Raw genomic sequence first — 72,089 nt, 5'->3', positions numbered from 1 at the left:
CTAAACTATCAGTATTTTACTAGATATGAAACTAGTATCTTATACCATGTAGGCTAGACAAGATACAAGTTTTTTTTATCAGTTGTTGATTCTACAATATGTGTTTGTTTTTCAATAACGGCATGTTGATTATACAATACGTGTTGAATGTTGATTATAAAAGTTTCAGTTTAGGTTCTTTCACTATGACAAATGAACACTATAACATATGAACTTCTGTTGTATAGAAACTAGAGATATAATGGTAGTTTTGGTTTTGAATGCTTATTACTTGTTGAATGCTTGAAACTAGAGATATAATGCTAGTTTTATTTTTGGTTTTAATGCTAATGTTATATAGATCAACAACAGTAGTTGATCACATAAAATGGAATCAACAACAGGAGTTGATACCGTTTGATGGTATCAACAATAGGAGTTGATCCCATTAGATAGGATCAACAACAGATGTTGATCCCTTTTACTAACAATAGAAGAACCAACAACAATTGTTGATCCAAAAAAACAATGAGTCAACAATGATATGTTGATACTGTCTGCATAAAACTCTTGCATGTTAATCTAATCGGATTATTTCCCTGAAGGTACTACCCCAAGCTTCGGTGCGATCACTGCCGGAATATTTATTCCTACTCCTCCAGAACAGATGGAAGATGGTCCGACACAACAAACGAAATATACTCATACACAGAAAACAGAAGAGAGTGATTCTGAAACTCCAGATGATGATAATGTGTTGGAATGGCTTAAAGTGATATACAAATTAGATGAAATACCTGGACCAACTAAAGAGGAAGACAGCACCCAAGACGGTGATGTAACTGAAGCGACACATAGCCAAAGGAATCAGTCTGACGTAACTGGAAGAGCACGTAGGTAGAACACAAGGTCGTCAAGGAATCCGCTAGATAAATTCACACCTGATGATAAAGTGAAGACAAGGACGAAAGGAGGAAATGGAAAGAAGAAGGGGGGAGGTGTTGAAGAACCGGAAATAATCAACCTTGATGATTACATTGATGTGACGCCGCCTGAGCCAAAGAAACTGAAGAAGCCAGAAAATCTCAAACTCTGGAAATCCTGCACTGAGGAAGAAAAAAATATCCTTCGTCCATTCTTTGAGAAAGCAACAGAAAGGTATGTAACTCTGTAACAAATTGACTGTTTATACATAGGTATAAACAATGAAAGTTGATGCCATGCAACATCTACGAAAAAATGATCGTAAATCAAAGTTGCAGTTAGAATTTCTAATAAGTTATGTCAAGATAATAATGCTTCAACAATAATATGTTATGTTATATCAGGGAGTTAACCTAATCTTTGCAAATGCAGTACCAGAGCATGTAGCTTTTATTTCAACAATGTAGTGGAAGAGATCGTCTATGGAAGGAATATTCAAGCTCTAATGGATGACCAGAACATTAACAGCAAGATTGTTGATTACTACATCAACATGCTGCAATCAAAGATGGAAATCCATCTAAGCCAACATATTATGGGAAGAAGCACTTAATTCTGTCTACAAATGCTTATGTAAGTAACGAAAACTCTTAATCTGTCTTTTCAATAACTTGTTACATAAACTTATTTAGTTCTATATCATCGTAATTGAAACGTTATTGTTGTTATCTGTAAAAAACAAACTAAATGCCAAGAAAATGATGCAGCAAATAATGAGGGGTGCAGTAGCTATCAAAGATGCAAAGAAAGTGGATAAATATGGGATTCCAGATATGTTAAGGAAAAATTACCCAGTGGATGACGATGATGCAATACTGTTGATACCTATGTGTCTACGAGACAGGGATCAGAAACCATTCCATTGGGTGCTTCTTACGTTGATACGTGGAAGATGGTTTATTTTCAACACCATTTGTCACTACAAAGGATACAACAAGCAGTACAATGTCATGGTACAACCATTGACTCCTCTCCTGAACCAAATGGGTATAAAAGATGTTGAGACAGGTGGACCAGTAACTACAAATTTAGACCATTACACGGTACTACCGCAACAGGGTTTAACGCACATTTGCATGTTCTTGAAATGTTTGGTGAAGCGTGGAGACTGCTGGGATCTAAATGGTAAGAGCATTAAATACCATGACACCGTATAATAATGATTGAGAGCATTTTTATTTTCTCATTGTTATCGCTACGGATCTTTAACAATTGTGATGCTGAACTTACAACCTTTAGGATCATGGAGTACTTGGAAGTGACGAAGATTTCGAGTCGCGTTGAAGATGCCAAGGAGATCAAGCATTTGGATGAGAAGCTACAATTTCTATCTATTTTGTAATCCATACGTATTGATAGTTTTGTCACTAAAATTGACATAGGGGGAGATTGTTAGAGCACTGCTCGGGCGAACTCGCATGCGTTGTTATCTCAAGCATGTTTGTCAGTGTTAGTGATCAAAACTAGAAGTCTTGATTTCTAGCCTATTTATAGATGTCTCGGACTAGGACATAGATAGTGTAGTTGAGCTTATATTTCACAGAGTTCGTCATTTGAAGATGAAGAACTACTAAGGGGAACTTGTGGAACTTTTTAGGCAAAAGGTATGTGGAGACTTGAACTCATATATCACTTGGAAAGTCTATTTCTACTATCTCCTATATTGAGACATAAGTCGTGTTATGATATAGTTTTCTCTATACATATTTGAGATTTCGAGCTAAGTATATCTCGCTTACATATTTCTCGAAATATGCGTTGGTAAGCTTTCGCTTCGACCAAGTTCATCTTATATCATGAGAAAATTTTCGAATAACATCTTACATGGTTTGTGTGATAAAACCATTTGATGTAGGCTTGGAATGTTTCGATAATAATTATTTCAATATCTTGAAAATTGCTTTGATGTTAATAGTGTGTGAAAAACGGCTATTGTCATTATAGAAGAATGTTTCAATGATTGAAATAAAGAGTTGAGAATGTAACCATGTTTGGATATAAGCATATATAGTGTGTTCTCATATTAGTGTATAAATACATAAACCGGGAGCCAAGTGTATGCATATGAGTGTATACGAAATTGGTGAAGGAGACAGGTTAAGTATGCGTACCCGTACGCATACTGGCGGAAGTTTTCAAACCGAAATTCTCTGCTGAGTTTGGTTTTGACAAACTCTAAACTAGCCACCTTAAGTACGCGTACCTGTACGCATACTGGCGGAAGTTTTCGAACCTAAAATTTCTGCTGAGTTTGGAAACTAAACAAACTCAAATCCAGTTGCTTAAGTACGCATACCCGTATACATACTTATGCTCGTTACTTTGTCAAATCGTTCAGTTCATGGACTTAAACATTTAAATAATAAGGAATACAATCTTTGCAAACCGTGGCTATAACGTTCATGATTGATTCAAGTGAATCAAACCGATTTGGTTTTAATTATGTTTTCTATAGCAATTGAACAACTCTTTAACTAGTTTCATTTGAGTCATTTGAACTAGTTATGGTTGAGATGAATAAGGTTGATATGAGAGTAATAATATGGCTAACCTTGGTTAACTATTTGTGAACCAACATGGTGTACACGTTTAGGTACAGTTACATAAACCTAAATGAGGGCACATTTCATTTGTGTGTAACAATCTAAGTTCGATCTAAAGGTTGAAAGATATTAGCTTGGTTGAATCGGGGTTTTCATCTAACGGTGAATTTAAATGCTTTGTTACCAAGGTAACTTGGATTGCAAACCCTGATTTGAAAACTACATAAAGGAGAACTCTAGCAACTAGGAAATCTAATCCCACACCTCATGTGTGTTACTAGTTGCATAACTAGAGTCGATTCTCCTTTAACCTTAGGTTTATTCTTGAGACCTTGTAGGTTAAAGACTTGAAGACTTTATTGGGATTGTGAAGCCAGACCCAACTATTATCTTTGTAGTTGCGTGATCTGAGCTTTTTGTTTCTATCGTGTTGAGTACAATTGAAATAATTGGCCCGAGATTTTATATCTCCGATAGGAAAGATAGAAAAGTAATCACAAACACCTTCGTTTCATTGCTTGTGATTCCACAATAAATTGTTTCACTAGTCGATTAAGTTTATTGTGAGGTGATTGATAATTCTAGGCTGTTCTTCGGGAATATAAGTCCGGGTTATTAATTGGTTCCTGTTCACCTGGATTTATCAAAAGATGGAACAAAAACTCTTGGGTATTTCTGTGAGAGACATATTTATTCAATCCTATACACTTTTCTGTGTTAGACAGATTTGTCTATCAATTCTTCGACTTTGGATCATAACAACTCTTGGTTGTAGGTGAGATCAGCTAAGGAAATCAAGTGCGTAGTATCCTGCTGGGATCAAAGACGTAAGGAGCGCAACTGTACCTTGAATCAGTGTGAGATTGATTAGGGTTCAACTACAGTCCAGTCCGAAGTTAATTGGTAGTAGGCTAGTGTCTGTAGCGGCTTAATACAGTGTGGTGTTCAATCTAGACTAGGTCTCGGGGTTTTTCTGCATTTGCGGTTTTCTCATTAACAATTTCTGATGTCCGTGTTATTTCTTTTCCGCATTATATTCTGTTATATAATTGAAATATCACAGGTTGTGCGTTAAGATCAATCAATTAGAATATCCAACCTTGGGTTGTTGATTTACATTAACTGACACTGGAACATTGGTCTTTGGTACCGTTCAAGTTACTCCTGTTATTCAATCGGGCTCGCAGATTTCTATTTGCTGATTGCGGATTGAATTAAGAGTTAGAGATATTAAACTCTTTGATATACTTTACTCTAGATTGAGCCTGACTGTCTAGTTGATTCTCTAGCAAGTATATTGTAGTAAGTCCTCTCAGATTGCCAAACGAATTGTTGAGTATGGTTGTTAGACCCCCGCATTTTCCCTATTTATAGATGTCTCGGACTAGGACATACTTTGTGTAGTTGAGCTTAGACTTCACGGCGCTTATCACTTGAAGACAAAGAACTAATAAGGAGAGCTTGTGGAAATTCATCGACAAAAGGTATGTGGAGACTTAAACTCATCTATCACTTGGAAAGTTTATTTCTACTATATGTCCTATATTGAGACATAAGTCGTGTTACGATATAGTTTTCTCTATACACATTTGAGATTTCGAGCTGAGTATATCTCGCTTACATATTTCTCGAAATATGTGTTGGTAAGCTTTCGCTTCGACCAAGTTCATCTTAGATCATGAGAAAATTTCCGAGTAACATCTTACATGGTTTGTGTGATACAATCATTCAGTGTAAGACTTGGAATGTTTTGATAATGATTATTTCAATATCATGAAAATTGCTTTGATGCTAATAGTGTGTGAAAATGGCTATTATCATTATAGAAGAATGTTTCAATAATTGAAATAAAGAGTTGAGATTATGTAACCATCTTTGGATATAAGCATATATAGTGTGTTCACACATTAGTGTATAAATCCATAAACTGGGAACCAAGAGTATGCATATGTGTGTACACGAAATTGGTGAAGGAGACAGGTTAAGTATGCGTACCCGTATGCATACTGGCGGAAGTTTTCCATCCGAAAAATTCTACTGAGTTTGGGAATTAACACGCTCTTAACTAGTCACCTTAAGTATCGTACACGTACGCATACTGGCGGAAGTTTTCGAACCGAAAATTTCAGCTGAGTTTGGAAACTAAACCAACTCAAATATAGTTGCTTAAGTACGCATACCCGTACACATACTTAAGCTGGTTACTTTATCAAATCGGTTAGTTCATGAACTTAAACATTTAAATTATAAGGAATGCAATATTTGCAAACCGTAGCTATAATGTTCATGATTGATTCAAGTGAATCAAACCTATTTTACTTCAGTTGTGTTCTGTATAAATCCATGAGAATATAACAATTGAAAAACTCATTAACTAGTTCCATTTGAGTCATTTGAACTAGTTATGGTTAAGATGAATAAGGTTGATATGAGAGTAATCATATGGCTAACCTCGGTTAACTATTTGTGAACCAACATGGTGTACACGTTTAGGTACAGTTACATAAACCTAAATGAGGGTACATTTCATTTGTGTGTGACAAGCTAAGTTCGATCTAACGGTTGAAAGATATTAGCTTGGTTGAATCAGGTTTTTCATGTAACGGTGATTATTGAATGCTTTGTTACCAAGGTAACCTGGATTCCAAACCCTGGTTTGAAAACTATATAAAGGATAACTCTATTAACTGGGAAACCTAATCCCCACACCTCCTGTATGTTATTAGTTGCATAACTAGAGTCGATTCTCTTTTAACCTTAGGTTTCTTCTCGAGACCCTGTAGGTTAACGACTTGAAGACTTCATTGGGATTGTGAAACCAGACCCAACTATTCTTTTTGTAGTTGATCTGATCTTGATGTTTCTATCGTTATTGAGTGCAATCGTAAAATTGGCTTGAGATTTATGTCTCCGATAGGCAAGATAGAAAAGTAATCACAAACATCTTCGTCTCATCGTTTGTGATTCCACAATAACTTGTTTCGCTAGTCGATTAAATTTATTGTGAATTGATTTATAATAATAGGTTATTCTTCGGGAATTTAAGTCCGATTTATCAATTGGTTCTTGTTCACCTTGATTTATCAAAAGACGGAACAAAAATCCTTGGGTATTTCTGTGGGAGACATATTTATTCAATCCTATAGACTTTTGTGTGTGAGACAGATTTGTTTATCAAGTCTTCGATTTTAGGTCGTAACAACTCTTAGTTGTGGGTGAGATCAGCTAAGGGAATCAAGTGTGTAGTATCCTTCTGGTATCAGAGACGTAAGGAGCGCAACTGTACCTTGAATCAGTGTGAGATTGATTAGGGTTCAACTACAGTCCAGTCCGAAGTTAATTGGTAGTAGGCTAGTGTCTGTAGCGGCTTAATACAGTGTGATGTTCAATCTGGACTAGGTCCCGGGGTTTTTCTGCATTTGCGATTTCCTCGTTAACAAAGTTCTGGTGTCTGTGTTATTTCTTTTCCGTATTATATTTTGATATATAATTGAAATATCACAGGTTGTGCATTAAGATCAATCAATTAGAATATCCAACCTTTGGTTATTGATTTACATTGATTGACACTTGAACATTGGTCTTTGGTACCGTTTAAGTAATTCCTCTTATATTCAATCCGGCTTGCAGATTTATATTTGCTGATTGCGGATTGAATTAGGAGTTAGAGATATTAAACTCTTTGATATAATTTATTCTAGATTGAGTCTAACTGTCTAGTTGATTCTCGATAAAGTGTATTGGAGTAATTCCTCTCATATTTCCAAACAAATTGTTGGGTGTGGTTGTTAGACCCCCGCATTTTCAATTGGTATCAGAGGAAGCAAACACGTTAAAGACCTTACAAGTCTGTGTTTATAACGATCTGATATGGACAGAAGTGCTATCTCAATAAATGCATCACCAGATCCAGGGATTCCAGATTTTTCTTCCATGACGGATTTAATAAGATCCGTATAACAAATTCTATCCAAACCTCCACCAGGTTGACAATCCCTTAAAGTGTATTCAGGTCTTGAAAAGAAACTTGAAAGCTTATCTTCTGATGCCGAGTTATATCTCCAGAAAGAACAAGAATCTCTTGACAAGCTAAATCAAGTTATGATGAATAATATTTATGTTGAGGTCGACATTGATTTACTAATCAGTGAGAGCATTGCTCCTCCTCTGCGTAATCCAATTAGTTGTAACAAACTAAACAATTTACAAGAGGAGTTAAAATCTCAGTCAGCTGAGTATATCACCTCAAAGAATGAATCAATTCGTTGCTCAAATCCTGATACTCCCTATCAAGATAGTTGTATTGTCTTCATGTATGAAGAATTTAGGATGTCCTCCTTTTCAAAAAGGGTTTCTCCTTGCAGTATTATAAACTATCTGCAAAAACTGTCTTTTATGAGTTAGAAAACAAGAAATCAGAAACACAAATTTTTTTGGGTTCTCTTGAAATTCTGTGATAGTCTTATAAAGACAGTTCCTGTGGTGTCCCTCGCTACTAGAAAATGTGAAAGTTGTTGGAAATAAGCCCTCTCTTGGTGTCATAGTGTGAAAAGTGATGGTCTTGTGAACTACGGGATAAAGTGTTGTTGAGCATTGCTCCGAACGTCCTGGTACATAGTTCTACAATAACTCACAAACCCTAAGTCAATAACAACATGACTTATCAACAAGAACCATAGTTAACACTATATCGGAGCCCTACCTATATGGTAAAACAAAAACAAAACACAAAAACAAAACATACAAAAACAAAACAAAACAAAACAAAACAAAACGGTAAGGCCTATTTCTATGCACATGTCAATCAACTGATTTTGCCACTTTAACACCCAATATGGGTATACCAAAGTGCCAAGCATATCTGCATATATGTCAAATATAACATATAGCCATAACGACAGACTTTTTAGCGAGCGATAGAGTGTCCATCACTAGGTGGTCATTCAAGCGCCAACGATAGTCACTATGACGCTCACTGACTTGATCATCGCTCATCAGTTCCTCATCCAGCGGCTACAATTTTCCTCCTTTACAAATACCGTAGTTCAAACTCATTTCAACTCACACCAGAATTTATAAATCTCTCTAGAATTTCTTAATCTCCAATTCATTTCTTCACTCTTCCAATTCTTCAAAGAGCATAGCTGATAATATGAAAATGTCTGAGTTCATAGCAAACCAACATGCTACCGAAAATCAAAGAGTTGCTAATCGTTCCAATGTGCAAGGTCGAATTAGGAGGCGATTACCAAAATTTATTATTGAGGAAGATGAATTTATTTGCAGGAATTCTATTTTTTTTGTACCGAGACTATATTCGGAGAAGCATCCCGTCACCAATTTTTACGGGAAATGATATTTAGAAATTTTCAAGAACAAACAATGAACCCCAACAATCGTAGTGTTTCAGGGTTGTCTCATAATTCACTATAATAAATAAGGAAATTAGTAAGTATCTTGTTTTACTTCAGCAAGAAGGTCCAAACATGAGGGATGGTGAAACCATGATGGAACTTGAACAAAGGTGTCGTGCGGAATATCGTCGCATCAATGGAAAAGACTTCCAATTTGGAAGTTGTTTCGAGATTTATATAAGGATGCCAAAATATAATCCAATATTTATGTTTTAATTTCTTAATTGTCAACTTAAGATTTAATTGACGACCGAAGGGATTCCTTCTATGTGATCACAATGGAGGCCAAAAATGCAATTGGATGCAACACTCTTTTTTTTGTATTTTTGATTGATTCAATTGAACATAAATTGATTTTTTTTTCCAAAATTGATTCGATAATCGAAGAGTTATAATACCCAACTACTAATAGGCACCATCAAATCGATCAAAACACGGTTGGTTATTAATTATTTCGACCTAAAATCATTGAAAAACTGTGGCCTAAGCTAATTTGCCACAGTTTTATAAAATTTCATTTAATTTGACCAAATTGGATCAAATGTGTTCGTCCTTTTCCAAAATTGGTTTGATAATCAATGATTTGGGGTCCCAATTTATATTTAAACTCCATCAAATCGAATCAATCCAATCAATTTTACTTTCAATTGCTTCAAATTAAACCAAAAAGTTGGAAAAGTGTGGTGTAAAAAATGTGATGTTAAACAAAAACAATTAGTAACGCATATATGTGTTCCTAACTAGATTTTCTGTTACAAAGTAAAAGTCTTTGATCCAATCTACTGCGAGGTAATCTAGTATTTATGTATTAAGTTTTAATATTTGTCCTACTTTATTTTAGATTGAGATGTAAGATTGGATAAGAATAGAATTAAGCTTAATCTTCAACAATATGAGTCAAATTTTCAAATTTACTAAACTTCAAATTAATCATTAATAGTCATTTTACAAGATATAAAACTAGACAATAATAATTTGAAAAATAAAAATTACTAGACTTCAAAAATAAAATTTTGGGACAATGTTCTTCTTCTTGTTTATCTTCTTCATTTCATAAAAATTCCAATCAATGCGCTCATGAAAGAAGTTTCCTTTGTTTATCTTTTTCTTTGTCTTCAAATTTGCTTTGCCTTGATTTTCCTTTTCTTGGACTTTTCTTTTCCTTTTCTTAGTTGCATTTTTGATGTGATTAATATCCAAAATTTAAAGACTTCTTTGCTTTTTACCTATTACTTTATAACTAACACATATCTTCTTAACGACACCTTCAAGCATTACTCCAAAAAATCAAGTTGCGTTGCAACTTGTGTTTGAAATTCTGCCATTTGGAAAAAATTGAGAAAATAAATTGGATTGAGAAATAGAGAAAATTTTTACACAAAAAATTTGGTGTAAGTTTTGAGTTTGAAAATTACCTATTTATAGGCGATAAAGAACTATCCGTTGGTGCTAGACTTAATATAGAGCGATATTCATGACAGTGTTGGCGATATTATTAATATCATTCGCTAGAATTTCTGCCTCTCCGTGATTTTTCCATAGTAGCGCAATTCAGTTGTCATATCACGTGGTATGTCAAACAAATTTTTTTAACCTTGAACATAGGCAACGATAAACATTTAACAAATTTTTTGGGCCCTAACGATTTGAGGCTCTAGGCAACAGCCTAGCCGGCCTAGTCCATAAGAGGCTCTGCTCGTTATCTGACTCTCTTCTTCATCTACTCTAACTCGACGTTGTTTCTTCACTTCACTCAAAACAATTGGTAATTATATAAATGCCCCTCTTTTTTAGGGGATTCAAAATTACCCTTATGAAGCAATAAAAATACCCCTCTCCATTCAAAGCCCGTCAGGGGCTCAATTAAAATTCTGTGAGATTACATAATTACCCTTTGTATATAATTAATGTTCTAAAACCAAAAAACAGTTGATCAACAACGGAAAAAAAAAATGCGAGAGAGGGCGAGAGTTGTTCTTCCGCCAGCTGAAATCAGGAGAAGAAAAAAATTGAAAAAATTAATGTGAAATCTATAGATTCAATCACCAGAAAATCATCTTCTTCTTCTACTACTGAATCTCTTTGCATTAACATCGTAATCAACAACAGAATCAATCTCAGATATGAAAGTTGTTTCTTCATCAACAACAGAATCAACAAAATTTTCTCGATCTGTTTTTCTGAAACAAATTGGTAATGGTGATTCGTGATTGAATATGAGTAAAAATTTATTTTATATTTGCATGTTCGATTTGTAGTATCTCAATCTTCATATTTGATTTCAGTTTTATTTGTATTTTCTGTTACAGAGATCGAGATTTTGGAAGCTTGATTCTTTTGTTTGATTCTGCTGGATTGATTGGTTCATTTACATATTATTTGAATTCGAGATCGTTATTCACATCTTAACAAGTATTCTTCAATCTCCAATCTCCGGTTTTTTATTTTTGAATTTTTGTTGTTTTATTTATATCGGCTCATAATTCAATGTTAGGTTTGAGTTTTAGCTTCAATGTACTTTGCATGAACCAATTCTCGTTTTGAACGTTGGATAATACTGATTGTTGGAGAATTATTTTGAGTATATTGAATGTTGATCAGTTTTGGTATAATTACAAGTTAGAAGTTAATGTAATCAATTAGAAGTTACAAGTTAGTGTTTATATACTCAGTTTACATATCTAACATTCGACATTCACGAGGGGGCGCAACCCCTGAGTGATGTGCGACGTAATCTGAATTTTGTATCTTAGGTTAGGTTTAGGAATTTTCTTATGGTTTGCAGTGAATTTTTTAACATGGAGTGTGTATGTTTATGTAGTATTTCATGTTGCAGGTTCACATTTGCACCGGTTGCACACTAATCCGATGCGTAGTAACATATATGATGTTGTTTATGCTGTTTTTTTTTTAAGTCCTTGTTGTTGACACTGAAAATTTGTACAATATTCAGATTATTTGTATCAACATTAGATCGGTAAAGTATGATTTCATACTCATGAACAAATGCATTTATATAATAAGGAATGCAATCTTTGCAAACTGTGGCTTAAATGTTCATGAATTGATTCTTCTGAATCAATCTGATTTTGCTTCGATTCATTCATGTATTTTACTATAAGATAATGAACGATTGAACAACTCTATGTATTTTAGATCCTTTTATTATCGTTGCTCATCATAGTTGATCTAGATGTATTAGATGAATGTGGATTAGACAAAAGTGTTCATATGGATAACTTTGGTTAACTACTATTGAACCAACTAAGTGTACACGCTTAGGTACGGTTACCCATATCTAAATGAAGTATATTTCATTTGTGTGTTACAAGCTAATTCCATCTAATGGTGGAGAGATATTTCTTTGATTTCAAGCAAAACTTCGCTTACATCTTAAATCAGGATTCCATCTAACGGTGAATAATGAATGCTTTGTTTCTAAGCTAACTAAGAAAACCCTGATTTGAAAGCTATATAAAGGAGAACTCTAGCAACTGGGAAACCTAATACCCATACCTCCTGTGTGATACTAGTTGCGTACTATAGTCGGTTCTCCATTAACCTGGGTTTTTCCTAAAACCATTTGGGTTAATGACTTAAAGACTTCTTTGGGATTCCGAAGCCAGATCCAACTATTTTCTCTCTAGTTGCATATTTTGATCTTACTTATTCTATCGTATTGAGTAATATCTTCTCTAAGATTGACTAGAGATTTATTTCCGATACGTAAGATATAAAAAGTAATCACAAATCTCTTTGTATCATTCTTTGTGATTCCACAATAACTTGTTCTACTACCATATAGTTCAATTATTGGGAGGTGATTGATATTTCTAGGCTGTTCTTTGGAAATATAAGACCGGATTATCAATTGGTTCCTGTGCACCTTGATTTATCATAAGACTTAATAAAACTTCATATGTACTTCTGTGGGAGACAGATTTATCTATAAGAATAAACATATATGTGTGAGACAAGTTTGTTTATAAGTCTTTGAATTTGGGTCGTAGCAACTCTTAGTTATGGTGAGATCAGCTAAGGGAATAAAGTGCACAGAATCTGGCGTGGTTTTTGAGGCGTAAGGAACGCTACTACACCTTAATCGGCGTGAGACTTGGTTAGGGATCAACTACATTCCAGTATGAAGTTAACTTGTAGTAGGCTAGTGTCCGTAGAAGCTTAATACAGTGTGGTGTTTAATCTGGACTCCCGGGGTTTTTCTGCATTTGTGGTTTCCTCGTTAACAAAATTTATGGTGTCGATGTTATTTATTTTTCGCATTATATTTTATATAATTAAAATAACACATGTTTTACGTAGTTAAATCAATTGGTAAATTCGACCTTGGTTGTTGGACAGGAATTGATTGGAACTTGGGCATTGGTCTTTGGTACCGTCCAAGTTATTTCTCATATCAATCAGGCTCACAGATTTCTATCAGTTCGATTACAGATTGTATTGAGAAATTGAGATTAAGCTCTTTGATATATCTCTTGATTGAGCTCGCTTTTAAGTTGGTGCTCTCGGAATTATGTTGGAGTTTGTCCATACATATTTTCGAACGAATTATTGGGTGTGGTTATTATATCCCCACTTTTTCAAAAGATTGTGAAATTATGAGAAGTATGGATAAGGTGTGAGTTGAAATGAGTTTGGAATTGAGTATTTATAGAGGGATGAAATTATGATCGTTGGATGATGAACTACAGAACGAAAAGATAACATCGAGCAATAATCACTATATCGATGGTGTTGTGCTGACCAACGAGCGATATAAAGATCAATGAGAGATGAAGTCTTTCACATAGTACCACTTATCCGGTTATGTATGCCAGTTTGCTATCCTTATAGTAGGTGCAAAAGTGGAAAATCTTGACACTTGATATGTGCATAGGAACCGACCTAAGCTTTATGTTGAAAAATAATATGAAATCTTCAGTTTTCATTGGTTGGAAGAAGGTTTTGCTGAAAAAGCAATTCCTTTGAAGATTGTGGAATGTCTGGTGGCTTGTGTTTGAGCACTGCTAGGTCGAACTTACAAGTTTTTTTATCTCAAGCAAACTATTTTTTGATTTCTAGTCTACTTAAGAAAGTTCTCAGACTAAGATTAAAGTTTGGTAGTTGAGTATCAGAAATCACTGAATTACCCTTGAAGATTGAAGACTGAAGATCAAACAAAGACATTTTAAGAGCTTCATCAACAAAGAGGTATGTGAAGAGTGAGGGATTCTATTTACTCATAAGTATTATCATTTGATCTATATGAAACTATGTCGTATGACTTCAAGTAGATTTAATATTGAAAATAAGAAGTTTAGAGTCAAACTTGTCTTGTTAAAATTGGGTCTTTTAGTTGATCTACAATGGCATAGTTGATCTACAATTGCATATTCAGGTGCAGAAAAATCTGCCGGAATTTCCTTTTTTTTACCTGGAATTATCGTTGGAATTTATTTATTTTTTACCTGTAAATGGGTTTGCAACGTATATAAGTGTTGCTCAAATTAGAGGTATACGTTGCCTAAATTATTGTAAATGTTGCACCAATTAAAGAATCCGTTGCTCAACAAAAGTTGGAAAACCGGTTGACCAACGTTTTTATGCGTTGCACAAATTAATTTTCCCAACGATTTTGGGGTTGCACAGAAATTTGCTACGCCATATTTCCAACGGATGTACGCGTTGGTGAAATTCATTGCAAAACGTATATCCGTTGCAAATCGGATGTTTTGGTGTAGTGTTATCTCGCTTATTTATTTCTCGAAATACGTGCTGGAAGCTTTTTACTTTAACTATATTCATCATTATTCTTGACGAGTTTAGTTGGAAACAATTTATTTGTTGGAAACTAAATATTAAGTCAAAAGATGATCATGTGAAAATTACCTTGAAACATCTTACATGATTTGTATGAGACAATCATTTGATGTCGACTTGGAAAGTTTCGTATTGATCATTCCATCACTTGAAAATTACTTGAAGATAATAGTTTGTGTGAGACAGCTATTGTCGTCTTCTAAGGATGTTTAAATGATTGAAATGGGAGTTTAGAATAATTAACCTTGTCTGGATACAACACGGTATGCATACCTAATATGCGTACTGTATTGTTACGGTTCAGGTCCGAGAACCTTGTTTGCATACCTAATATGCAAACGGTTCTACCTGAGTTGGGTCCGGGACCGCTGTTCGCATACCTGGTTTGCGAACGGCTAAACAAGACCAAGATCTGAAATTGTTGTTTGCGTACCTGGTTTGCAAACACAGTGGGTTAAGTTCTAAAATCGGTTAAGTATGATTCTCATACTCATGAACTAAACATTTATGAATTAAGGAATGAAAACTTTGCAAACCGTGGCTTAATGTTCATGAATTGATTCTTGTATAAGTACTTTGTACGATTACGAATCAAACCAATTTCGATTCAATTGGTTCATATATATTTATGTGAAATAGTGAACAATTGAAAATCTCTATTTGAGACACAATTAGATTCATTTTATTATCTTTCATGATCGATTGATCATCATTTTTGATATAGAAGTGTTAGATGAATATGGTTAAGACGAAAATGTTCATATGGCTAACTTCGGTTAACTATAATTGAGACAACTCAATATACACGTTTAGGTACGGTTACCCATACCTAAATGAAAGTATATTTAATTTGTGTGTAACAAGCTAAGACCATCTAACGGTGGAGATTGATTGCTTTATTTTAAAGTAGACTTAGCATCTAATGGTGAATAATTAATGCTTTGTTACTAAGCTAAATATACACGTTTAGGTACGATTACCCATATCTAAATGAAAGTATATTTCATTTGTGTGTAACAAACTAAGACCATCTAACGGTGGAGATTGATTGCTTTATTTTAAACAAGACTTGGCATCTAACGGTGAATAATGAATGCTTTGCTACTAAGCTATCTTATCTTAGACTATAAGCAAACCCTGATTTGAAATACTATATAAGGGAGAACTCTAGCAACTGGAAAACCTAATCCCGACACTTTCTTGTGTCCTAGTTGCAAACTAGAGTCAATTCTCCTTTAACCTAGGTTTTCCCAAAACCATATTAGGTTAATGACTTGAAGACTTCATTTGGGATTCGTGAAGCCATACCGAACTATTTTCTCAGTAGTTGCGCGTTCTGATGTTACTTTTTCTATCGTGTTGAGTACTATCTTCTCTAAGATTTGCTCGAGATTTATCTTCGACAGGCAAGATATAAAAATTAGTCACAAAGTTCTTTGTCTCAGACTTTGTGATTCCGCAGTAACTTTTTCTACCACCATATAGTTAAGTTATTGTGAGGTGATTGATATTTCTAGGCTACTCTTCGGGAGTATAAGACCGGATTATCAATTGGTTCATGTTTACCTTGATTTATCATAAGACGAAAAAAAACTTCATATGTACTTCTGTGGGAGACAGATTTATCTAGTAGAATAGACATTTCTGTGAGAGACAGTTTTGTTTATAAGTCTTTGACTTTTGGTCGTAGCAACTCTTAGTTGTGGGTGTGATTAACTAAGGGAATCAAGTGCGTATAGTCCTCATGGGATTCAAAGGCATAAGGAACGCGACTGTACCTTGATCAATGTGATATTGGTTAGGGCTCAACTACATTCCAGTCCGAAGTTAATCTTGTAGTAGGATAGTGTCTGTAGCGGCTTAATACAGTGTGGTGTTCAATCTGGATTAGGTCCCGGGGTTTTTCAGCATTTGCAGTTTCCTCATTAACAAAATTTCTGGTGTCTGTGTTATTTCTTTTCCACATTATATTTGTTTATATAATCGAAATATCACAGGTTGTGCGTAGTTCAATCAATTGGTAAATCCAACCTTTGGTTGTTGATTGAAATTGATTGACACTTGAACATTGGTCTTTGGTACCGTTCAAGTTGTTTCTCATAATAATCAGGCTCGCGGATTCTATCTGTTTGATTTGCTAATTACATTGAGAAATTGAGATATAACTCTTGGATACTTTTCCGTGATTGAGTCTGACTTTCTAGTTGATTCTCTTGGAATTTTATTGGAGTTGTCCATACAGATTGTCGAACGAAATATTGGATGTGGTTGTTAGACCCCCTCTTTTTCAATTACAATACCACCACCTTAAATTGGATCCGTCCTCGGCTCTAGAATATGTATACAATCTCAAATTTTGATGTTCCATATCCCTCATGAGATAAGCACTTGGACCAAACCGTCCAATTTACCTTCCCACCCATGGAAGGTGACCCGCCGTCAGCTCTGATAATATTTGTAATGACTCAACCCTCCACCAATATTGTCCCCACTTAGCCATTGCGGTTATCCGGCAGTGTGGGGTTTTCAACGAGCATAACTGCAGTTATCCAGTAGAAACTTCCTGGTAGGTTACCCATCTCTGGATTACTCCTGCCTGAATACGCTTAACTGTAGATTTTTATCACCCATCCTTGGATTACTCCAGACCGAGCACACTTAACTGCCGAGTTTTCTTCCAACTCTGGAGCCAATTGTGTTGAAAATCCTTCGGTATCGTAGCTTCCCGGGAGGTCACCCATCCCTGGATTACTCTCGCCCGAGCATGTTTAACCGCAGAGTTTTATCCAACTCTTGAACCAATTGTGTTGAAAATGCCTTAGCGTTAGGAAATGATGAACCATTTCGGGGAAGCCTACGACAAATCCTGCATGCTGAATTGGGGTATTACTATATCACCACACATGATTCCTCATTTCTAGTTTGATTATACCCTTCTTGTGCAATTAGATTAACTAAATTCGTCATAAAAACTTTTAGATTCTGCGAACTTGAACCGCAGGGCATGAATGTTATCAAGGACATTAGATGGAAAAGAATTAAGCCACATCTCATTTTGACAACGATATCTTAAATTATGCAAAAGACAATCATAGATTACTTTTTGTAAAACCTACAAATATTTGCACCTTGCAATGCTAAACAAGTTCCTTGATCAGTAACTTAAGTTCTGGACATATATGTCATCTCAAAAAATAAAGAAAAAAAGGAGGAGGAGGTACTCAAATCGTCAGCTTGGATTGGTTGTCTTGGTTTTGATCCAAAAAATACTATTATTCCTTGGGAGAGACCGCTTTTGCAAAAATATGTTACTAAGTCATTGATACCGGCCCGAGAAGGGTTTCTATAGTAGTAATGGTGCCAAACTATCTTAAAAGCCTTAAAAGTTGGTAACCCTTCAATTTCAAACATGTTTCAAAAAAGCTCTAGTTTGTTGTTATTGTTCTATAACTCCAACGATCGAGCTCTATAACGCTTAAATTGAAAAATCACCCTCAATTGATAAGTAATAATATCCTTTATAGACACACAATAGGTACAAAAAAATTTGAAAGAAATAAACTCAAAATTTTCTCCCAACCAAACAATCAAACACAAAAAAATAAAATACCTTGAGATTTATATGGAGTAGCCATTTCGAATAAATTTTGATAAATAAAAAGAGATTTAAACCAAAAATATGAAAACATAATTAGGAGAAACATTGCATAATCCCGAAAATGAATTATTAGTAAAAATAACATGCCTTGTTATGCATAGCATAATCCCAAAAATACATATACATTGCACAATCCCAAAAACGAATTCTTATTTTGGTATATCCCTATGTTGATAGTCAAGGAAACAAAGAAGTAAGCTCTACAAAAATGCACCTTTTTTTTCATTCTTCTGGCTAGTCTTATGTAAAAAGAGGTCGTTACATGAAGTGATGATGAAATAGACGAATAACGGTTTCCACTAATTAATAAAGTGGTTGTTACCATTAAGTTTGAAAACAGTGTTCCTAAAGCTCTGATGTAATAAGGAGTTCAAATTTCTAAAAAGATAAAGAAAAGAATACTTTTAGAAGCACCAAAAGGAAGATAAGAAACTATGAATAAAGATGGTGAGGAAGATTGAAATCCCCATTAGCAAATCCCATTTCATGAAATTTGGATTAACGGTTTTAGAGGTCGAAGGTTTACATGTTGAAAAAAAAAACTCTGCAAATTGTGACTCATAACCAATACCAACCTGAATTTCGGAAACCTGGAAACAATAATTTGTAGATTTTAAAACTCAGGGTTTCAATTGTAGGATAAATTGAATTTTAGTTAATCTGACACCAATTTAGTTTCAATTCATCTTGTAATTGTTACTCCTAACATATAGCGAAGAGAAAAAGAAGAAAAAACAATTTTTTCATGCGGTTTCTTTAGAAGTGGGAATGATGAGAATGAATTTATTAGGAAAAAATGGAAATGTTTGATTAAAAAATGGCCAAGGGCCCGTAAAAATTGACGCATGGATAATAGTCATATTACATGCGATAAATCACAACCATAGATTTATCTATTATGATTTATGAAAGTAAAAATGTATCACCACTTAAATAGACTAACTTAGACAAGCAATGTTTTGTATTCTAGATTTGGTTTCTCTGTTTTCCAATACTCCCACAAAGGCAGTAAACAACTACAATCAATATAAAAATAATAAATGAGCCAAGAATGGCCGACGCGTTTGACCATGAATCAACGTTTGTAATTCCGCATATCACCGACGTTCTCTAGTTTTCATGCAAGAATATATTTAGATAAACAAATCCACTTTGTTCAAACTCTGTGAAAAGATATTGAAATCATTTCAGGTATACATCTTCACTTTTACAAGAGAAAGAAACTTCTGCTCAAATCTCTGGGCTTTCATTTGAATTTTTTTTTAAAGTTCAATCGGTTAGTGAAACTACACTCAGCACTTGTTCTTCTCAGTTTCCCCTCATAAACCAATAAAAAAACATGCATCGTCTTCCATCACCACTGCTCCAACGCCACCTCCTCCAACAGATGCAACTTCACTTATTTTGGTCTCTTTTCCAACGCATGGAAAACAACCACACACCTCAATATTTCCATCCCAGTACCCCAAAGACAACACTAATGATATCATTACCTCTGTGGAAACCCAATGTTAGAGCACTGCTCGGTCGAACTCGCAATGTTATTATCTCAAGCTTTTTTGTCAAGTTTAGTTGATCAAAACTATACACTTGATTATACTTGTAGTTATGTATCAGATTTTGATATAATGTGTAGTTGAGCTTTAGACTTCACGTCATTCACCAATTGAAGAAGAAGATCCACTGAGGAGCTTGGAGGAACTTCATCGACAAATGGTACGTGGAGACTAAAACTTAGTTATCACTCAGAAGTCTATTATATTCTATCTTCTAATGAGACTAAGTCGTCTAGCTATATAGACTTTTACATTATACACATTTGATATTTCGAGCCGAGATAATCTCGCTTATCCATTTCTCGAAATACGTGTTTGGAAGCTTTTAGCTTTAGCTATATTCATCGTATTCTTGACGAGTTTAGTTGGAAACAATTTTTTTGTTGGAAACTAAATATTAAATCAAAAGATGATCATGTGAAAATTACCTTGAACATCTTACATGATTTGTGTGAGACAGACATTTGATGTTAGCTCGGAAATTTTCGTATTAATCAATTGAAAATTACTTAAAGGAAATGGTATGTGTAAGATTACCATTATCGTCTTCTAAGGATGTTTCAGTGATTGAAATAACAGTTTAGAACAATTACCCATGCCTGGATACAACACGGTGTGCATACCCTGTATGCGAACTGTATTGTGATAATTCAGGTCCGGAACTCTTGTTTGCGTACCTAGTATGCGAACGGGTTTACCTAAGTTGGGTCCGGAACAGTTGTTCGTGAACCTGGTTTGCAAACGGCTTGACTAGGCCAAGGTCCAGAGCTGCTGTTCGCGTACCCAGTTTGCGAACACGGTGGTTAAGTTCTAAAATCGGTAATGTATGATTCTCATGCACATGAACTAAAACATTCATGATTTAAGGAATGCAAATTAACTTTGCAAACCGTGGATTCATGTTGATTCTTGTATAAGTACTTTATACAATCACAAATCAAACCGATTTAGTTTCAATTTGTTCATAAATATTTTTATGAGATAATGAACAATTGAACAACTCTATTGAAACACAATTAGATTCATTTGACTATCTATCATGATTGATTGATCATCATGTTTGATATAGAAGTGTTAGATGAATATGCATAAGCAAAAAGTGTTCATATGGCTAACTTTGGTTATCTTAGCTTTGATTGTAAGCAACCCTGATTTGAAAGACTATATAAGGGAGGACTCTAGCATCTGGGAAAACTAATCCCGACTTTTGTGTGTCCTAGTTGCAAACTAGAGTTGATTATCCTTTAACCTAGGTTTTCCAAAATCATTATTAGGTTAACGACTTGAAGACTTTATTTGGGATTCGTGAAGCCAGATCCAACTATTTTCTCTGTAGTTGCGTATTCTGATCTTACTTGTTCTATCATATTGATTTTTATCTTCTCTAATATTTACTCGAGATTTATCTCCGATATGTAAGATATAAAAAGTAATCACAACAGTTCTTCGTCTCAGACTCTTGTGATTCCGCAATATTTCTATGATGCTCTTCGGGAGTATAAGACCGGATTATTAGTTGGTTCATGTTCACCTAGATCTTTGTACCAAAATACGGAACAAAAAGAATAAAGGATAAACATATCTTTGGGAGATAGATTTGTTTATAAGTCATCGACTTTGGGTCGTATCAACTCTTAGTTGTGAGTGAGATCAGCTACGGAAATCAAATGCGCAGAATCCGGCATGGTTCTGGAGGCGTAAGGAACGCGACTGTACCTTAATCGATGTGAGACTTGGTTAGAGATCAACTACATTCCAGTCCGAAGTTAACTTGTATCGGGATAGGGTCTGTAACGACTTAATACAGTGTGGTGTTCAAATATGGACTAGGTCCCGGTTTTTTTTTGCATTTGCGGTTTCCTCGTTAACAAAATTTCTGGTGTCTGTGTTATTTCTTTTCCGCATTATATTTGTTTATGTAATTGAAATATCACAGGTTGTGTGTAGTTCAATCAGTTGATAAATCCGACCTTGATTGTTGGATAAACCTTGATTGACACTTGGGCATTGGTCTTGGGTACCGTCCAAATTATTCTCATATCAATCAGTCTTACGGATTTCTATCTTGTTGATTTACTGATTTTATTGAGAAAAAAGATAAAAGCTCTTTGATATCTTTCTTGATTGAGTCTCACTTTTATTTGGTGCTCTCAGAATTATATTGGAGTTTAGTCCATACATATTGTCGAACGAATATTGGGTGTGGTTGTTATCCCCCGCGTTTTCACCCTACATAATACACCTAAAAAGAAGAGGGTGCCAAGTACACCACCAAATTTTTCGTTTGGACATGTAAGAAAAAATCTAATACAATCAACAAGTAATCCTTTAGAAAAGATTCTTGTATATACGATTTATCTTTCTTGTATAATCGATAGTTTAGATCAATTCTGTAAACCTGATTGTGTAGAATAACTCTTTGATGATCTCAAAAATTAATATCCAAGATCAACCTAGTATGTACCAGAATAGTTCATGAACCAAATTCCAACAAGATCAAGTCTTGTAATCTATATTTCAAGATACGAATTCACAAGAACAACTCTTGTAGGTTATATACAGATTTAGTTAAAAAATATCTAGGTGTTTATCGAATCACTTGGTTTTACTTTAAATATGTCAAGCATAAATATAATGTGGAAGTAAAAAGTAAATCAAGACACATAAAAAAAATTAACAAGAAAAACTGCACTTGCAGAAAAACCCGAGACCTCGTCCATATTTGAACACTGAATCGTATGAAGCCACCACAAACACTAGCATACTATCAGACTTCTGACTGGAAGTTGAAACTGAATTAACCCTCCAAGCAATCCAGATGCAGTTGTGCTCCTTGCGTCTCTTGAACCTCGCAAGGCTCTACGCAATTGATTCCCTTAGCTGACTTCCTTTACAACCTAAGAGTTGCTTCAACCTAAATGAAGGATTTTTGATATATTTTTTTTCACAAAACACCGGTTTGATTTACCCTTCGATGTGAATTAAGATTTTTTAAATTTTTTTTTTTTTATTTCGAACAACTACTAGGTAAAAAGTATATATACTTTTAGAATTAAGGTTTATGCTCTTCAAAACTCGTAGAGATATACCTAATATATTGTACAACAACAAAAATTAGAATAAATCTAGATATGTCTGTCAACGGATGAATATCCTTCATATATTTAGAAATTAGTATCTGATAAGCTAAGTGCTACCGGATATCCGATAGGTTAAGTGCTATCGGATATTAGATATCCGATAATATCCTATAGGATATCAAAAATCAGATATTGATTCCAACAGGCTAAGCTATACGATATCAGATATTTATCCGACAATATCCAGACAAAAAAAGTTAAAAACAACAGCTGATTCCCAAATAACCCAGTCACGATGAGAATGAACGAATTTTAACAAAATTCGACAAAATTGAATAACGGGTTTTGCTCAAATCATATGAAATCATGAATAAGGAATGGAATTTTAAATTTTTTGAAGAATGTGGGGTTTTGATTGGATTAAAACATACCAGTTAATCCGAGGAAGATGAATGATATTAGTAGCTGGGAATTGATAGGAAGACGAATCCTTTTGTCATAAAATTAAGCAACTTGTGCGAGTATGGAAAGAGCAATAAGATCACAATAAACAAATAATACAATACGATTGATACCAATATTGAGAGCAATAGTTGTTATGATATGATAACCTCCATAATATTTGTACGATAACTAATGCTCCATAAGCTTTCCATATTGTTTCTTTCTCAACTACTGCTGCATTCGCCATTGAAATCATACAAGGGAAGAGACTTAATTTATTATTTATCCCAATTGATCAAGTCATTTGCCATTGAAAATTACAAGTAAGTCCATGTTTCTATCGGATATCAGATATTAACAAACAGAATGAGCCTAACCCAATTCCGATATGTTAAGGAAGAAATATCTGATAAAAATCCGATATGATATCTGATATTCGATCGAACGGATAAAATCCTATAGGATTTCGAATACTCGGAAACGGATTCTGGATATCGATCAGATATTGACAGCCCTAAATCTAGATATATATTGTAAGCTTCTTAAAGAATTTATGAGACACCTTATATGAAGTTTTTTTTTCTAATACGGATTTCGACCAACTAGTTAGTCTTGGTATATGATCTTACAATAAAATCTATCAAATCTAGGGTTTGTGATCAATAATCCATGAATGACCTAATATCAGAACAGAAGGACCTTAGAATAGATAAGGATTATTGAATTAACCTAGATACAAGTTGCTTAACTATCTAAGAAGATTACTACCAACTCGTGTTTCGCGATCCCCAAGAAAAGTCTTATTGTCTCACTCTTGTTCTTGAAGAACAGAAGTAGTGGAAAACAACCTTATGAAGCACACACAAATGTTCGAAGGGATGAACTGCGTATCTTACATAAACCCTTTATTTATAGTGAATCGTAGCTTTAGTCCTAAGCAAGTTCGTGAACTATTTTCCTTTTGCAAGACTCTCCTTATTTTGAGAGTCTTACATAAGTTACAACTCTAGCATAAATAATTATTTAGCATAAGTTATATTTTTGTGTATCTCTTAATAAATAACAATTATCTATATGTTTATGACGATCCATGGTGACGAGATATGATTGCGATTTCGATGTATTGTGCAAATCACTCCATTAAAGGATCATCTAGTCTTAATGAAAAAGACAAAAATTTCTCAATGAAGGAAGTTTCAAATGGTGGAATATGAATTTTCACACCATCCCTAAATCAATCTCCTCAACAAAATACATGTTTTTAATACTTTTGTATTTTTGTATTTATTCATGTATCTCAATTTCTATTTACTTAATCGGTGTAAACAATCATATTTAAATATGAAATTAGGAGAGTTTCTCCTGTTCTTTCAAAATAAAATAAAATAAAATAATATAAATCACAATTTAACTTAGGGAGGATAAAACATCACGCACACTTTAATATGGCAATAAATTATGTGCAAAATAATAGTCATCTTGTCTAGAAGAGGAAACATCAAATACTGGACCAAAAAAGACATCTAATCAACGTTTTTGTGGTTTAGTCAGTGAACTATTATAAAAAGTTTGTGGATTGTTTCATATTCACGAATTTCCTTAGCAACACATAATAAGCATTGCTTTAATAAGTCACCCATAACTTCTTTGTTGTAACTCAGAATTGGGTGATTCTTGTCTGGTTTGAAAAGACGAGGGTACCTAAATACACTATTAGAGCATAGATCGGTTAACCCACCAAGCGTTGGTATGTCAAGTTTGGTTGTCATATTTTAGTATCAAACTCATCTAGAGTTGCTTGATTATTTACTAGAGTCAACTTCGTTTAGGTTAGACTAGAAAGTCTAGGAATGTTGAGACTTACAAGTATTACTATGAAGACCTGAAGAATGTGAAGAAGTAACGGCTACAAAGAACACATCATCCTTCCACTTAAGATTAGTAATACTGACTTGACTTGTTTCCATTCCTAATGCATCTTTCAAGTCGTATTATATTGAAAACATAACATGCGAAGCTGTATATGTAATACACTAGTGATTAGACTTGGTCATATCATTATGATCAAAATATCAAGGAATATATTGAATTACAAAGTATAACGCTTATCTTTTGAACTTCGTAAGTACGATATCAACATAATCTATGTATTTAGCTACTTGATGTGTGGGATATAGGTGTGATTTTATCCTAGGAACTATGTATTGTTACATTGGTTTAAGGAATTAGATGTGTGAACTTGTTTCATAATCGAAAGGGAAATCATGACTATATTTGGATGAACAATACAAGATGACAATGTAGAACCTATCTTGACTTATGTTGAGAATCAAGGTATAACCAGTCATAGCCTATATAGTGTATAACATGTTGTAACCGGTCACAAGCTAATTCGGAAAGCAAGGTGTAATCGATCACAAGCTACATTGGGAAGGAAGGTGTAAGCGGTCACAAGCTACTTTGGGAAGCAAGGTGAAACCGATCACAAGATACTTTGGGAAGTAAGGTGTAACCTATCATAAGCTACATTGGGATGCATAGTGTAACCGGTCATAACCTATCTTGGAAAGCATGATATAACCAATGACAACTTATATTGTGAGTCATGGTATAATCGGTTCCAAGAGCAAAACCGAGTGTCCAAAGTTCACACATTTCTTAATGTTGTGGGTGAATTACGAATTAGGGTTTGCTAAGATGAGAAACTTCTAGATGTCGACATCATTTGAGCATGTGCATAACTCCTATCATTAATTGTTCAAAGATATTCCTTGATACGCAAGGTGATCCCAAACCGAAATATTGAAAAGCATTTAATTATGATTTTCAAATATATGTTATAATTACCAGCAATTAAAGCATATCCCCTGGAAAAGTTTTATTAGTTAATGTGCTAAACTAATAATAGAAATTTTCTAAGAGAGATTTCGGAAATATTGTTTGGCTTTTAATTGGAAATAGGCAAATCAAATTTAGGTACTTTAATGTTAATATCTTGAGAATATTTTCGGTTTTGAAATTTCCTTTTTGTCCAAACAACCTTGGTCTATAAATACTTGAGTTTGCATTTCTTTCAAACTATCCTAAAAGCCAGGGAAATTTCATCTGTGTTGTTTCTGATGGAGCCGTCTATTCGGAGAGGAAAGTACCCTAAATTAACTGCCTTCGTGTATTGATCTCTAGTGACTTTGATCAGATCCCCCATGACAAAAGAGACTGCTTCAAAATTTTCATCCCTCATTTGGTGGAATCCCAGACTGAATCTTCCTTGAACTTCTTTACTCTACTCCTTTATTTCCTTTAGAATTGCATCATCTTCAGTTTTAAAGTCGACGTTGGTTCTTTGCAACTCTTTGACCCATCCTATTTGCTATTATTATTTGTCTCCTAGATCTGCTGACTCGAGAGACATTTTTTAATGTTTCTTACTCCCACACAAATTCCTGAAAAGACATAACTATTAGAGTATAATAATTAGTATAAAAATGGGTACTACTATTATATCCTTCCATTGCTCTATCTACAAATCTCCCTAATTCAATTCTTCATCTTGACGAAAGACTCCACGCTTATTGTCTTACCGGAGAAGGGTATAAAAGTAAATTTAAGAAAAGTAAATTTAAGACAAAAGAATAATTTGTATTTTCGGGTCATTTAGCCACCCCATAGCCACCTACCGTGGATGGAGGTATAAGTGGTGTTGGGCAAAACCATTTGTCATCGGTTAAACTCTTCTTCTGCCCGACTCCCTGTTGAGATTCACAGATGGATTTCGTCTTCAGAATCTAGGTTCCAAGCTGTTATATAATATTTTTCGAATCGAGGAAACGTCAACAGTCTCTGTGTTATTCTCTGGAAGGTACGCAAATTTCCTTCTAATTTATTCATCGAATTTTGGTTATTCAGTCTCCTCTTGTTGATTTGATTTATTTTTGATTGTGTAGTTTTTTCTTTGTAGAGATGAACTTTGTTCAACGCAAGATCTATCTTTATAATGTCACTTTTGGGTTGTACATGTTGGAATGGTGGGAGCGGTATCTCTTCAGTATCCTTTTGCTGGATATTTTTACTTAATTTAATTCAATCGGGTCTAATCTTCATATTTGTATAATCAAAACCTAACTGTGGAAGGAAAATGATCAAATTTTAAAAAAATATCGTCTAATCTAGTATTAGGGTATTCTTCTTATTAAGGACATGGGATATACTGGATCTATCTGTAATGAGATAGAAGTTAGTATCTTGATGGATTTTCTTTCCATGTCTTTCTTAACTATTTGTAGATATATTGATTATCGTGTTGCTATGGTTTATTTGTTACAACGGATCACGATCTGCAGCTGAGTTCTACAAAAGGTATTAGTCATTTAACTATTTGTCGATGTATTACACTTATATATATATATATATATTAGTGCCGTTATGGATTAATCATGATTGCATTTGGTCTCTGAATCAATTGATGTTGGCACGAGTAAATGACAACTCTAGGACAACCACGAGCTGCTAGAACTCGTTACAAATCCTTTTTCGTGGATTGTGGTCTTACGAAGGAAATTGATGAACACTTTGAACCTTTCATATCTGGAGTTTTAATGAGTTTGCCTGCCACTTTCTTTTGCCTTTTCATGTAAATTCTGTATAAGAGAAATTGCTACTATGGTAGTTGACTGCACTTGCTAGTAGATTTTGGGGTTTGATTTGAATTATTAATCCTTTTCTCCCGTGGTCTGCCTTTCCAGCCATCTTAAGGTTAAGCTTGGGGTGTAAAGCTGAAAATTGCCAGAGCAATAGGTGATATTCCTATGATAGGATTATGCTCTTATAATGACGCTGCTAATGCAATTAAAATTTATCAAGATTCAAGATGTAATTCCATGTACTAAGGTATCGTTTTATCGAGAAAAGCCAATGTGTATTTTCGTTTTACTGAAAGAAGTTTTAACCACTTTTTCCTCCCATTTTCAAGCTGTTGTCTCAGTTATTCTTCTATCAGCAACCCATTTTGTAAGGTGTTGCTATTTTCTCTTCTTTGATTTCTATGTGAGTCATCCCTTTTGAAGTCAGCATTACCCATATAATGGGTTGTTGCAAGTTGGAGATCTTTCTTCCTCTTAACTTTTAGACAAGGCAGCAAAGGCCAGAGAGAGCTGCGAGCTAGCGCTTGCTAGGCTAACATTGCACATAGCCTAGGTCTGTTGTTTTGGCTGCTTGTATAGAACCTGCTGTAAGTATTAAACATTTGATAATGGAGACCATAAAGGTTAACAACCTGGTTAAACAGTATGAAACGATGATTCATACGTTGATTGTTATGTTCCTGCAATCACCACATCCGTCATTCAATTTCAATCCCACTAGTACGGCAGGATTAGGCATTCAGGCTCTCTGAAAAGTTTTTCTACTTTTCTGCTGGCCATTAAATTAGCGATTTGATTTTGATCCATTTTGTCAGTTTGTTGATGCAACTAGAGAATGAAGCATTTGCAGGAGTTGGGAAGATCAGATGGAACGATCTTTTGCCTGAGACGGTTTGAATCATATGGAAATTTGGAATGAAAGGAATAATTGATTTATTAAAGGAATATTTCTGTCTGACAAGACTTTTCCCATTTAAGTGAAAGAGCTTATTCATCCGTGGGTGACAACTTCTCATTATGGAGTTATTATATAAAAAAATTCTGTATTGGCGATGTTCTTGTGCAGGTTAGTTCCTGAAGAAACTATACTTCGAGGCCGGTGGTGTCTATTTTAGGTGTTCCTGATACTACTAGAGTCTCCCTTGATCTCCCTTGATACTAGAGTCTCCCTTGAGGCAAGTTGTGTCTCTCAACTGCTTCCTGGGTATTGTTCTTATGAAATATTGAATAGTGTTCGTCATCGTCTTTAATGGAGAGAGCCCTTTTATCAATGTAGGAAACAACAGCTATGGCCTATATGGTTTCTGTAGGGAGCGCATTCCTTTACTGTTTTAAAGGGACATGAAATTCAAACTGCAGAAAAGATAGGTTCTTATAATTGTAAAATTCTATCTGCTCCAACTCCACGGCGGTTTTTTGTACTTGGTATTATTTGGTCATGTGGTTTTTATTCACTTTTCAGAACTCAATTCTTCGGCAAAATGTCTAACTGAAGCCGAAAAGATGAAATATTTAGAGCTCTGGGGGATGTCTTGATGTTGCGGAACAGATTGCTTATCCCGGTTGATTCCATTCACCATTTGAGAGCGTCCAACTGATCTTTCATCTAGTTTTTCTCTATTCCAAATCATTAGAGCTGTCCGGATCCGGAATGCTCTGCTAGGCTGACACTATAGTTACACCATAAGATGGTCGAGTCTTGATTCTAAAATCCAGTCTTTGAGTGGTTTTCTTTTTCTTACTCCTCCCTCCGGATGTCGAGACAAGCAATCGGACAAAAATGTATGAGGAAATCCTAGCCACTTTTTCCAGTGTAAATTATTGACCATGGTACGATAATCTTAGCAAGCAAAAAAAATTCCTGGATAAAGAGAGTAAGTGATGAAATCAAAATAAAATGTCAAACATGATTTGGTGTGGTCCTATTTGCCATTTGGTGGCTTCCATTTCTTAATTTTTTTTCTCCGTGATGACCAATCCAAAGTTTTCTGAATTACAAATTTTCCCTCTAACGAAGAAATTTAAATTGAAAATTAAAATTTGCCACAGTGGGGGATTATTGTGTTGCTTCTCTTAACACTTTAAATTTCTCATCATAGGTTGCTCCAGTTCTTGATATTTTACTTTTGGGTCATCATTTCATTTGGATTTGGGATTCCTATACGTCCACAAGCAAAATCTAATACGTTTTACATTTTGATTTGGTTCCATTTCCACAGTTGTTGTTCATCAGTCTTTTAACTTATCCAAATACACGATGAACTTCCATAACTAAATTAACTAAGTTTTAGACCTTCTTCATAAAAGAGACGTGAATGCTCCCATGTCAAAAAAAAAAAACAAAAAATAGCCAAAAAACGAATGCAGTAAAACAGAACAAGCACATACTAAAAGGAAGGCCCAGCTGGCCTAGGTCCCGTAATGACTACAGGTGCAGAAGTGGTTCCGGTGGCAGTGGAAGCTGAAGTCGTAATTTGACGTTGAGCGTGGCAAAGATGACGAAGTTTGGTCGGAACATACCAAATACATAGACGAGGATGAGCTTCAAAGATAGCATCAATATCACAATGCCCTTGAAGTGCTGCCATCTTAACAAGAGGCTCATAACATGCTTGTCTCCATGCTCCAACATTTTCTCCTCTTTCCTTGAAAGCTCTCCTTAATGCATTTGATCCCTCTGGATCAAGACAGTGCAGCGCGTAACAATGCACGTAATGCCTCATCTTCGGCTTGTTTATGTAACTCGCACCCGCCTTCTTTGCATATCTGAACACCTGATTAGTCACCTGTAACAACCAAAAATAATCAGTCACCAAAATAGACCCGTCCCGTCGAGTTTTGTTACATCAATATGCAAACGTATACCTTAGTGGGGCATTTTTCACCACGTTCTTTAGCATTATTTTGAACTTCAATCAAGAAATCGCGACATTGTTCGTAAAGATGAAACAAATAATCAAGTCCATTCTTTTTACCACGGGCTACTTCACCGGGTTCTGTAACAATAAATGGATGTTCTCTATGTCTTTCAGTAATAACACCACCACCACCACCATCGCTGCCACTACCTTCTCCTTCATCATCCTCATTGCTCAACACACCTTTCCTCCTCCTCTGTTGCTGCTTCTTCTTCTTTTTCTTCAGCTCTTTTGTTGGCACACTCTCCAATGCACCACCACTTCCCATCACCTCTTTCTCTTGTTGCACTGCTTCTTCCGATAATCCTTTTATACAAACAGTATCATCATCAGATATTTTAACTGCTTAATTAAACAATCAAATCAAAGAAATCATTTTGGAAAATACAAAAAAAAAAAAAAAAAAAAAAAAAAAAGATAAATATTTTGAAAATGACAAACAAGTCCATTTATTTATCATATGATATTACTCTTTTAGTGGGGTGCAAATCTACCACCAAATATTAAAGGTTCAAAATCACTCCCAAAAACAAAAACAAAAAATGTAAAAAGTAGAAAGTAGAAAGGTGTGTTGTAGCAAACTCAACAGGTTTTAGATATAGAAATTGCTTAGTAAGTAAACAGAAAACTCGATCTTGATCTACACAGAGAACTAATCATTTGTCTATCCACTAATACATCGCATTCGTGAAGCTGCTGATGAAGGTGTAACATAAGTGTAAGAATAGTAGAGATAGATTTTTGACATTACCTTCTTGGGAGAGAGCATCAAGAGCGTTGGTTGCAGAATCATTAGTGATGAGCTGTCCTCTTCTGATTAGATCAGCATCATGATCACGTGATCTGTTACGTTGTTCAGCATGAACAGCAGCTTTGATACCATACCTCTCACCAACAAGTAACTCCCACCGGTATAACAGAGAAACATTGTTCATCATTTCATCTAAATCTTCATCTCTCATTTCTAGTAAAGTCTTCACTGTAAATCCCAACTCGCTTATCTTGGCTACTGTGTGGTATCGAATACCATATGGTTGAAAGAAATCTTCTAAACCTAACTGATGTTGGTGATGATCATGGTGATCTCTGTAGTTAGTACTACTGTTTGGTCTCATGAGAGCAGAGTATGATGACGACCCTGGAGATGATTGCAATGCTGCATGAATATTGTTATTGTGTTGCACCATTGTGGTTGTGGGTTGTGGTTGTGGAGGTGGTGGTTGTGTATGTGGAGGTAGTGGTGGTGGTCCTCTTGGGTCCCATTTGTATATATTAGCTGATAAAGCATGATAAACATCATGAGGATCCATATATGAAGATGATGATGATGACAACGTTAACAGTGTTTTAAGACACTACTCAATGAAGAGCAGCAGAAGAAGAAGTATGAGGATGACGATTATCTGATATATAAAAAGATAACTGATGCTTTCAATCTCATATTTATGTTAGTTTAGTTTCTTCTTGGGTTATAAAAAGAAATGTTTAATTTGTTTCGTGAAGCTACTACTCTGAAACTATCTAGTGCTAGCTTTGTAGCTACAAGGTCAATGTCATTCATACTATAAAGTTGACTGTTTTGGTTGACAAAATTGCCCTCTATTTTTCTATGTCTACAATCTACATTAACTCATTATAATTCTTTTCGATGGAACAATGTTTTCTTTTTACATGATCATCTGATTGGTCCGAATTAAAACTAGAACTAGATAGCCACCGATGTTTAGATTACCTGGCTAATTTGAGGTGTATCATTATAAGACAAAGAAAAAAAAACATTTTGAAATAAAATCAAGTTTTCTTATCCAACAATCTTTGCTAATGGCTAATTCGTATCTGGAAGAATCCGTTTGTTTGGTAGGAAAAAATTGTGTTAGATGTGAAATTAACTAATGTTTATTAATTATTAAGACATGAAAATTTTGAATGTTTTAAGAACATTAAACTAGCCTAGGTGGATGTTCATACACTCGTAGATTGATTTTGGGCTAATGTTCCTCACTCACGAAAAACACTAAGAATTGGTAGACATGTATTTATCTGTAGGCCCGTTGAACAATTGGCAGATGTAACTAGTAGTTACAAACTAACTGAGACGTTCATTTGCATAAAGTCTGATTGTAACAACCGGTAGATATGGATGTTTTTTCTATAAGCCGATTGTAACAGTCGGCGTATATATAGATATATATTGGTCGAATCGTAGCCTATAAAACAACCAGAAAAGTTGGGCATTTTCTTAAACGAGAATCGGTCTATATTAATGTTTACATTGACCGGGTCGATGTTCTTTAACCATGAAGAACATCAAGAACAATCGGCCGGTGTGTATCTGCATATCATTCGATTAAGATTTGGCTAATATGGACATTCATGTCATCTGATTCTGGACAAATCTAGAAAGTAAAATTTCTGAAAATTTCAATTTTGAATGTATGAATTGATCAAAAACCTAAATAAGAGAAATGAGTTGATATAAAAGTACCTAAGAAGGTGGAATTCAATAGATTTTATTTAAGTTCTTAAATATTAACAGTAAGGATAACTTAGTACTTTCATCCTTTTTAGACATTCATTACCCTTATCCCTCTTATCTAGGTGGGTGAAGAAAATGATAAGCCTCAAATAATTGAGGTAGGCCTCCAATTAACCGGGTTAACTTAGACGGCAGTTAATATGTTAAAAATAGTTATCGACATTAAAGATGATTTAGTGATGGAAGCCTCGAAGGATCTATTGGAAAAAAATATTTTCACACTATCTCATATTTTCGGCATTAATTTTTTAATAATACTCAAATGACAATGTTGAACTTATATTTGGATTCTCAGTGATTGATTTTCAAAGTTATACACCATTGTATAATACACCTTAGAATGCATTAGTTTTTATTATAAGAGGATTATAATTAAAATATTAGCTTCAAATACATTGCCTTTGAATCTTATAGAAAATATTGGTGTCTAGAGTTTGAGATAGTGTAAAATAGCATTGTGAGCGAATTATCCCTAATTTAATGATACTAGTTATATAGGCTACATTGACTAATGTTGATTGTTAATCCGATAAAATAAGAAATTCTAAAATAAGAAATTCTTATATATACGTATGTTATGGTTAATTTTTGAGCTGTTACTTATTATACTAATATGATTGTTAAGCTATACCTATGAAAACTCAATCGATTATCAGTAGCACAAACTTTTACTAAATATTGAATTTTAATCGATATATATATATATATATATATATATATTGTAGAGGATATTTGGATACACTCTGAGATACTTCTCTCCTTTATTAAATCAAAAAGCCAGAAGTTAAGTTAGGAACAACATATTAGAATATCTTTTAAAAGCGACAAATGACTAATTTTTATGAATCAAAATCATTTTACTTATGGCTACTGAGATTAACTTTCTCTTCTAAAGAAGCAGAAACACTTCTACTTCTGATATCCCTAATAGTGTTATAGACTCGCATAGACATGTATCAGTCATGGGTGGATCCAAGTTTTAAATAGCATTACAAATTGGCATAGACATGTATCTATCAGGAGCAAAAACAAGTTTTAAGTCTTGGATATGCATGTTACCAATTTTCCAGGTTTGTTACTAATTCTTCAGGTTTTGACAGGTGCAAAATAGAATAAAATGGATTAAAATGGCCTAAATTTGATAAATTTGAGAGCTAGTTGGGCAGAGTGTCGATTTGTACTCAATTATATGGACCTGAACCAGAACTGATTGATCTGAATCCAATATCGCCTAAAATTGAACCCATTAGCAATGCAGATATACCAAAGCAACTCAGGTCGTACACATTTGCATTCCGGGCAGCTGGTTACTTTGACATGGTAAAATAACATTACGATGAGTTCAAATGGTAAGATCTTGAGGATTAGAGACTTCATTACTATTATCTTCTTACCACTTTAGTATAGGTAGATGCCCAGCATCATATTTTGATAGCTGGCATGATAAATAAACGAGAATTTTCCTTGGACAACAATTTGGAAGAGGTCTTTTAAGTTTCTAGATGGTGGCCATACCTTCAACTTCAAATTCATCAATGGTTTGCTGCATTTTTCTAACCTAGCCAGAGGCTAATAGTTCACAATGACGATATACTAAACCACCTCAGTTTAGGTGATTTGCATTTCTAAACCGCTGGTTATTTTGATATGGTAAAATAATATTCTGGTAAGTTCAAATGGTAAGCTCCTGAGGATTTTAATAACTTTAATCTTTTATCAAATTTGATTAATTCCAATAAAATTTTGCATAACGGTTACACAAGTTAAGAAATTTCATAGGTTACTACATTCATGTAAAATAAAACAATCTTACATTATATGTAGTAACCTCATAAGATTTGGTAATCCTTGGATACGTTTGTAGCTAATATGGGGTATAAATTTGCAATTTATATAAGAAAAACAAAAAAGAAATTGTATTACGAAGCAGACAAACAATTTTAAAACAACCGCTCACATGTTTTTCTTTTTGCTGGTCCCATGACATTCAGCAAGAAACCTACTGCTCCCGACGGGTTCATCATCACCGTCCGTTGGGGTATATTGTTTTAGAGTTGTTTGTCTGTGTAGACCACTCCTTCTATCTTCGGATTAGGCCAAGGATCATGGTGTGCAATTTCCCTTAGCTATAGCTTATTTTGAAGCTAAGGGTATGGGTCTCGAGGAAACCTCGCTATGGTGTTGTGCCATCCCTTACCTATGCTATACAGAAACTTAGTTCCGTGTAAATAGTACAAAACGGAAACTGAGTTTCCGTTATTTTTTATTTCCAATTTTTTTCCCGTAGGAGTATTTGTGTAGGTTAAAAGATAATTATTAAAAGAAAAAGATATAATAGGTAAAATAAAAGAGTGAAAAAGAGAAGTTTCAGTGTAAAAGTGGGAAAACCAAAAACGGGTACTCATTTTCTGTGTAAAAAAGTCACAAATACCGAGTACTCGTTTCAACTGAAAAACGGGACTCAGTTTTCTAAGAGCGCCAACGTTCCTAGAAAGCTCGCTCGTCCTTACCTCAGACGCGCGTTGGATGGTCCATCTCGATGTTCAAATCAACAAATATATTATTTTGAACATCCATTTTTCATGTTTATTCATTCCATAGTGGGAGCAAAATGAACAAATTTGAAGTTTGTTCATTCCATAGAAACTGATCTTAGTCATAGCTAAGAATACTAAAAATTTCTCTCATTTTATCTACTTTTTGTAATTTGAATTTACACGTAAATATTATAGAGCTCAGTATATCACATATATCTAATCTAACGAATGGCAAGATTGTGTACCAAACTGATAATTGATAAAATATAAATACAAATAATTTTGAAACGGTTTCTTTCTTGTTTTTTCTAATATGGATAGACAGTGACATGTTTTTCTATTTAAAAAATGTAAATGTTTTTACGATATTTTTAATACAGAAAAAAAAAAGTACTATTGATGGAAGCGATTTCTGATTAGCTTTCAGTGAAGACTTCTGATGTAAAAATCTCTGATATTGATAAGAGATTGTTTGTCTCTTTCTCATTAAAGCAATTGGATACCCTTTCCTTTCCTTTATCACAGTAAACTCAAATACACATACATCTGATCTGAGTCCAAACTAAATCAATCTTGGCTAAACGTCTAAACCTGTATTCGTATAGTATCCAAGTTCATCATATATTTTCGATGCTAATGAAGTTTATTGTTGTTTCTTCACAAAGAATGATGAAAAACAGTGTATGCACGTAGAAAGATCTGTAGCTAGTTAGCTAGCTAGGTATAAGATCATAAGGATATGCATGAGTAACTGTAACTAGTTAGCTATGTATAGTCAGAAAAAAAAAAAGATTATGAGGATATATGTTATGTGCATGCATGAAATTAAGGATGATTAGAGTTTCAGAAAAATGACAAAATGCTTTCAAGGCAAAGGCTACGAAGAAAGTACGTTGGGCATCAATTGTCACAGGTGCCAGCACACAGGAAGTCAGTTTTTTTATGAACAAAGTCTATGATGGATGCAAATATAAGGCTGGGGTTTTCGCAAGTACTTTTGGCATAATAAAGTGTATAACCCAATCTGACTCTTTTCTCTGATCATCTCTATTACCTCTTCATACATGCTAGATACTTGTTTGATCCTCTCCTTGTCTTTCTTCTTATTTTATCGCTATTTCCTCTTATGAATCTTACTTCACCAGCTTTATTTTCTAACTAATATTTTTTTAATAACTATTTCACGTGCTTAATTTTGGTCACATGAACCAGATTTACACTAATACCAGAGCTCTCAAAGTTCAATATCAAGGACACAGAAGTATTGGGCATAATCCTTTTTGCCTTTACAGAGGAAAGCGTGTGCAAAAACAAAATAAAAACGGTCTCCCGACTAAGGGTGAGTATGGGCCGGTATGGACCGATTTTCACCTTATCCGCATCCAATCCAATACATTATGGATTTTAAATTTGGCATCCGCATCCAACATCCAACGGATGCACGGACGGACGAATTGGATACAGATAATCCAATGGATTTGTTTTAGTACAAATTTATAATAAAGAGAATAACCAACACAAATGACTCATTATAAAACCTACATATCTTATATATGTATACATATATAAAAATGTCATGTATAACACCCCAAACAAATACCTTATGAGTTCCTACATGATCCATAGTATTTTCTAAAACTATATAAACTAGTTTGTCATCCGTGCTATGCACGGGTCTATATCTTGTTTATTTTATGTCATTTGAAAAAAATTCATCAGAAAACTAATAGAAGTTCAATAAGCTCACGCCCTAAAAGTTAATAAAATTCAATAAACTATACTCTTTTTGCCCATGATTAGACAGAGGTTTAGGGAGCGGTTTAATGAATGAAAAGAGGTATTAATCTTTTCTAATTATGTTACAAATTGATATTAATACGTTAAAACAGACTAAATCTTAGTTTCTCGACAATATGTTAGGGAGTTATTCGTAATTTGTGGAAAAATAGAAAAAAGTTATGACTTTCAGGTATTATGAGATTCGTACAAAATCATACTTTCATTCAAACGGAGACGGAGAGAGTAAAACGCTTGTGTAATAGAAAAATAAATAAAAAGTCACTGCCTTGTGGTGCAACATCTTCCAAGTATAATTCCAGTTTCATTTATACAACACTTCACACGAAATTGCCTCATTTGAAGATGAAATGCAATGAGTTGGAAGATACACAGTATGGTACTCTTACTGTATGAGTTGTTCGACCAATATGCTCTCCATCTAATTTGCTTCCCCCCCCCCCCCTTGATCGATGAACAATTTAGTTTTGATACGTTACTTACTCAATTTTGTTACTAAAAGTATATTACCTTTCTTCATCTCATTCACGTAATCGATTTCCATGTCTGTGAACAACGTCATTCAATTCTAATCACCTGTTGCAACATATTATCAATGATAAAGCATTATCATCAAACTGGGAGTCACTTGGGGAATCCTTGATCCGTTTTTTAACCAAATCCTTAACTCCAGTCAACTCAAACTTGGCGTGATTTTTGCTTAAATTAATAGAAATCTCGCCACATTCTCGCAACATAAGAAACGTTTGAGCTGATAAAAATACAGGCCATCCAGCGCAATGTATATCAGCTTAAATAGTTAAGCTTTGACATGGCTCATGCAGATTAACAAAGAACTCGTCTAATGGACTTCTCAACTAACAATAAATTAAACCATACATGCCACTTCCTAAAAGTTAGTTGGTCAAAAAGAAAGAGTTTTACCGCACGAAAGCCAATAAAAAATGACTCAAAACAAAGTTAGTCATGATGTATTATCACAAAATAAGCCCAAACAAACATGGTGTTTTGAAATTTACATGAATACATGTGCACCATTTCACTGAATTCATGAGCTACGCATTATTAAAATAAATGCAAAAAATTAAAAACTTAATTAAACTCTAAATGCCTAAAGTATTGAGCTTGAAGCTAAGCTTTCACTTGTTTGAAGTGCCCTAAATCATTCCCATGGGCCATGATAAATTCTAAAGAGGCAAGAAATTACAGAAAGAATTGCTGCAAAAATAAATACTCCAAGAAATAAGCACCGAAGATATTGCAAACCTAACACAATACTTCCAATTAAAAAAAAATTTGGTCTCATAATAGAAAAAAATTCCTATTTGACGCAAGTTTGGTAAAATATTTCTTAGTAGACAACATTCTAAGTAAAGTTTAATGATTAACAAACCGAAAAAAGAGTACCACAAATATACGGTGTGAGAGGGAAGGGCCCCCGACTTCTGCCCTTCCCTGTCTAGATGTTAAACACGCTAAAATACTTACCATTCGATCCTCTGCGGGACACAACGAAGTGTAAAACTTCGGTGTGTCTATCATCTCTCTTAGGTACATCATCTTTCGGTTTCTCAAGCAGTATATCGTAACGTAGATTCAGCTAGTTGTCGTTGATACTGCAAACGCAGATTTGACCATCAGAGAAAATTGACTTTGGAAAATAGACTGCCACTTTCTTCATGTTCTGATGTATAGTCATTGTAAAACATGCATACTGTGATCGGAAACCGCATTCTCCACAAAATAAAAGTTAGATATGACTATGTTGGATGTAGTAAAATTCTTGGAATGTAAACATAATTACCTAGAGCCCGGAAGGAACTTGGATTTAAATTTGTTAGAAGCATCACTGGTGTACCAACTTTGAGATAAAGCATATGGTTTTTATAGGTATTATGAAAGTTATGTTGATCCAAGCGTAAGGGAGGAAATTATGATCTAGCCAAATGTAAGAACGCACAAGGCATAAAGATACTTATATCTGTAAATATCTTCATGCACCGGTCAGGAAAGGCGAGGCATTCGAGTTATTGCTGCATCGAGATGCATTGGGTGGATTAATTTTTTGCTCAAGAGCCTGAGAGCGCTGGAGTCCAGTGTAAATTTCTAACAGCTTTAGGAGATAATACAGATCAAACAACGTCTTAAGAACTGGACCCAAAGCTAGTCATGCATGACCATATATTACACATAGTTTGTTATAGGTCCAATATGAGAAATTTCATTAATAATTTTATTATAACTTTTTCCATTCGATTCTTTTTTACTAATTTTAAAACCCGTAAAAATGAGTTCTATAAAACGAACAACCAAATAAGTCGTAAATAAATTAAAATAGCATAACAGGCTACAGAGCAAGACTAACAAAATCTAAAACTTAAGAACCCCGAATGATTATAAATAAAATTTTAAGTACATACGCGCATCGCTCTGGATGGGATGTGTTGCCAAATTCTCTTGTTAAGCTTCACTATCAAGTTTCCGCCTTGCGACTCTTTTTTGCTGGTTAATTAAATCAACAATAAAAATAAAGTAGGATAATAAGAGGATTAAAATCATAGAAAAGAAGAAAAAAATCAAAAAGAAAAATCCATAGGAAATTGAAGAAACATTTATCTCCTCATCCATGTATCGAGGGTCTTCTATCTTCAGATCCTCTTTTTTGCAAAAAAAAAAAAAGAAAAAAGAGAAGCAACGGGATAAAAAACAAACCAAAAAAAAGAACCTAGATTGAAAAGAAAAAAGAAGAATTAGTTTCATCGTCTTACCCATGAAAACGATAAAAGGTATCACCAGCATCTGCAATAAAATGCTTCAAAAAAAAAACATCCGCAATAAACAAAAACAATTAAACATCACGAGAACACGGAAAAAGATTATTTCACGGTACCTCTCATGAGTCTATTTCGTTGCCATAAAGCTCCAGAAGGACCAATATCAATCCTAATCACCTTTTGTTGCAGCAGTCATCAGCACCGATTGCTACGCTCTCGAGGAACATACATAACAAATAAAAACAAAAGAAAAATATCAGACAACAAAACCCTAAGCTGAAAGAAACGGAAGAAAGAAAAAAAACTAGCAAAGAAGCAACGTGCAAAGAAAAAAATCTCGCCTTCCCTTGAAAGCTTTAAATAGAGAGTCACCAAACATTAAAGTTTCCATAAAAAAAATAAAAAAAAATTAACAAACTCTTGGAAATAATATCAAGCAAATATCTTAAAAAATAAACAGACTTCTTATTATTGGAAAAAAAATATTCTCCTTGAATTTTATTGGTCTAAATTTAATAACGTAAAATAAAATAAAAAATTGGTAGGATCAGAATCAACCAGAAGAGAGAATTAATCAGAAGAGAGAATTAACGTGGAGCTCCAGTGAATGAGAGCGCTCGAAAAAACTATGTTATTATATAGAGAATGTCATTAATTTTATGGATCTGGATGTCCAACGGATTTTCAAGGTTGCATCCGGGCCTAATCCGTAATCCGTTGGATTTCAAAAATTCCATCTGCATCCAACCCATTAATGAACGGTCCGGATATCCATCCGTAAAAGTACGATTGGTCCCGACCAAATCCACGGATCACGGGTAATATGGTCACCCCTACTCCCGACTCTCCTAACATTTTTTTATGGCGGGCCCCAAAAATGGCCTTTTGCTAATCTTATTGGGCGAGGCCCACCTTCAATGAGAAGGGACGGTTTTAGCTCTGTTTATCCAAGCGGTAAAAAAGTTGAGAAATTAGAGTAATGCTAGACACACGGAAGATTGCACTTCAATCTCTCCCGAAGTAGAACGGATATAATTGTGCGTTCTGTGCAGGAATAGGGAAGGGCAGGAGTGGGCCCACCACCCCTCTCACGTGGTGTGAATCTCGGGATTTTTTTTTCCGATGAGTTGATCATTCTCGAAGGAAGTATCAGCGACTCAGGAGATTTTACTTTTTGATTCTCGAAAAAAAAACAACCATGTATAGTAAGGACGAAAAGAAGAGCTAAAATTAAAGAATTTCGGCCGTTTACAAATCCAGTTAGCTATTACACTATGGTACTAAGGCTTAGTGTCATGGCCTTCCAATCTCCCATCTAGATTGGAAGTATTCGTCAGCTAGAATAACTCCCTAAGTATTATGACAATTCTATTCCAGTGTACTAGTCGCAGAGCCAAACAAAGAGGCTACGTTGAATCATTCAGCGTAAATCTTTTTTTTCTTTACTTTCCGCTGAATGGAACAACGCAGATATCGTGGAATATTCCACTCGATGCATAACCAGACAACGAGAAGTTGATTTTTTCTCCGCGTAACCATTCAGCAAAACTATCTAGCTACTAATTGGCATTCAAGATATATCTGGAGAGAGAAGTAGAAAAGAAGAATAGACGACGATTTATGTCTAATCTAGAAGCCAAATCTAGCCCATAATATTTAGTCTTATCTTTTTAACTATAAGAGAATGCATTCACTTAAATAACACATTTCCAAGGATCAACCTCATTATAGAGATTTGTCTTACTTTTCCAAGCCTCGTTACAGAGATTAGTCTCATCAGAAATGGCTGGTTTTTATGAGCAACACAAGTATACAGAGATAATAGAGAAACTTAAGCAAACTCAAAAACTAATAGAGCTAACAATTCTAGAATTGTTACTTAAATTCATTTATTTCAATTCTTTTCTAGGTTTGGACTGTGTTGTTTAGAAAAACCAACTTCTTTCAAATCAATAAACAATTATACACAAGACAGGACAGTTAGGATAAAAGATATATCTGTCCATCTTTCAGGATTTTTTTGGGATGACAAAGAATAAATTAATTTCACACCGTTCATACACTTTATGGTCAATAGGTTAGATGACATTGATTTGAAAAAACTGACCTCTTCCAAACCGAACAAAAAACCGCATAAAACAAGAGAGTTATAACCATTCAATAATCCATCCACTTTTCCGTTTAGCAAAGCTAGCACGCCGATGTCCGTCGTCCTGACGGACTGGGCTTAGGTGTGTGCGGGTCAGCCAAGACTTATCTTTTTTGATAAAATATTTTTAAGTTAGGCGTCTGACCCAATTGAAAAATATTTTCTTTCAGTTTATTTATGTCGACATAATGTGTGGTTAACTACTAGCTGTTTCTGTCCTTTTTGAAAATATCTTGTATTAATTCGATTTTAATACTGATTTTAATCCTGATTTATTCTCTCATTAATTTGAATTAATTGCACAATTTTTTCGACCTTCTTTCCTCTCAGTTCTCCTCTCTATAAACCAATCGAATTCTTTGTTCCAAAATGTGTCCATAAGAGGCTACTACCCTTCTTCTTTACGTCTCTTCTCCTCTGTGTGTGTTTTATATTTTGTGCTTTGTTGTTTAGTTCGTTGAGTGGGCAAGTACTGTGGTACTTATAAACTTGTATCAGACAGGACACAACTTCATCGCGGGATATCAACGTCACTCATTTTTGAAACGTACAGGTTAACCATTGTGTTAAGGACAACTTGATGATCAAGTAACTTTGTCCCCTGTGCTTTTTACAGTTCAGTATATAATTCAATTATCAGAAATTTTATTTAGCGTTATTTTCAGTATTTTATTGTCGATAAAAAACAAAATATTTAACATCATATATACTTAACCGAATAGGTATTAACCGCATACTAATTCTAGAATCTAAGACTTTGCTTGAATAATCACTACTTCTATTTCCGAATTTATAAAAGCAACCTTCCTCAGTTAGATTTATGAATTTCCATTTGGTGCAGTTAAATCTCATATAGCCTATCCACCATTTGTCCCTTTGTTTTTGAAACTTGTCCCTTTTATTTTTAAAACTTCGAATGCTGATAGAATCATTCAAAGATTTACCCCAATAAGCGCGAAGCTAAAAACTTCACTAAGGGGAAACAAAGTATTGCTAGGAGTGCAAAATAGAAAAAGGAAACTTGGAAGCCTAAAATATCGAAATTTTTAGACTTGTGAGCTAGTTTGGAAGGGTGTGCAACTTGCACTTACACTACTTCCGCCTCCGGTCCTCAAATCCAATTTTGTTTCCCACACGAACCTTATTTCCTAGCTACCACTTTTAATTAATCTCCAGAGCTTTAAATCCTTGGCAAACATTTTAAATATTAGGATTCCTCGCCTAAAAATTAATCATAGGTAACTAAGTAACAAGATAGACATGAACTAAAAAGCCACTGAAGCTCTGCTGCGTCACCTGACGTCAGCTTGAAATTTTTTCAGATGCAAAGCAGTGTTCATCCCACCAAAAACATCTATAGTTCCTTATTCTTTAAATTACTAATCCAATTGATTACTTTGTTCAACAATCTGTGTACTTACCTTACTAGTTCAATCACCAGAAACATTCAAAGAAGTGAAAACAAGTACCATTACTTTCAAACCAACAACCAAATCATTACACACATTACCAGTACTTCTTCCATAATTACAAACCAAAAGAAGCAGACTCCTTCACAACAAAATTACCGAGAAAACATTCTTATTAAAACTAACATAGCCCTAGACCAAGAGCTCATTGTCATCATCAACATCACTACTAGTTCTACACCAACTGTTCATCTCAAAAACAACTTACAACAAACTTACCCAAGCCAGAAATACCAAAAGAGAAGACCCAAAATCAGCAACAAGAAATTCAAGAGGATCGGAGTTAAGCATCGAGAAATACAATCCTTTAAAACTTTTCTTATCATTTTCAAAATCTTTTCAAACTCTGAAAATTCGGCTGTTTTCGACGCTTCTGGAGAGGACCTTAATAGTCCTCATCATCATAATAACCCCAATATTCTTCCTCCTCAAATTCCTCACTCCAACTGCTGCCTGAAGATGCAGGGGAAGTGTCACTGCTTCCAGAAGATGAACTTTCCTCTTCACTGCTTTCTTCATCATCATTCTCGGCAGCATCAGGAAAATCCTCTCAGATGCACTGGTATCTTCCGTCGGAGCTGCTCTGGGATATATCCACACAAGAGGCATATCCTCAACTCCAGGTTCACCCTCTTGCATGGTTCGAGCAAAAATCTTGGGGTTTGCTAATTCACACTCTAACCGTCTGTGTCGTTTCCCTTCCAAATACCTCTCCACCACCCTCTTTCTTTCAGCAGCATCTGAGCTTTCATCACTGGTGTTCACCTCTTCTATTGGATACTCAAAATCACCACCAGAATCTGCATCGGAATCACTCTCACTGGTGCTACCATACTTTGGCCCTTTCTGGTGCTTCTCATCCCTCTCTTCATCTTTCCGATCAGATCTTTCAATGTTTTGGTAACCGTGCAACATACAGGGACTCAATTCTCTCCTCTTCTCTTCTCTTACTTTCCTCCTCCTCTCTCAACCGTCGTGCCTCCTCATTTGCTCGCCTATTTATTTCACTATGAATTTCATCTCTCAACCTCATTAGATCATCCATGGGGAGTGATATTCCTTGAGTTTTGGCTGATAGGTATTGATCAGAAGCGGCAACATTGGACGGAGGGGGGTTACTGGAACTTGCCATCCTTGGTGAACCAATATCTAACTTTTTCTTCTTCTGGTAAAATTGTTAAAGGCTATGCTAATCTCATCCAAAACCACTCTTTTAAAGGAAAAAAATGCTCTCATTAATTGTCATTTATGTCTTTTGGTTATCAGTCACGTCGCCTGGTTACTCACGCCCCTTCAAATCCATGCGTACCCCTTCAAACTTCCCCTTCATAATTACCCTATAAACCCCTATTTTTAACACCTAACCTCTTCATTATCCATAACTTCCCACAGAACTTCCTTTAAGTGGTGTATTGGTAGGTCATCTAACTCTTACAAAGTGTTTTGGGGTCTAATTAAAATTTTGAGCTTTATGCAAACTAGAAGAATGCAACACCAGTTGAGAGGCACCATTGCGGTCTGGGGCATGTCTTCCAGATGGGTTACTAGCAACTAAACCAAACCTATGTTACCCATTGAATCATAACAATACTCTCTAAACCATCATCAACACCAAATATTTTCCCTTCATTTATTTCCTTACTTCTATTTCTATATTTCTACTGCCATTATCACGTTTGGCGGTTTGTACCACTACAAAAATATCTACCAGAGAAAAGACAAACCCAATAAATACCCAACAACCTCAAACTACGTCATACATTACCAACATAAACTAGCTCAGGAAACCCAAAAATGTATTATTGGGTTTGTCCATACATGGTTTTCTTTCCATGATACTCACGTGAATACCCTAAATCCGATAGTACCCTTAAAGCAAGGATACGAAAGTGACATTCCATATGATAACTCTATCCCCAAAAGCAAGTTTTGCAGTACAACAACAACTACCTTACACCAAATTTCTCCTGAAATCTTTCCAGTTCATAGTCAACAATTTCCTCATTCCTTTTTTAAGGTTCAAATCCATAAACAAACAAACCCCCCTGTCTCTCCTTCATCCACATTATCTGTAATCAGTATCAACATAGTACCAACAAGAAATTCTTTTCTCTACAACTGTATTTTATATTAGTTACTTGGAATACTGACTTTCATCAATCCATATTCATATATATCCAATTCTCTTACATTACGGAACCTCCAAACTCATATGTGAACTCTCAAAACTTGAACCAAGAGATTCAAACCCTTTATACTCAAATGGCTGAGAAACTAACTTTACCATCTACACTTGCTAAGCCAGTTTTTATCGACAAAAAAGTTGTTCTAGCTGAAGCTGATAGTAACTGGAAATGGTGCATGGAAGGATATATTTGTTGTGAAACCTTGATTACAACATCTTCAATCAGGTTTTATATCTGCAATAACTGGCCTTTAGCTCAACATCCAACCATTACCACCTTTAATGGTCAGTGAAACAAAGTTCTTATCCGTTACTTATCTGAAAAGGATTTCAACAGAATCAATTCCCAAAAACCATGGTTTGTCTGCGGTTATCTAATGGTGTTGAAAGTGGTACCGAGTAATGGATGGCCTGCAAACCATCAACTCTTGTTTGATGAAGAAATCATGTGGTTCATTTTGTGCAATATCCCAAATGAATGCACATAATTTGAGGATCCGCAGAAACTCACTCTCAGTATGGGGGAACTAATTGAAGCTCAAAATCCTTTTGGTAAACATCCTCTTAAGAAGAATGTTAAGGTGTGCATTAGAATACCAGTGCAGAAAGCCTTACCAACAGGCATTCCTTTCTTTACAAGTGGTAGAAATGAACCTTTCCTGATTGAATGTCGTCATATCATAGTTCCAAGGTATTTCTGTACCTCCTGTCGTATCCTTGATGATAAAGACCAAAATTTTCCTGCTTGGAAATTGAAGCAGAAAAAGATCAAAGAACTTGATGCTTCCTGCAGTAAGTATGTTCTCCAAACTGTTTCAAAGCTAATGATGCCTTCTGCAATCAAGCAAGTTGACGCTTCCTCTGCTGCCATCACCGATACTATCATGTAACAAACTAAGATAATACCAGAAACACAAATTGAATCATCTACAATTGAAGTGTGCAACAAAGGAAAAGCAGAAGCTATCGATCAAAGAATGGAAAATACTATTCATAAGATCTTATCTAACACTTTTCAGATGGGTCCTTTTGTTAACAGATCCACCATCCTGAAGATTTTTTATGTTGGTCATGTTCAGCAACACTTGACCCGTTTGTAGAATGGCTTGCCAATTGTTCTCAAGCAAGTTACCACTCAAAATGTTACTGTGGATGCCTCTATTTCGGGCTCTGAGTCAACCCCTAATAATCCGATTCGTACTACAAACTCATCAAGAAGGTTCAAAACTGCTGTTATCCCAAATACCAATCCAATCATCACTAGAGGAACAATTAACTCAGCTGAACAAGATGCTCTAGCAAATCTCAAAAGAAAAATTAACCCCGGGGCTGATTTAAAGAAACGTACCAGACCTAATTCTAATTTGGCTAGCATAGTGGTTATCCCTGAAGAACAAACCTCTACTGAACCTGATTATGCTCAACTGTGTCCCCCAATTACCAAATTGGGGGATTTACCAGCCATCGACCTTTATACATGTTCTCTCAATACCTAACCAGTATTTAACTCTTTTGGGAGCTATAACGTACCTACTGACAACTCCCCAAGCAACAATGGTGTCTGCAACAATTCTCCTCCCAATGCTGCTAGTTCTAGTCTCGATTCCTCCCAACATACTTCTCAGAGTGGTAATGGTACCAGTACTTATCTTGGTGGTAGATCTGATTCTACCACCCAGGTAAACTCAATCCCCTCAAACCCTTTATCTGATAATACCAATACTACTATAAACCAATTTCCTGTTAACAACATCAACGTAGTTGCTTGGAATATTAGAGGCTTGGGAAAAAAATCTGTAAACAAAGAACTTAGTTTGCCATGTAGGAATGTTAACCCTGATATCATCTTTCTCTCTGAGACAAAAATGGGTAAAGATATGGCGGTTAGGAAACTAAAAAATATGGGCTTTCCTTGCACTTTCAATGTCCCTAGTGCGGGTAGAAGTGGTGTTCTTGTTTTGGCTTGGAAAAAGGAAATTCACCTGAATGTTATCTCATCCAGCTTGAGGGGCATCTATGTTACTTCAACTGACATCATCCACTCAAAAAACTGTCACATTCACTTTGTTTATGGGGAACCTAATGGTAGTCTAAAACCTGTTTTTTGGGAACAACAGTGCTTACAACCTAATGCTCCCATAGATGACCATGTTTTCTTCATAGGAGACTTTAACACCCTTCTAGGAACTAACGATAAAAATGGGGTCCTTGAAGTTAATGATTCTGATTTTGAACATCTAAGAAATTTCTGTTCTGTTTTTAACCTGCATGATCCTGGCTTTTCTGGCCCTAGATTCACTTGGTCTAATATGCAACAAGGCCCTGACTTAATTCTTGAAAGGTTAGATAGATGCTTTATAAACCAAATTGTTGAAGATCTTTTCCCTAAATTTTGTGTTAATAACCTTCTTAGGGATTCTTCTGATCATTGCCCCATGCATATAGGATTTAACTATGAGGATATTTGTATGCCTAGACCTTTTCATTTCATGGCTATGTGGATTGAGGATCCCACCTGTAAGGACATTATTTCCAACTCTTGGTCTGTCAATATGGTGGGTTCCCCATCCTATAAACTCAAAGCCAAGTTGTTAAACACCAAGAAAGGCCTAAGGAATTGGAATAAATCTTCTTTTGGTAATATTCAAACTAATATATCTACCATTAGAAAAGACTTAGCTGAGATCCAAGTCTCCAATCCCTCTGACACCAATACCACCTCCGGACTTAAAGCTAGACTTGAGTATCTCTACAGTTTAGAAGAATTGTATTGGAAAGATAAATCCAGGGAGGTTTGGCTTATGGAAGGTGACAGAAATTCACCCTATTTCCATAGAGTCACTCTCTATAGGAGGAAAAGGAATGCTATTAGCTGGATAAAGAATTCCCAAGATACTATTCTAATTGATAGAGATAGTATTGGAACTTCTTTCATAGATTATTTCAAAACCCTTTATTCCTCCCATCCTCAGCAATTTCAGGAGGAAATCCTGGCAGACCTCCCCATAAAATTCTCTGATGAGGATAATGCTTCTCTAAATTTTCCTCTCTCCCCATAGGAGATTAAGAATGCAGTTTTTCAAATGGGAGGAAAAAAGACTCCAGGACCTGATGGTTTTACTGGCCTTTTTTTTATCAAAAACACTGGGACATTGTGGGGGAAGCTGTCATTGACATGACTCAAACCTGCTTTAGAACTGGGAATATTGCTAAGGTTTTTAACCATACTAATATTGCTCTTATCCCTAAAGTCCCCTTAGCTGAACTTGTGTCTCAGTAAAGACCCATTGGGCTCTGCAATTTCATTTACAAAATTCTCTCTAAAACTCTTACTAATAAACTTAAACCTTTTGTGAACACTATAATATCCCAAAATCAAATTGCCTTCATACCAAAGAGGAGTATTTCAGATAATATTCTCCTAGAAAATGAATCCATATATGTTGTCAATCACAATGACAAAACTGAAGGTATAGCATCCATCAAACTTGATATGTCCAAGGCTTACGATAAGCTTGAATGGAATTTCTTAGAGAAAGTTCTGACTAAAATGGGTCTTTCTCACCACTGGGTGAAGTTTATAAATCAATGTGTCTCTATTGTTTCCTACTCTGTCCTCCTCAATGGTAGCCCTACTGGTTTCTTTAAACCAGAAACAGGTCTAAGACAAGGTGACCCTCTTTCTCCTCACCTCCACATTATATGCGATGAAGCTCTATCCTCTTACATTGATAGTCTCCAGAAAAAGGGTATTGTATAAGGTACTAAGGTCTGTAAAGATGCCCCTGAAATGACACATCTTTTGTTTGCTAATGGTTCTTTTTTGTTTTCTAAATCCACTGCCCAGAATTTTCTTGTCATAAAAGACTACATTCAGAAATATTGTTTGGCTTCTGGGAAATAAATAAACTTTGAAAAATCTGGTATCTTGTTTAGTAGGAAAATCCCTGAACATAGGAAAGCTCTTTTGGCCAATATTTTAGACATTCAAAGCAGGGATCTGGGAGAGAAATATCTTGGAACCCCTACTGTTTTTCAAGCTTCTAAAATCCAAACTCACATGGGAATTCTTCAGGCTGTGGATGCCAGAATCACAATCTGGCTTCATAAGCTCTTATCCCAAGCTGCAAGAACTACCTTTATTAAGCACATTGGCCAGGCTATTCCTCTTTTCCAAATGAGTACCGTTCTTATTCCTAAACACCTCTGTAAACAGATGGATTCCCATCTCTATAAGTTCTGGTGGGGTGAAACTTTAGACCCAAAAGATAGAAAATTGCATCTGCTTGGTTGGGACATTCTTTGCTCCCCAAAAGCAGAAGGAGGTTTGGGTTTTAGAAAGGCTGAACTAAACAACCTAGCCATGCTATCTATAAATGCTTGGAGAATTATTGAAAATCCTGATTGCTTGTTAGCTACTGTTCTCAAGGCCAAGTATTTCCCAAGAACTGATTTCTTGAATGTTAAGTGCACTGGAAAGTGCTCTTGGACCTGGAGGTGCTTGCATGCCATAAAAGAACTGATTAAGCCTTTTATTTCTTGGATTGTGGGGGATGGAAAATTTATTGATCCTTGGTGTGATAAATGGATTCCTTCTTTGGATTCAGCTACACCAAATCTCCTAGTCCCACCTGACCCTAATGTTAAAATGTCTTATTTTATTAATCCTATTACTAGAAATTGGGATGTTTCTAGACTCAATACCCACTTCGACAATGCTTCTGTTCAGAAGATTGTTACCATTCCCTTGAGCCAGCTTTGCACTCCTGATAGGAGGGCTTGGGATCTTTCAAAGAATGGAAAATTTACCTCTAAATCTACCTATATGTGACTTAGAGGCCTTAGGCCATCTCCCTGTAAAAATCTTTGGATGTGTATCTGGAAAGTTAGAATCCCATATAGGATTCAAGTTTTTTTATGGAAAGCAGCTAGAGATGCCATGCCTTCTAGAACTATTTTGCATACTAGAATGCCTATGCAGACTGTGGATTGCCCCAGGTGTTCCGATCCTCATGAATCCATTATGCATGCTTTGGTCCTTTGTCCCTTTGCTAGCAGGGTTTGGTTTATTTCTGATTACAACATCAACACCCAGTTTTTCCAAAATAAATCCTTCATTGATTGGCTCATTTTTTGGCTAACTGATGTTGTTTCTAAACTTTCTGATGAGGCTCAAAGCCTGTTTGTTGCTATCCTGTGGTCCATCTGGACCAGCAGAAACAATTTTATTTTTCAAAATTTGTCTGAGAACCATATCATTGTCCTATCCAGAGCTAGAGTTATGCTCCTTACTAGGAAACCTAGTATCAGTGTCTCCCCTATGTTGTCTGTTGGTGTTTGTGATAAATGGATGCCCCCCTGTCTTGGTTGGATTAAATGTAATACTGATGGTGCCTTTAATGTGATATCTGGAGAAAATGGTGCAGGGTATGTGATGCGTGATTTTGCAAAGAAAGCTACCTTTTGTGCCTCCTTAGTGTTTGAAGTTCACTCTGCCGAAGAAGCTGAAGCCAGAGCCATCTGGGCAGTTCTAAAGAAAGCCTTGGAGCAGCAGTTCACTCACATCATAGTTGAAAGTGATGCGAAATCTCTCATTGACCAATTTTCTGCTGACAAGTTTGATGGAGACTTGCGTACGGATGCAATTTTCAAAGACATTCAATTTTTCTCTTCTAAGTTAGTTGCTTGTGTTTTTATCTTTCAACCGCGTATTTGCAACTCTGTAGCTCATGAGCTTGCTCTATGGGCAAAGAAGAACAATTCCTCTATGTACTGGTCTGTTCCTCCTGTTTGGCTCATCCCAATAATTGAGAGGGATCATTAGCCATTTGGAAAGCCCTTGACTAAAAAAAAAGTAAAAAATAAAAAAATCATAGGTAACTAAAAAAAACTCCCACCCCCATCATGAAATTCTGGTTTTACAAGTAGGCCACAAAGATTCTCTAATTCGTTTTGAAGTTTGAACCACCGGAATCACAGGACCCGCTCTAAACTAGTTGATATTTTTGATCTTGAATAAAAAACGTATGATCGTAAAAGGAAAATCCAGATCTTTGGCAATGGCTTATGGAGTTCAACTTAACTGTACCTCTCTGTTTTTCACTGTACATGTTATATTGTTATTGCATCTTTTCTAATGCCCATCTTGCAATACTTTCTCCCTGTACGTCAATTAATTAAGAATCATATGATATGATACGAAGAAAGCAAACAAATCAGGGAATCTGACTTTGGTCAAAGACATTGAACCATGTAAAAACAAGAGGAAAGTGAGTTATGAACTGATAGCCGAACATCCGGTGCAACTACAATCTCGTCGGGTCACATAGTTTAAAGATGTGACCCATCTTAGTTTGCTGAAGCGTCTTGTAAATTTGTTATTTGTTTTTTTAGCCGTTATTTTATTTATTGTATTCATGATTTATAAAGAGGAATATCACCATTAACGCCGTGCTACTAATTGAGCGTTTTGACTGTCAGGATTTGTTAATATTTATTTACTCTGTAAGAAATGGTATCACTCCCGAATAATACCGTCACCCCATTATAAATTGTGACCATATTTTTCAACTTTTTTTTTTTCGAACGGTGGATCATGAAGGAGGCTATTCTTTAGATGAGGAAAAATAGGAACTTAATTTTGTTAAAACTAAGTACATATCTGATGGTGTATGGGGACATCCTATGTGGACACCTAAAAAAATCTTATTATTGGGGCTGTAAATGGATGAGTTTTTTTGGGGCTGCATAGGATCATGAAATAGTAATAGCCAACATCCCCTATCCAAATATTTTACATAATGACCAATATGCGTCCCATTAAATTAGAGATAATAGACGTGATTATGATCACTAATCATAATTACTGATTTAATTAAGACTAACACATTTTTTTAAGTTAAGTGTTTGACATGAAAATCAAAATAAATAAAAATTTGAAAGGGAGAAGTAGTAGAAGAAGAAGATGAGAAAAAAAAATTGGGGAAAATTTTGAAAATGAGTGATTCAAATAAGACTTTTGATGTAGGTGAATCCCCATCTTCGGAATATGGTAACATATTATTAGCCATCAACAGCGATCAATTCTTTGTTGATTTTTCAGAAAATCATGAATTTTTTCTCAAACTCAACATAACCGTTATGAACCTTATTATGATTTCGAAGGACCAACCCAATAAGAAAAAGAAATCGAACAAACAAATGCTAAAGATAACAAGGTATACCTCTAGTCTAACTCCAGTTTCAGATTTCAAGGTCAGAGTTGCGAGAAGTTTCGATTTTTTCATTGCGAAAACACTAGGTTTCTAGCCGCCAGGTCAAATCACGGCTGGGAAACCATGAACTCCTGGATGTAACTAAGATTAACGGCTCTTTCTTGATGTCCCAGCCGTTAAATAAGATGACTGGAACGGTAAAACTTCCTGGCCGTAAACAACAACTTATGGCTAGGATATTAAATACTATTTAATGATATCGGCGGCGGCGGGATTTCCTGGACGTAATATTAAATGTTATTTAATGTTATCGGGGTCGGTTGAGATATCCATCCATATATACTCTCCACAGCTTGGTTACCGGTCGGTTTTATTTCACGACTTGCTTTCTAGGTCGTTAGATGAACCATCCAAACATTCTCAGGTAACAAGTCAACTTACGGCCTGAAACTACTGGTAGTAATTTTTTTTACGGTTTGAATTTTCATTGTCGACCCACCCGCAGACCTTAGGACGGCTGGGATTCCCTTGTAGACCCTGCCGTTTTTCTGCGTTTTTATATTTTCGTTTGACAAATGATGTGATATTTTTCATTTTATTATAGGTTGTGTTGTACATTCCGATTGAAGACTGGCCGGTGGTTATGGAAGACCAACCCCTACCTGTGCAAGTTTCGAAGGATACGAGTGCTCACTATGCGAATAACTATGAGTGGAAAGATTAAGACGATGCAAAGAAGTGGGCTCGATCACAAGGGATGAAAACTATGTGCATAATAGTCCAGAATAAACAAGTTAGAGACACAAACTTTCGAATGGTTTTGCGAGTGTATTGTAAAGTATGAGAACCATTGGAAAAGGGGTAATAAGTATAAACCAAAAAGAACGAGGAAGAAGGGAGCTTATAATATGACGCAGTGTGGATGCCCTTTTACGCTTCAATTTAAATATAACACAAAGAAGAAAGTGTAATTCATGAGTAAAGACGCCTAGAGTTATCATAATGAAAGAGAAAAATTTAGAAATGAGACGTGGAAAGAGAAAGTGCTTATGCAACAATTATTGTTTTTGTTTGAGGAGGCAAAGTAATTTACCGCCCATCGAATGAAGAAAACGAAGTGGAATATCTTTTCATCGTGAATCCGTAATGTGTACAATTGGAAAGATTCTTTCATCAAATTATCTTTATGGATTGCATGTGTAAAACGAACAAGTACAACATGCTGATACTGAACTATGTTGGGAAAACATCTACCAAGTTGACATTTACCATTGCGTTTTGTTTCTTGAAAGACGAGAGTTATATGTGGGCATTGCAAAAGGTCAAGTTATTGTATCAAGAAGGTTATAGTCCTAAGGTGTTGATCACGAATATGGAGCAAGCATTGATGTGGGTCGTACCACGTGTTTTTTACGACGCACAACATCATCTTTGCACGTTCCATATATGGAACAATGTACAAAGTAATTGCAAGAGGGTTATTATGCCATCAAGGAAAACCGAAATGGAGAGGATTAAAAAAACTACCATTGGAGAAACAGAAAGAAGAGAAAAAGAAGTTTGAGATCAATGACAAAGTAGCCACAGTGAAATGGGCATACTTTCAATTGGATCGGTAAGCCTTAATATGGTCGCTCACGGAAGAAACATTTTTTCGTAATGACCATTTTGTATTGGAAAAATTGGCTACCTACCCGAATGTTATAGTGTACTTGAGAATGAATTGTTGGATCCCCACAAAAACAGTTCATTAGTGCTTGGATAAACCAATATAGACATTATGAAAACCAAGCCACAAGCACGGTGGAGTCGTCTTACTATCGGTTCAAAAGTAAGCTAAATGAGTGTGATGGTAGATTTGTTGTTGTTTTTGAAGCTATGGTCGAGTATTTCATGCGTGATCTCGATAAGATTAAATGGGATTTTGAAAGGAGACGACCCCTTGGCTTCGGGGAATTAGTTTATACATTTTCTAATGGGAAATCCTTAAATTATAAAGGAAGTGGAGGCTTGGGAGAAGGCAATATATCCCCCAGGAACGAGATGTAGTTGTCCCAACATGTCGGCTTTGGGCCTCCCTCAAAGATGATGCTGATCGAAGATATAAATCTATTTTGTAGGAAACTATCATTCAACGATCCATTACCCAATCAAGGTCTCATGGATGTGTTTTCCGATACCGATGTACACAAGGAACTTTTTGAAAAGTGTGCTTCTTTACTACCGAAGCAAAGACAACTTTGGTTGTATGAGTTGCGGAAATTCAACCGTCTTTTCACTAGAGAAGATATTATTAAACCAACAAAGGGGATGGGAAAGGATAGGCCTTCTAAAAAAATTCAAAAAGAAACAATAGAGCGTAGAGGCGAAGAGAAAGGTTCAAGAGGGTCCACAATTGGTGCCTTCAAGTCAAATAGATCTTTCGGATTTTGAGAAGTTGAAAGAGTTGTAAAAAGAGGAGGATGTTAAGAGGAAAGGTAAGGATACAAACAAACGCAAACAAAAAGAAATGGAAGAAGGCGGACCAAGCCAATATAGTGAAGTGAAGGTAAAAGGCCCAAGAAGACGATTGTTCCATGCAAAAAAGGTTAAATAAGAAAAGTTTCTCGTGGAGTCAAAATTAAAGATCCGATTGTTTTATCCCAAGAATGTTCAACAACAAAAGAAGGTAATGGATTCCAAAGAAAAGTTGGTAGTGGAGTTGGTATTAAGCAATTAGAAAGAAGCCGAGGTAATGATGTTAAAGGAAAAGTATCGGTGATCGAACCGTCGCAAATCACTGCACAAAGAGTTGTTTGTGGTGATAAAGAGACAATTTATATGGAAGTAGGTCCGATGAAATCACCCCCTATAAATGAGGAATGTAATTATATTCGAACTACATACATGATATAAAAACTACATGCACTTTTTACCTCATTTTATTTATGATTATGTTACATCCACCGACGATGTTGAGGGCGACGTAAATTGTGGTTACCATGTGTTCGTAGATCAACTTGGATCTTTTGATACGGAAAAATATTGGGGTGTAGACCAAATTACTTATGTAAGAGAAAAGTGTTTGCTTGAACTACGTGGTTTCCCCGATTTTTACAAGCCAATGATGAGATGTGAAAGAGAAGAAATGGAGCAGGTGCTAAATGAGAAGTTCCAAGAATTTGAACGACGTTTAAGGGGAAATAATAGATTGACAAGTGAATGTTAGATGAGAATGCCAATATATGGCTATCTACTCGGCAACTCATTCCATTGTGTTATTCATTGCATCTCCTATGGACATAATATTATATACACACCAGCAAGACGTATTTTAACCGAAGAAGAAGCATCAAGGAGAGTCATCATGGGGTTTGTGTTGATGAACCATTTTATCGGCATCCAATTGAAAGAATATTGCCCATTACCTCCATTAAGGATGTGAGACGATGGGATGGTGAAATACCCAAGGGTTGGTGTAATAGTTTCGAGGAAAGATTTGAATTGGGGAAAGGATTACAATTGTCGAGGGAAGCCTCGTGTGTACTAATGACGTCCGATGAGGATAGTAAATGTGGCGTGAAGGTTGTGATAATACGATAATAATGTTTTCTGAAGGGTGGTGATTAAAATGATTAAAAAAAATGAAGGGTGGTGATTGTAAGTGAACTTATGTATTTTGAATCACTCACTATAAATGAACAATCTAATTTGGTCTTATTATATTTATCCTGAACCATAAATATTGGTTATTTACATGTACTTACGGCTAGGTTTTATGCCGACTAGACCTAGTCATAATTATAAAAGTGACCCAGAAAACGAGATTTTCCCAAATTTACGGCTACCAACCTGGCCGTAATTTAGAATTTTCTCATATTTACGGCTGCGAATTATATCCGTAAATCCAAGTAAATTCTTTTGGAATATTTACGTCCATTAAAACCAACCGTAATTCCTTGTCACACCGGCCATTCTCAGCCGTTTCAGATTTACAGCCAGGTTATATAGAGGGTTAACCTAGTCGTAACTCACCATGGATTGACATCCTCTGATTTTCTTTCCGTTATCCTTAAACAAGAATCAGATAAATTAAACACTAGAATCCATTCATTCAAGGTAAATTAATATCCCATTACTAAAAACGAATGAAATCCACCCAAATCCATAACCAAATCAAACATACTAAAACAAAGTCTTGCATGATAAAAGATGAAAACACTTAAAAAGTACAAAAACCACTCACCCACTACGACCGACATTCTGTTGAACATCCTCAGAAGATGATGAAGAACTCTGGGGCGTCTTGGAACTACTCATCCAATCATCCTCGTCGTAAGTATAAAGTTCATCCTTCGTAGGATTATGTAACTCTTGAAGCCTCAACAACATTGTTTTTTGTTGATCGCAATCCAAATATAAAACCTCCAAAATATTACGGGCCAGGCCCCTTGACATCCATTTAGCTCTCCCGACCTATTTTCATATCAAAATTCACATCCTTCAATAAATAGTTGTACATAATTTGAGAAACCTATACAAAATTAAGAATACATACCGTCATCGTAAAAATATCACACATTGTAGTTCCTGAAAATACGGGGGGTACCAAAATACACCACCAACTTTTTCTTACACAACCTGTATGGACTAAACTCAAATACAATTCCGAGAGTTCAACTTAATGAATCTCAATGAGGTATTATATGAAGATCTTAAATCTCTTTCTCTCATAATCAGAATGTAAACAGACACAAGTCCATGAACCTGATTATTCCATGAGAGTACTTGGACGATTCCAAATATCAATATCCGAGAATCGATCAAGTCGTATCCAACAATTGTTTCTACATGAATTGATTTCACGTACAACCTGTGATATTTCAACTATAAAAATAAAACAATATAACACGGAAAATAAATAACACAGACACCAGAAATTTTGTTAACGAGAAAACCGCAAATGCAGAAAAACCCCGAGACCTAGTCCAGATTTGAACACCAAACTGTATTAAGCCGCTACAGACTCTAGCCAACTATCAAAACTTCGGATTAGAATGTAGTTGAGACCGAACCTACTGTCACAACGATTCAGTTACAGTCACGCTCCTTACGCCTCTTGAATCCCAGCAGGACTCATCGCAATTGATTCCCTTAGCTGACGTCCTTTACATCCTAAGAGTTGCTTCAACTCAATTGAAGACTTTAAACCAATATTCCTCCCACAGATAAGCCTATATGTGATTTCCGTTCTGATCAAAGATCAAGGTGAGGCAGGAAATCGATTGCAATAGACAAAGTCTAGCAAACCTCAAAATCCGATCTTATGACTCCCGAAGAACAACCTCGATTATTATTCACCTCACAAGTAGATACTTGTGGAATCACAAAGTCCGAGACGAAGAAACTTTGTGATTTCTATCTATCTTGTTTGTTGGAGCAAGGCTCAACAATTAAAACAAGATCAGGATACACGAACCATCAAGATAAAGATAGTTGGACCTGGCTTCACGAATCCCTAGGTGAAGTTTTTTTAGTCGTTAAACCTAAAAAGGTTTAAAGGAGACGACGAGTATAGTTTAAAACTATGACACACAATAATAGTTCTAGGGATTCAAAGATCCCAGTTGCTTGAGGTTCTCCTTATTGTAGATGGTGGATTTTCAACAAAGGACAAAACCGTAAAATCATGATACATGTTTCTGACACGGGTTTCAGGCATGTGACGATTCATATTTTACGAAGCCATGATGAATATGCATTTCGGAAGGCCTCTACTAGCTGAGCATTCGATACCTCGCATTTCATCATGCCCTCTATGTAGAATAACATAATTGGGAGGTTCTCCGTAAGATTGAGAGAAACAACGCCTTCAGGACGTCGGTGACACTCACTATTCCCGGACTACATGAGAGAGACCCCCCTCTACATAGAAGAACAATTGGGCGATTCTCCGTAAGATTGAGAGCAGTAACGCCTTCAGGACGTCGGTGACACTCATTGTTCCCTGAATATGTAGAGAGACGTGTATAGACCCAGGAGGTTCTCCGTAAGATTGAGAGCAATAAGGTCTTCAATACTTCGGCAACACTTGTTGTTTCACTGACTATACGCAAGAGATTAAATTCTACCGTGACATTCACCACTAAATTCCTAGAAGATAATCTAACTTATCTCATTACTCTTATTTCATGATCGAAATGGTAATAGATAAATGTATTACTCCGATTTCATGATCGAATCCACGGCTGATCTCATGAAATGGTAATAGATATTACTCCAATTTCATGGTCAAACCTACGACTGGTCTTATGAAATGGTAATATCACCACTTATTCTATTACTCCGATTTCATGGTAGAATCCACGATCCCATGGAATGGTAATACCTATTTTATTATTCCGAATTCATGGTCGAATCCACGGATGATCCTATGAATTGATGATAAAAAACTACTCATCTTTATTACTCAGTTTCATGAATTATTCACCACTGAATTTCATAAATTAGTAATAAATACTCAGCAACTGGGCATCTGGACCACCACTAAGTAAGCCCCATAAAATGTGCAAGTGTACTCAACAATGATGCATGACTGAGCATCCGGATGCACAAACGAGTATTCAAAAATATGGAAAACGAGGAATCCTACACAAAACAGGAGAGATAAACAAATAATAATAATAAAATAATGGAGGCGCCCATGGGCCGGGCCCATGTCTCTCCCATTATTTTTCTTATTTTATCATTTTCATGAACTCATGAAAACTCCCTCATCCCAGCAACTTTCCTTGTTTGAGAAAAACTCGCGGTTTCTCCATATTTTGATGAACTCATGGAAAATAATATAAAATTAGGGAAAGGTGTGCGGGACCGGGCAATATAACCGGCCGTCCATGCCCAAGCCGTGGCCGGTCCCACACCTTGCAAACCCTAACTTTTCATAATTATTATTTCCCTCAACTCATGAAACTTCCTTGTTTCAACAAAACTCATGGATTCTCCATAACTTCAAGGATTCATGAAGAATAATATTATAAAATAGGGAAAGGTGTGCGGGACCGGGCAACCTAGCCGGCTGGCCATGCCCAAGACGTGGCCAGTCCCACACCTTGCAAACCCTAACTTTTCATAATTATTATTTTCCTCAATTCATGAAACCCCTGGGTTTGAGCAAAATTCATGATTTCTTCATATTTTCTCATATATTGCTCAAATCACGAAAACTAAAAGCCAACATGGTCACACGACTGGCTAACCTCTCACGGCAATTTTTAAATATTAAAACACTTTTATTTAAATATTTTCAAAATATTGATGAATTGAGCATACATGTTCATTCCAATTTCAGCCAAGATGAAACTCTTTTGAAAATTCACAATGTTGCTCGAACGCGCATCAGAAAATATTGAAACTCTCAGTACAGAGACACGAACACCAAGGCATCACGTGCATGCCTTCATGACCGACCAGAGTCATTCCTATGGCTTGCACAAAGCAGGTCCACATTTTCATAATTCTGACCTAATTTGCTCAATTGCTCACACTAGGCCCAAACTCTCTCCAACCAACTGGAGGATTCTTCAAATGGCCAACATTGGTCACGTGACCACAAAGCTCCGGTCCCATGTCCTCTTGGTAGGTCCCCCATCTATCATACCTAGGTTTTATCACCTAATGTTGAACCCAACAATATTTCAGAAAATGATGAAACCGGCATTTAATCATCATTCTTTCACCAACTCTCAAAACCGAGAACCCTGGTGCATGCTCACTCGAGAACTGGGCACCACATGGACGCCCATCATCCCATGCGGTCGTCCCTCTTCACTCATGATCAATTTTCAGCAATTTGCCAATCGATGAAGGATTGATCAAAATTTAGAGTTTCGAACAAACGCTCACGAAATCAGCATTCTGCGCAAGTTCAAACATTAAATTATGTTGATCCAGCAATCAACATCTAAATTAATTATATAATATTCGGTAATCTACCAATATTTTAATTAATATTTTATTGGGTCACGTCACCAGTAAATAATTCGCCGAATCGAGCAATACTTGCTCAATTGCCCGAATATTGATCCAACTATCAATATTCAGTAATTTATCAGTAATCCGTTGGATTGAGCAATACTTGCTCAATTTCTCGAATATTGATCCGACTATCGATATTCAGTAATTCGCCGAATTGAGCAATACTTGCTCAATTGCCCAACTATCAATATACCAGTAATTCGTCGAGAAATACTTGCTCAGTTACTCGAATGTTCCACTGAGCAATCCGTCATTCATGCTCAATTCAACAAAATCTAGACTCATTGTCTAAACAGTCAACAACTGACTAATTAAAACATGTCTTCCTTGCATACTTCACGATTCGTGAGACATCAATCACGTCACAAATGGGGGGATATCACTTAGGGTTTTTGGTATGGCGGCCTACGGCACTTGGATACATCCACGACGAGAAGTGTGAGTAAGTGGTGCAAACGGTTGAAGGAGTTAGCAAAGTAGTGGGTGCACGATCAGTCAAGTCTCTACACGACATGGAACTGACTTTAACACGATCTCCCACTTTCCCACTCTTTCACTCAATAAACCGTCACACTTACAGGGATCAAGGTGTTCATCATTCTTGCAATATAAATAAGTCTAAATCGAGGACAATGGAGGATCATCAGACATCATCGATCATCATTCGTCAACAACTCGATAAAAAACTTATTCACAGAACTCAACTTCAGCAGTTCACCATTATTGCAGAAACCTTCAACACATCCACAATCCTTGATCATCATTGATCTCACACAATTCTCAGCTTCCCTCCTACAGATCAACTCATCTCCCTCTTTGCGACCGAATTGACTCTGGAACGGCCATTGACTTGGTTTAGGCCGGAGTCATACAGATTGATTTCCCGAACCTAAGAACCCCCTTTGCAGAGGTGCATCTGTGTGAGGATTAACATTTTTCCCGGCTGAGGAGTCTCGACAGCACGCTCAACTCTTCACTTTGGCGGCCCGTTTTTCCCCATCCACAGATTGGTGACCACAGTGGGAGATTAATCTCTCGGTTACAATCTCTCATTTTTACAAAATGGTTGGTCTTAGGTCTAACTTAACTACTTCGATTTCCAGTCAGAATCTTTCGAATGAGAATGTTCCTCATTCCAACACTCCTTCCAATGGAACAGCCGACGCGGAAATCCCGACCTTGATCGAACTGGCACGAGTACAGGAGATTCATACAAGGAACATGGACCTGATGAAAGAGACGTTGAGTAACATATTGAATTTCCTCGTCAGACTAACATCAGACTTGAGTGGCGCTCCTGCTCAAGAAACTCCAACGTTGACGGCTAATCCCTCGACCGATGATCATCCTCGAGCCAACATCTTCACCACATATGAAAGGCCAGTTGAACAAGAAGTCACACATTTGATCGAGAATCTATGTGCACTGCTGCATTTCTCCAGAGATCAGCGCACGGACACGTTTGCCGCACTCAACAAAATATCATCTGACGTGTGAATAGTTCCATCATCTCCGGTGGTTGAAAAATTGCCCATGGTATCTGAAATTTCGATCAACAACATCACCTTCACTGAGGAAGACCGAATGGTGGAGGAAGGGCATAACCGAGCCCTTTTCGTAACTGCTTCCATTAAGGACTCTGAATTCAGGAGAGTTCTCATCGACACAGGTGCTTCCACGAATCTTATCACTATGAAGACTCTCAAGGAAGCCAAAGTTCCACAAAGCAAGATCGTTCATCATCCCATATTGATGACGGGTTTTGAAGGAAGCTAGAGTCACACATACAGGTATGTCTATGCGGATTTGAAAGTGGGTCTAATTCGATCCACTGTCAAGTTTCATGTGATCGAGAAGACCCTGAATTCATGACAATAAGGTTGTTCCTTCAATGTACCACCAGTGTATGAAGGCTTTGTTCAACAACAAAATTGTCCACATCCCAGCTTCCGTGTATCCTTATGCTCCGGTTTATGATGTTGAGTTCCTGGAACCTCCAAAGAGTATCCCCAAACCTCCAAGAAAGATCTGCAGCACTCCACTCCCAAGTTGGAGGTCTATTGAGAAAATTGACAAACCATCATCAACAAATGCTAAGTCCATCAAGTAGTCTACCACACCACTCAAGCGTCGTCAGGGTCAAGGTACGACTCATAAAAAGTCCAACTTTATTACTGATTATAATGCAGAAGGGAGAGTCATTTATCTCCGTCGTAAGGATTAGCAATTAACAGGGGAGGTCGATGTAAAGTCTCCCCGCCCTAAAGAATCACGCCAGAGTGAGCAATCACCCGATGAGGAAATTCGAGATGCACCACGACAGCTGCAAGATGGCACAGATTCCACAACTGACGATCTTGAGACTATCAACATCAGAACAGACGAGAACCCAAGGCCAATTTTAATCAGTTCTGCTCTCTCACCTGAGGAACGAGAAGGATTGATAATTAACAGGGGAGGTCGATGAAAAGTCTCCCCGCCCTAAAGAATCACGCCAGAGTGAGCAATCACCCGATGAGGAAATTCGAGATGCACCACGACAGCTGCAAGATGGCACGGATTCAACAACTGACGATCTTGAGACTATCAACATCAGAACAGATAAGAACCCAAGGACAATTTTAATCAGTTGTGCTCTCTCACCTGAGGAACGAGAAGGATTGATAGACCTATTGAAAGAGTACCAAGATATCTTCGCCTGGACGTATGAAGAGATGCCCGGCCTGGACGATAAATTAGTCATTCATCACCTTCACATCACTCCCGGTTCCAAACCTGTCAAAAAACCTCCCAGACAATTCAGACACGAGGTTGAGGAACAAATAAAGGTGTAAATCCAGAAACTATTAACAACAGGATGCATAAAACCCATTCGACATCCGACGTGGATAGCGAACATTGTCCCAGACAAGAAGAAAAACGGCCAGATCCGATGCTGTGTGGATTTTAGGAACCTGAACAAGTGTTGCCCGAAGGATGACTTTCCATTGCCAAACATCGATATGCTCATCGACGCAACCAGCGGTCATGACATGTTCTCTTTCATGGACGGTTACAGTGGATACAACCAAATCAATATGTACGAGAATGATGCTAACAAAACCGCATTTATGGCTCCCATCGCAAACTTCCACTACATAGTGATGCCTTTCGACCTGAAGAACGCAGGATCCACTTATCAGCGAGCCATGACCGCAATATCCCATGACATGATGCACAAGCAAGTAGAGGATTATGTTGACGATGTGGTGGTGAAATCGAAGACTCGGGCATCCCACCTAGACAACATAAGGCAAGTCTTCGAAAGATGCAGGAAATACAAACTAAATATCAATCCTCTAAAATGTGCTTTTGGTGTTTCTTCTGGAAAGTTTCTTGGATTCCTGGTTACTGCAGAAGGAATCAAGGTTGATCCAGACAAGACAAAATCTATTACTACCATGCCTCCTCCACAGCTCCAGAGTTTCATGGGCAAAGTCAGTTATATCCGGCGTATCATTCCTGGACTCGCTCGACTCATTGCTTCATTCACTCCTCTGTTGAAGAAAAGAGCAAATTTTGAATGGACAGCCGTTCAACAAGAAGCATTTCAGAAAATACAGCAAATATTACTATCACCCGCTGTCATGAAATCTCCAGTGCAAGAAAGACCGATGATACTTTACACATCCTCCAGTGATGTCGCCATTGGAGCACTCCTCGCTCAAGAGGATGAAGAAGGTATCGAACGTCCGATCTATTATTTCAGTCGCACAATGAGGGATGCCCAACTCCGATACCCAAAGGCTGAAAGGGCGTGTATACCATTGGTTCATGCAATTCAGAGATTCAGACATTATTTACTATCAAACAGAGTCGTGTTGGTGGCCAAAGCTGATCCTATAAAATTCTTACTGTCGAAACCTGCATTGATCGGGAGACCAGCAAAATGGCTACTTCAAATGTCAGAATTTGACGTAGCGTGTGTCCCTCCAAAAACAATTAAAGGACAAGCAGTCACAGACTTACTTGCTGTTTTCCCCGTGGAAGACATCACAATGTTGCATGAACAAGTGCCCGGTGAGTTTCCAGAAATTTCAGTCATTCAAGAAGAAACATGGCTACTATATTTTGATGGATATGCAACTCCGAGCAATAATACTGGTGGAGCAGGAATTGTACTAGTATCTCCATCCGGTGAAGTCTTCTCACATTCATTCAAGCTGGATTTTCACTGCACCAACAATTCAGCAGAATATGAAGCTTTTCTCCTAGGGTTATCTTTAGCCAAGAAAGCCGGAGCAAAGCACTTAGAAATCAGAGGAGACTCAAAGTTTTTGGTCAACCAAATGAATGGCGTATACTCTCTCAAATAAATAACACTTTCTCCATTCAGGACCGAGGCGCGACGACTATTAACTAATTTCTCTGATGCAACAATTGTCCATACCGGCCGTACCAACAATAGATATGCTGATTGTCTAGCAACTCTAGCATCCGAACTACAATTTGAAGGATCCGAGAAATCCATCACTGTACAAAGGTACTTTGTATCATCTACCTGGATTACTCAATTCGAAGATGCTCAATCGAGTGACTGGCGAGCGCCCATCATTCATGAATTGAGCAGTTCTCTTACGGAAGGGAAAATCAGCCTCAAGGAGTTAAAAAACTTTTTTATGCTACATGGAGCAGTATACTATCGCAATCCTGATGGATACCTGTCACGATGTCTTGGAAATGAGGAAGCAAGTGAACAACTCAAACGCATACATGAGGAAATATGTGGGCAAACCCTAGTGGTCACACTCTACAGGAGATTTCAACAGCTCGGGTACTACTGGCCCTCCATGGAAGCTCAATCAAGGGTGCTGCAAGGATCATGTCCCAATTGTCAAACACCACCTCATCATTTGGAGATTCTAACAATCCATCACACTGGGGACTGGAGAGAACCTTACATAAAGTATCTTCGTGACAACGATCTTCCATCAGAGAAGAAGGGAGCAATCAAACTCATTCATAGAGCCAAACGTTTTGTCTACCTGGAAGGGATTTTGTATCGCAAAAGCTTTGGTGGGAATCTCCTGAGATGCTTGGCTGAACACGAAATTCCTACAATCTTGAAAGAGATGCACGAAGGAGAACACCAAGGAAAGAAGAAATTATTTCTCCAAATTCATGAGAAATATTATTGGCCAACCATGGAAGATGATGCAGCCGCCTATTTTCGGATATGTCATCAATGCCAAGTTCACGGTAACCTCATTCACACTCCTTGTCTCCCATTAAATTCTGTAAACAGTCCATGGCCATTCTACAGCTGGGGACTGGATATTAACGGGAAAATCAATCCAGCATCTTCAAAGCAACATGAATATATCATTATAACAACTGAGTATTTCACCAAGTGGGTTGAATCTATTTCTCTCCGAAGCACCACTGGAGTCACGATTGCAGCTTTCATCAAAGAATATATCATATGCAGATTCAGTGTTTCTAAACACATTATCAAAGATAATGGAACTCCCTTCGCCAAAAAACATGTTGCAGAATTGCTCGAGGAATACAGAATTAAATATATTTTCTCCACACCATACTATCCCCAAGGAAATGGAAAAGCGGAGAGTACCAAAAAAACCTTGATCCGGATTCTCAGTCGAACAGTTCATGACAATCCACGAACGTGGCATGAGGAATTACCCATGGCTTTATGGGCCTACCGTATCGCACAAAGGAGTTCAATTGGGACTTCATCGTATTCTCTTGTCTATGGCGCTGATGCTATCCTCCCAGTGGAGATCAAGATTCCCTCTGCAAGAATCGCGACGGCCAGTGGAGTGCAATGGTATGAAGCCGAAGTATCTAACTCGAGGATTGCTGAGTTAGACATGCTTGAATCGAGAAGGACCAAGGTAGAAAAATATGTGGAAACCTACAAATAGAGAATTTCCAAGGCATACAACAAAATGGTAAGACCTCGAACATTTCAAGTAGGAGATTTGGTTTTGAAAACAACAAAACATATCTAGCAAGAGATGTCGCCCCCAAGTTCTCTCCTAAATGGGAAGGGCCTTATGTAGTTGTCAAGGAAGTATCTACCGGATATTACAAAATCTTAGCTGTTAATGGAGGAGTCGAATAAAATATCATCAATGGCAAGTGGCTCAAGGCGTATCATGCTTGAACGATCCTCAAAGTATTAAATTTCTAAATGTAATTTACGTTTTCTCCAAAAGAGTATGCAGTATGCTCATTCATTCGAAATTCCAAGTATTTTATGAATCTCACAAGAATATTTCAATCATCTACTTTATTCAAAACAAAATCTCAAGCCTACATAAAAAAAATATTCTCTCAAATGCTCACTCAGAGCAAACCATCCAACAGAGGATAATCTCTATAGAAAACCCTGTCAAGCTTCTTCCGGAAATTTTTGGTTTTCATTTTCAAATCTTGAACCGCCTTCTCAACTCTTGCTGACTCCAAGGAAAGTATCTTCTCCTCCTCCAATATGTCAGTGATCGCAGAAATCGCATCAGCAGCAGCCGCCGCTTTGTGAATTTTGATCATCTCGAGCCTATGACGAAGCCAGCCTATGTTGAACTGCAGGGTTTCACAGTTTGAAATCATCTCGTCCCATTTGTGCAGCTCATGATTCTTGACATCTCGCAGATGCATCCGGTTCATCTCTTCTATGATCGCTAACAGCCCTGCAACTGTAGTCAGGAGGGTTGATAGAAATCCTTTCCATACTTCGGTCGTAGCAATATGCCCGTACCTTCTCCAAATTTTGGTGTACAGGGGCGCCTGACACTTGAGAATGACGAATCCATCAACCACTTCATTATTCGGGCAATTATTGATCATGTGAGCCTCAAATGGAAGTATATATGTTGGGTATTCGTGAGCGTGAACTCTATTCCCAGCCTCCACAGAATCAGTAGAATCTTCTCCGACACGGTTGTTGTTGTCGCCAACCACGACCAAGGATTTCCCATTCTTCCTCTTTCTAGCATCGACAACAACGCGAACATCAACCTGCGATGAAGCGAAGGGATATTTAATTTTATCGAACATCGAGCATGGTAAAACTCCAGTTGAGAAGTTATGAAATTACTTACAGATGCTCCATCTTCAGCATGAGCCGACCTGTATCGCGCAGGAGCTTTAACAGTCCGTTTGAGTCTCGAACTACAAGAAGAATATTGATTCTTCGGATTATCCTGCGACAAATTATTTTCTTTTGATAAATCACCCTAATTGAGCGGAGATAAGAGAAAATGTGTAACTCACCGAAATGGACACTGCCGCAACATGTTCTGCGCGAGATTCACTTCTTGAAGAAACACTGCTTCCAGACATGGTGATAAGAGGTATGACCGTGATCAAAATTTCTTCTGATAGTATACAAAGTTAGCAGATGGTCAACTGTTTAAATGAAACCCTAAGTCCAACGCGGATCCTTATCCCCTAACGGATAAACAAGTATGTTGTGGTTTCTACTGAAACCCTAAATTCCGAATCAGATGCGTGACAGATGGGAGAAGAGTAACAATGCTGGGGACTGACAGTTCGGGCTTAGTCAACATTACAACTACGGATTGATTGTCTGGTAGTCCACGTGTTTTCTAGATAGATCATGTGATTGCACTCTGTGGGTAATTATTGTCTATGTGTACATTGGTCCATCTACTGGAGATGTGACGAAGATTCAGAAAGGAGATACTACAAAGAATTACGGTTCAAAAAAATAATAATCTCTAAAGAAACATCTCTACATCCAAGCTTCTCAAATAACCAGAGAACATCTACTCCAACGGAAAATAAATAATCTCAGAGAGGTTTATGAGTCAAATTAATCGTCATATTCGTCAGAGTCATCAGACTTATTAGAATTATCGGATTCATCATCATCGTCCTTTGCAGAATCCTCTTCGATTTCTTCATCAGAATCATTATCAGGGCTATTGACGAAGTCTGGATGAATATCAAGTTCATAGTCCTCCCAGTAATCTTCTTCTTCGCGCTCAGCCTCAAGGCCGGCTTGAACCAACCTCTCAATGTCTCTAGTGCGCCGGTCTGGCCTGATTTTGCGCTCAGCTGGCACCCACAGGGGTTCATCTTCCGAAGCATCCGAGTCTGAAGCTACACCCTCAGCACGAGATTGAAGCTTCTCCTCAGCTGCTGATATCCGACGCTGGATTCGATCCTTTCGTTGTTGACGATCAACTAACATGTCATCCTCAGCTTTTCTTTTCAATAGTTCCTCCTGAGTTATTCTACGGTTAATAGGGGGCACGTCGTATTTAATTTCCGCGGAATGGTCCCTCTTGGCGTGAGATTCTGCTGTAGAAGTATTCATCTCTGGAACCTTAGAATCCTCGTCTGAAGAACTGGAGGAATACTCATAATCATAGTCGTTGTTGCTACTGGAAGTCACCATTGTATGGAACCAGAAGCACAAGCACGGGATTACAGATACGCTAATACTGAATTTATGGCTAAAATGGTAATCCTCAACTCTTACCTATTTACGATTTCACGAACTTAGTGATAACAACGTGAAACCCCAAAACTTGTTTGTTCTTTCAAACCTGCAAAGCCGAGCAAAAAATTATTATTTGGAAGTCAACACTGACATTTCACGGAACCATGAACAATTCACATAAATTTTCATGTGAACGTCCCATGATTTTATATCACAAAACATACATCATAAAATCATGAAACACAATTGTTTATCTCTAACAATTACTCAAAAATTACTATTTGATTTTATTTTATTAAAAAAAAAAAACTCAAAATTCACGTGCACATGTAAAAGAAAAAACCTTTTTTTTTCACGTGGGTTAGTTTTGCTCAATTGAGAATTCGTCTGTGAAACGAGGGTCTTTCCCATTTTTGCAAAGGTCCACATATTCTAAATAAAATTTTGAAAGCTCATAAACAATTTTTTTTTATCATGAACTCCAGGTCTTTTCAAAATTCCTTTAACCCTAAGGATTATTACTTATTACTTTTACGAACAACCCTACGTTTCTAAAAGTATTTGCAAAGCTCATGCTTCGAAAAACAAACTTGGGTTTTCATGAAACCTAATAAACAAAACTTTTACTACTGCAACTAGACCATATCTATTCAAAAGTTTATGAATATCTTTTATGTTAGGGATTTTTGCTCGTTCCTTCAACTAACGAACATACGGGCATATATACGTTTTCTAAAACTTCTTCGTAAATCCTACGCATGCATGCAACCATGGGATTTTTGTTTTATGAACAAATCATGAAATCATAAAGCACACAAAAAAAAAGAAATCGCACAGACTTACCTGCCAGCGTCGGCCGGAATTCTGCCGGACGGTGGATGGACGGGCGGCGGTGCTGGATCCGGCGAGTTCTCCTGCTGCTGATCCTCGTGAGGTGATGAAGAGAAGACTGGTCGGTCAATCAAAAAACACAAAAAGAATGTCAAGGCTTATTCCCTTTTATATTAATTTTATTTCCAAAACCTAATAAAACACGGGTTTCCTTTTTGGGCTCGGGCCCATAAATCCTAAGTTGCCCAAAACTGGATCTTTGACCGACCAAATCAGCAATGCTCTATCTCTCCGTGCTCATAGAATCACGCCCTATCATACCATCAGGTTTCCTCACCCGAACATTTTCTCGTACATGACACCATTGGAGTAAATTGAGGATTCTGAAACTACCTTTGTAGACTGAGTTTAACCACTGATCTCTCGGCGACTGAAAATCACCATTTAATGCTCACCGCGGAACATGATTGTCCCTCACTAAGCAGGGGACTTAATGTAGATGTTGGATTTTAAACAAAGGAAAAAACCGTAAAATCATGATACAGGTTTCTGACACGGCTTTCAGGCATGTGACGATTCATATTTTACGAAGCTATGATGAATATGCATTTCAGAAGGCCCCCACTAGCTGAGCGTTCGATACCTCACATTTCATCATGCCCTCTATGTAGAACAACATAATTGGGTGGTTCTCCGTAAGATTGAGAGCAACAACGCTTTCAGGACGTCGGTGACACTCACCGTCCCCTGACTACATGAGAGAGACCCCCCTCTACATAGAAGAACGATTGGGCGGTTCTCCATAAAATTGAGAGCAATAATTCCTTCAGGAAGTCGGTGATACTCATTGTTCCATGACTATGTAGAGCGATGTGTATAGACCCAGGCAGTTCTCCGTAAGATTGAGAGCAATAACGTCTTCAGGACTTCGGCAAAACTTGTTGTTTCACTGACTATATGCAAGAGACTAAATTCTACCGTGACATTCATCACTAAATTCCTAGAAGATAATCTATCTTATCTCATTACTCCTATTTCATGATCGAAATGGTAATAGATAAATGTATTACTCCGATTT

General features: G+C 36.4%; 2 protein-coding genes and 1 long non-coding RNA gene across 5 annotated transcripts; 1 reads left to right on the top strand and 2 right to left on the bottom strand.

Annotated features, from left to right (window-relative positions):
* The first annotated feature begins 27,172 nt into the window (after positions 1 to 27,172).
* On the top strand, positions 27,173 to 28,443 carry LOC113271524. 3 transcript variants are annotated; one of them, XR_003322183.1, is made up of 4 exons: positions 27,178 to 27,334; positions 27,420 to 27,520; positions 27,759 to 27,831; positions 28,218 to 28,443. XR_003322183.1 is itself a non-coding variant. In XM_026521409.1 (3 exons), exons 2-3 carry the CDS (start codon positions 27,436 to 27,438, stop codon positions 27,836 to 27,838), a joined length of 165 nt encoding a protein of 54 aa, XP_026377194.1. In that variant the 5' UTR covers positions 27,173 to 27,334; positions 27,434 to 27,435. The 3 variants fall into 3 exon arrangements, 1 of the variants encoding a protein (XP_026377194.1); XR_003322184.1 differs by having other exon boundaries at positions 27,181 to 27,334; positions 27,434 to 27,520; XM_026521409.1 differs by lacking the exon at positions 28,218 to 28,443 and having other exon boundaries at positions 27,173 to 27,334; positions 27,434 to 27,520; positions 27,759 to 27,838.
* Positions 28,444 to 30,502: 2,059 nt separating this feature from the next.
* LOC113273258 (floricaula/leafy homolog) lies at positions 30,503 to 32,343 on the bottom strand. The gene is made up of 3 exons (XM_026523007.1): positions 31,785 to 32,343; positions 30,981 to 31,339; positions 30,503 to 30,901 (listed from the first exon to the last, which is right to left on the bottom strand). Exons 1-3 carry the CDS (start codon positions 32,341 to 32,343, stop codon positions 30,503 to 30,505), a joined length of 1,317 nt encoding a protein of 438 aa, XP_026378792.1.
* Positions 32,344 to 40,200: 7,857 nt separating this feature from the next.
* Positions 40,201 to 41,048, bottom strand: LOC113274343. Its single transcript, XR_003322963.1, has 2 exons — positions 40,794 to 41,048; positions 40,201 to 40,702 (listed from the first exon to the last, which is right to left on the bottom strand). It is a non-coding gene; the product is annotated as an uncharacterized LOC113274343 (long non-coding RNA).
* Positions 41,049 to 72,089: the final 31,041 nt, after the last annotated feature.

The sequence above is a fragment of the Papaver somniferum genome, chromosome 4, assembly GCF_003573695.1.
Source record: "Papaver somniferum cultivar HN1 chromosome 4, ASM357369v1, whole genome shotgun sequence".
NCBI classification, from domain to species: domain Eukaryota; kingdom Viridiplantae; phylum Streptophyta; class Magnoliopsida; order Ranunculales; family Papaveraceae; genus Papaver; species Papaver somniferum.
Note: the sequence above shows the minus strand (reverse complement) of the source record. Positions and strands in the feature narration are given on the sequence as shown.

Coding starts and splice junctions, on each gene's coding strand:
- LOC113271524 (XM_026521409.1), top strand. CDS start 27,436: ATGAACTTTGTTCAACGCAAGATCTATCTTTATAATGTCACTTTTGGG. Junction 27,521..27,758: donor GTGGGAGCGGTATCTCTTCA/GTATCCTTTTGC, acceptor AACTATTTGTAG/ATATATTGATTATCGTGTTG.
- LOC113273258 (XM_026523007.1), bottom strand. CDS start 32,343: ATGGATCCTCATGATGTTTATCATGCTTTATCAGCTAATATATACAAA. Junction 31,340..31,784: donor TGATGCTCTCTCCCAAGAAG/GTAATGTCAAAA, acceptor TTTGTATAAAAG/GATTATCGGAAGAAGCAGTG. Junction 30,902..30,980: donor GTGAAAAATGCCCCACTAAG/GTATACGTTTGC, acceptor TGGTTGTTACAG/GTGACTAATCAGGTGTTCAG.